Source organism: Podarcis erhardii (assembly GCF_964252035.2).
Source record: "Podarcis erhardii genome assembly, chromosome: 4".
In the NCBI taxonomy this organism is placed as follows: domain Eukaryota; kingdom Metazoa; phylum Chordata; class Lepidosauria; order Squamata; family Lacertidae; genus Podarcis; species Podarcis erhardii.
The window spans coordinates 87,294,893-87,366,981 of NC_138508.1; the positions used below are offsets into that span (position 1 = coordinate 87,294,893).

Genomic DNA, 72,089 nt, shown 5'->3' on the forward strand with positions numbered 1-72,089 from the left:
TCAAATTTATCTCGGTGAAATATGTCCCGGGAACTCAAACATTCTGATCTGCTGTGCATGGAGGGCTGGCATTATTTATCTTGCTGATTCTCCTATATGATGGCTAATTATTGTTCTCTTATTAGAGACGTCTGCTTGGTACTGGCTCGAGATGCCTCGTCTTCGGAGCCTTGGTGCACAAATTATGCCTCAGTCGATAGTTTGGAACAGGCTGAGTTGTAAGGGATCCATTCACCAAGAGTAATGTTGGGGGTTTCCTGACCGCTTGGCGAGGGTCATTGGAGAGATCTAGAAAGCCAGAGAGCTTGCGGGGCACACCACCGAGGCAGAATGGCTCAGTCAAATTGTTCGCCTTGCGGGATGTTAAGGGTGAAGACAGGCGTCTTAAGGGTGAAGACAGAAGCGTTAAGGGTGAAGACAGACGTAAAGTATTAATGGTGGTGGAAGTGCTTTAGACACACAACTGCTGCCTTCCTGGGCATGTTACTCTTTTCAAAAGAATCCCCACACAGTGCCAACCTCTGCATATCTAGGGAGGAGCAAGCCCCATTCAGTTCAGTTATGGGACTTGCTCCCAGTTAAGTGTGCAGAGGATGGCTATCTTCCCCGCCAATCAAAAGCTTTTCCAGTAGACCTTGTGGATCTGAATCACTTCTGGGACATGACTCTTGATCTTGAGTTGGGAAACGTTGAGTGTAAAGCCTTTACTGATCTTAAAAAAAAAAAAAAAAAGAGGGGAGGGGAGCCAGTTTTCAGAGGATGCAGAGAACTTAGTCGTGGCACATAGATTGCAAAAAAGAACAGAGAAGGCGTTGGAAAACCTGCTAAGTTTGTGTGTGTGTGTGCGTGTGTGTGTGAAGACACAAAGCGGAAGCCGGCTCTGGGGGAGTATTTGCAAGATAAGGAGCATGTCCTTAGGTTCATTAAATCTGTATTCTTTCCCTCGCTATAGATGAAGTTTTTGCTTTTGTCTTGTTTTGCATCATAGGATATCTCTATCTTCTGAATCAACCCTAAACATTGCCATTGGGTTTTCCAAGGAATGACCTACTACTACATAATGTATGTGAAACTTTTTAGTAAGCGTTGTACAAATGTTTCTTCTTCTTCTTCTTCTTCTTCTTCTTCTTCTTCTTCTTCTTCTTCTTCTTCTTCTTCTTCTTCTTCTTCTTCTTCTCCTCATCCGCACCACGCATACTGCAAACTGAAGGCCAAAGACTATCCTGAGCCTTTTCAGGAATTCTCAGTGCTGGACAGCTCCCCGTCCCGTCGCGTCATCGCCAGATCACTTGCCTATAAGGGACAGCTATAACAACGACATAGTAGTTCCCTTCGATCAATTTGCCTCGGTGTAACTTTAGACAGTCTTCCCACTTACACATAATTCTTCGCCAGAGACCTTTCTACTCAACAGAAGCCGGAGATGGGGTGTGTGTGTGTGTGTGTGTGTGTGTCTTTTCTTCGTACAGCAAGGTCTGTCCATAATCAACCTCTTCTCTCGCCCCCCCCCCTTCCTAGCTGATGTCAGATGAGATGGGGTGCGGAATGGATCCCAAAGACAGTGGGCGTACCCTACAAATTATATGAAGATGGCTAATTTGTATCTGTGTTTCTTGTCAGATGACACAGAAAGAATCTCCAGGTTAGGAGAAGAGGGTGGCAAAGATCCCACCTTGGAGGTGCGAGGCCATAGAGGTGTACGTTTTCCCCCTTTATTTCATTTCATTTTATTTTGAGTATTTATACCCCTCTGTGCAGCCGAATGTCTCCCAGAGCCGCTTACATGCGATCAAAACAAGAGCCTCCCTACTCGCAGGTTTACATTCTAACAAACAAACAAACAAACAAAAATGCAACACAAGGGAAAAGAGACTAAGGGAGAAAGAGGAAGTAATCGAGAATTACTTCTGACACCTAGTTCCTACACGCAACTTAGAACGCCTTCTTCATCTATCAGCCTGGCTTGGGCTGCACACCTTCGAACACGTGACCTGAGAGTAAGTCCTACTGAATTCAGTGGGGCGTGCTCATCTGTAGACACGAATACAGCCTTGCAGTGGAGGAGCCCAAAGTTTCCTCTCGGAAGAGGTTCTGATTGCCAGTTGCGCGAGGTTACAGTAAAGGTTGGTTAATCCGTGACACGCGGTCCTGAGAACGCGCCCCGAGGCCTATCATCACCCCTGTTTTCCCCGCTGTTTCTTGCGGCGTTCTCCTGGTTCTTGACTGGGTAAGCAGCAAGGGCTTGGGTATAAGCGAGCCCAACCACGATCGAGATTCCCAGGCTGCGTTTCTGAGCATTTGATTTTTCCCGACTGAGATCAGGCCAGCCGTTTGTTTCCAAAGGGGGGTTAAGATGGGGAGGAAGAAACAGGACCTGTCCCCGCATTACCAGAAACCAGCTGCTCTGCCTTTCTCTGCTGGAAAGGGACTGAGAGGTTGGGTCGCTGCTCTCGTCTGGTCCAGAGACCCCTTTCTGCACAACTTACACACAAAGCGCTTTCTCCCGCTCCAGGAACTTGGCTGACCTGCAGACCGCCTCTCCCACGGGCCTCCTAATATATTTTAATACTCGCTGTTATTCCTAATGGGCTCTTTTTTCCATGCTCATGAATACTGATGGCTATAAACACTCCAGCTTGGAGGACCTAAACTCCACTGGAGACCCGCGGCTGGGCTGTACTCCTGATCTTTTTCTTTTTCTTCTTCTTTTAAATGACCACTCAAAACCAGAGGGAGACAAGTGCATTTGGTCGAACAGTCGTGGCGCAGAAGCTCACCTCCAGCTCTTTCTTTCTCTTGCACACACTTGAAAAAGTAGGAAGATTCCCTTTAAAACAAACAAACAGGGGGCAGAAACAAAGATCTTAAATTAGCCCTGTTGTCTCGCTTGTTCGGAGTAAAAAATAAAACTCTTGCTATGTGGAACCCAAGATAGTTCGATTTCCTGTTGGAAGGCCCCATGAAAGGCCTCGATTCCACATGGAAGGAAACCCCACCTTCCTTCCTAGTATTATGGACTGCTATAGTGTCTTTCCGATAGGGCCAAGGGTGCCAAGTTGAATAAAATATTGGAGAGGGACTCTAGGTAAGCCCCGCCCCGCATAAACGATCACATGACGCGGTGCACGGACACTATGCCCATCAACATTGGGGGCCCTCAAATATGTTATTGGGGGGGACTGAAGACCCCTCGGCCCCTAGGAGTTGGCTCCTATGTCTCGCCATGGGCTTCAGCCCTTAGTGATTTCGTCTCAGCGTTTATCTAGTAATGAAAATACCCATTTTCACCCCGAGGTAATACATCTTTACTTCGAGGTGAGTCCCGTGAATTTGAACGGCACGTGCTTTTCAGTTGATCCTGAGGTTTTACGGCCCTCGTCCAAATACACCCGGTTTGCGCCACTCTCTTCGCCTCTTTGCATCTTCACCAGGGAGTAACACAGCCAGACTTATTTAGCAGTGTGACGTTACACGTGTTTAGGCCACCCACAGCTCGGTTGTGCAAACGTTGCAGCTCAGTCCTAAGCATGCCTAACTCTGAAATAAACCCCAAATTCTTAAGGCAGTTTTTCGCGTCACTTTTCCCCCCTAAACGCCTCTACTTGGAAATCTCACTGATCCTCGAATTTAGATTGCGTCCTTTTTTTGTCCTTTGGTTTGAGCCAAGTACTGATCTTGTAGATCGCTCTCTTCATTTTACTTGCCTCCCCAACTGCCAACTCTTCACGGGTGCAAGCCCACCGTTTGAGAACTGTAGCATCCTAGCGGCGACCTGCACGTGTGAATCTGCCACCACCAGGGTTCAAAAACAGCGCGAATGGGACCTTCTCAACTGGCTTAGGCCAGTTGGCTGTTTGAGTAGAGTCAGTTCACACATTCAGTGTCAGCCACCAGGTGCTGAGACATTGAAGGAACCTAGTAATACAGCGAGCGTATGAGAACCAGTCTTCTGTAAGTTTTGGGATATGGGATGCAGCGTTCCTCAAACATGGGTCTCCAGCTGTTTTTGGACTACAGTTCCCATCATCCCTGACCACTGGCCCTGCTAGTTAAGGATGATGGGAGTTGTAGTCCAACAACTGCTGGAGACCCAAGTTTGAGAAACGCTTCATTGAAGCAAACTTGTGCGGTCCTCTGGCTGTGGTTGGACTTAGATTTCCATAAGCCCTAGAGAGCATGGGCAGTTGCCAGGGATGATGGGTGCTGGAGTCCAAGCACATCTGGGCCTCCACAGGTGCCCCATCCTTGTCCTCAAGCGTGTTGGAGGATGGCAAGCGCTGCCACCGAAGAGCCGGCCTCCTTTTTTTTTTCAGGATCGAGAGGTGCTGCCGTCGGGGAGGGAACTCGCCAATCGACCTTAAAACAAATCCGCGTGGTTGAGTGCGCAAAAAGTCTTTCCGTGTCCTAATGAGGACTTTCCCTGACAACAGCAAAGGCCCTGCTAATTAAGTGGCGCGCGAGCTGCAATGATTGCTTTTGCAGCCAAAGTGTAGAATGTTGTCATATTAAATATGGAAAAGCTCGATTGTGATTGCAGGTCCCAAGGCAGCCTCCCCTTGTCCCCTTAGGGGAGGAGAGGACGGCAGCGAGGCTGGCTGGGTGGAAGCGACTAGGGAGGGGCGTCGAAAGATCACCCGCTTATCCGTCTCCCTGAGTAAGTGGATCCTAAACACACACACAAGCACAAGCACTTTTTAGCCTGAAAAAGCACTCCTGTACATGTCCTCTCGCCCGGTTGGATGGAGTTTACTCCGAAGTAAGCTGATATGAGGATTTACTTCCCTATCTGAGATTTACAGTGGTACCTCGGGTTACATACGCTTCAGGTTACAGACTCCGCTAACCCAGAAATATTACCTCGGGTTAAGAACTTTGCTTCAGGATGAGAACAGAAATCGTGCTCCGGCAGCGCGGCAGCAGCAGGAAGCCCCATTAGCTAAAGTGGTGCTTCAGGTTAAGAACAGACCTCCTGAACGAATTAAGTTCTTAACCCAAGGCACCACTGTACTTATGAGTCAGTGCGCAGGCATAGTACCAGCCTGCACCTCCTACTGATTCCCGCACGGGGAGTCCTGCAGTTATTTCAGTGGAAATCAATTCGCACCTTGGGCTGGGTCCACACGTGCGTGTCTAATCATTCCTTGACCACTGCAACGCCGAGGGAATGGCTTGAATGCGTGGATGGGGCATTGCGGATCTCACCGCGCAGAAAGAACTTCCCTCCCACCGCAAGAAGCAAACTTTTAAATGGAGCCCATTCCCACGTTACGCGAGGAACCTCCAAAACTGGAGTTTAAACCAAGAGTTAGTTCATCCACGGAGATTCACCATTGCTGCGCCCTTGGCCAATTGCTGTGGGCTGTGTGAACAGATCCCTTGACGGCCCACTCACTAAGGCGTGGAAGCCATCTCTGAATGTTGCAGACACGTATGAAGCTTTTGCCTGCAGCCTTCTAGAACGCGGAATTTGAAAGATCTAATGATCGTGCCTTGCAAATTCAAACGCGCATGGCATTCTAAATTCAACCATCCTAGTTCAGCTCCGGTCATTTTCACTTTCTAGACCTTTCCTCCCTTGTAGAGACTTTCCTGGTAGAGACTTCTTCTTCTTCGTTTTTGATCTCTTAGGAGCAGCTAAATCACGCTGCTTCACATTCAAAGAAGGAGGGGGAAGGGTTGGAAGGGAGGAGATCGATTAGGAGTTAAAATGCAAACGCCATCCGAGAGGTTTGGGCTTGCCAAAAAAACAAAAACAAAACCCAGACCGAATGAGCTGCTCTCCAGTCTCAACGCCCCCCCCCGCCTCCTTCCTTTCTCCTATCTGTGCAAATCCGAGCACATTCAGGAAGGGGGGGGGGAGAGAGAAGAGACTGGGAAATAGTTGCCTTGTCATGTAACACATTGCGCTGATTTATTATAAAATTTTAACGAAATCATGCATATTTTAACAGCCTTTAATCACTGCATGAAAATTTAATTCATGAACTGTAGCACGTTTAAATAAATGAAGTGTTAATTCATTAGGATTAATTAATTTGTTAAAGGATTGTGGGCAAGGTTAAGGTGGAAGGAAAACTCTTTGTTAGTTTCCTGGCTTAATCACCAGGTTTTGTTAGCAGGAAGAATAATCTAAAAAAAATAATATGAAAAAATCACAGAAGTGGTTGCAGCATGGGTTGCAAGAGGAAGTGTGAGATTCAAATCTATCGGTAGGGTTTGGGAGGGCTGCGGACAGGCAGCTGTGATATCAATCATCCCAATAATTCTTCTGATGGTGAAATGAAAGTTCACCCAGTTTGTTCACACCTTACATACACCCCAGGGTTGGTTCCAGTGTCACCCCCTTTTTAATCTGCTAAATTTGCATGCCAATCCTCTAGTAATTCATATTGACACTGGTTGTTTAAAACCTTTTTCAGCTTTGCAGTGATTTGCAAAAGGGCAGTAGCTGTTAATAGTCTGTTTTGCAACAGAAGCAAAGAATCTTCTGGCACTTGAAACGACTACATTCAAAACAAAACAAAAACAAAACAAAACAGCATTAGCTTTTATGGACCACATCATCAGATGTAGTCCATAAAAGCTACATCATCAGATGTATGAAATGTGATATTCATCCGTAGGTGGTGTGTGTGTGTGTGTGTGTGTGTGTGTGTGTGTGTGTGTGTGTGTATCATTAGATACATGTGGTACTGTAAGCACTGCAGTAAGAGAGGGAAGGGAAATGCAAAAATAAATAAAAAATAAATACAGACGGTGGCAATTCTGTTAAAGCTAGAGTGTCTGCAACATAAGCAAGTGACTCTAAAGGAGTAGAATGATTTTTTGAAGCGAGGAGTATAGCCAGAAAGTTTGTACCTTGAGCATATTACAGGCAAAATATAAGATACCACCTTGGAAAATGTTATTAAATCACTTGCTAAAGCGGTGCAAGTTGACCACACTCTCAGTCATTCTGTGTACAGGAAGCTAAATTGCACTGTTATGGATCTAATGCTAAATATTTTTTTCTTCCATGGGTCTTCACCTGAAGAGTGACATGTAAATACATTCATTCATCCATCACTGACGTGACAACAAGAACACAAGAACACTTACGTATTCTTGTTGGGGGGGGGCACAATTTTGAGTCTAACCAGAGAGTGACTTCCTTTGGCTATCTGTATAATATCAAATAGGAAAATATTTAGCTGTACACCAACTGCCAACCTCATTTTTACATGATGGTGGAGTTTCTAAATATTTATATAAATAAATGTGTAGTAAAATATGTTCTCTGAGTGGTCTCTGCTAGTCTGCTTTATCCCGGCTCACACTTTAAAAGTCTGGGCTTTTGAGTAACAATATTCTCTTTCTGCCTATTTACAATACATGCTAAACGCATACCAGGCTGTTCAGCTCTGCCAAGGAAATGGTTCATTGATTATATTTCATCTGAGACACATACTCAGCCTCCAAATGGCACATGCAACAACATACACAGAGCAAAACAAAAACCGCAAAGCAACATCAAATACAGCAATAAAATAAAAGCTTCGTATAACCTGCAGCCAGATCCGATGGATTGTTTACTTATGCATTGCATAGGTTCAATTAAAGAGGAAAAGGGACTTTTCTACTGTGGCACCAGCATGGAAATGCTCTCCCTGCTGAGATTCAGCAGCCACTAGCATTGGGGCGTTCTCTCCCTCTCTGGCAAAACGAAAACTTATCTTTTCACCCAAGCACTTGCTGATGGTGAATACTAATGTTGGATCTCCTGGTCACCGTGTGGTTGTTGTTGTTGTGGGATATTCAGAAAGAGCAGTCAAGTCCAACATTTCCTGTTTGCTAGAATGGGCACTCAGCGGGATGTGGGTCCAAGAGGGAGGACTTCCTGTCAATCTTGTGGGAGCCACTCCCTCCTGGGTGCAGCCAAGTAGAGATGGGCAGAACTTATAAAAAGACTGGTCAGGTCTCCATCTCTCTCTTCTGCTGCATCTTGCTCGCTTGCCTTCATTATGCATCTTTTGCTAGGACATCTCTACAGAGAGGTGGTAGTGACTTGTTGAATCTGAGGTCAAAAGACTCAGACTCCATATATATATATAGTATATATATAGTAACTGCCAACCTAGCAGTTTGAAAGCACACCAGTGCAAGTAGATAAATAGATACTGCTGCAGCGGGAAGGTAAACAATGTTTCTGTGCACTCTGGCATTCACCACGGTGTCCTGTTGCACTAGAAGAGGTTTAGTCATGCTGGCCACATGACTTGGAAACTGTCTGCGGTCAAACGCCGTCTCCCTCGGCCTGAAAAGCGAGATGAGCACTGCAACCTCATAGTCGAATTCTACTGGACGTAACTGTCCAGGACGTAACTGTTTACTTGAAACTGCAACCTAAGCCTGCCTCCAGATTGCTACTGTATATGAACTGTGAGTAAATTGTATTTTATTCCAAGAGACTGTTTTTGTGCTGTTATGGTTTTAAGGAGGATAAAATGGTGAAATACTAGGAAAAATCCAAGCTGCACCAAGGCATCCTGGCTTGCTTCATCAAAAAGGCTATAACCAGCTGTGTCCTAATTTTGTTGCGAAAGGGGTGTACTCTGCTAAACTCACAAACGTGTACTGTATAAGAAAGGATAATATCTAGCTAATATATCCTGCCCTAGTTTCTATGCACATCCCTACAGCTGTCACAAATGTTTGTACGTACATTTGTTTGCACGTACCCCACACTTTAGCAAAAGAGGCTCAGAGTGGCTTATAAAATTCAGTACTAAGATGACCCCTGGCCTCAGGTTCATAATCTGAAAAGTCACGATAGATGAAGAACAAGGAATTGTGGGGAGGGAAGAAAATGCAAGCTCAAGCAATTCAAGTTCTTCAAGTTCTAGTTCTTGTAACAGTGTTATGGGTTCTGGCCATCTTGCCCTTGATAAACCAGTGCCCACTTCCCAGATCAGCTCCAGACACAGAACAGGTGATAATATCTGGGCCAGGAACAGAAGGTAGCTCTTGCCACATAGATTTTCCTAAGCCGTTAGCTTCCTCCCGTGCCAATGTCAGCCATGCCTCTGGCTCAGTGGCGTAGTGTGGGTTGTCAGCACCCGGGGCAAGGCAAGTAATTTGCGCCCCCTAACCCGTGGATTTTAGTAGGAAGAGAGCTGCGAGTGCGAGCGCCCCCCCCAGATGTTGCGCCCGGTGCGGCTGGCCCCCCTGCACCCCCCACACTACGCCACTGCTCTGGCTGTCTTACTCTCTGCAAAAGCACTTGTTCATGTTGTTGTTGTTTTCGCTGTTCTCTTTCATCCATCAATTTAATGGATTTTGTGTTGTCCTAATATGTTGGGAACTAGTTTAGTACTTTCCTATAAACAAAAAGCTGTATATACATTTTTTATAGTGAATAACTATTCTCTCCTAGCTGCACAAAGCATTGTGGGGTGTAGTTGTGTTTTTAAATGTCTGCAAGCTTTCTATCAAGAACTTAATTTTGGAGGATGCACTAGGTAGAGAGTCAGCTGAACCCAAATTGTATTCCATTACCTGGTGGTGCAACCACTTTCATCCAAACTTAATTCCTAGCTTTGCTAAAATTAAAGACTGCCACGGTCCTTTTTACTTCTACTCTCTGCCAACCCAGGGTGCTACATTTAAGGGGTGTGTTAAAAGGCTTACAAGCCCAGTTTGAATTTTTCAGGAATGGGGAACAGCCACTGCTTCTTGATCCTGAATTCCTAGGTGCATAAACTGATATCTGTAGCTCCTGGGGCAGTCATTTCCACCCTGCAATATTGGCCGAGTACACACTATACTTTTAAAGCACATTGCCCTGCTGAATCCTGGAAATGGTAGCTTGCCTCCCAGAATTTGTTGTTGTTGTTGTTGCTGGTGCTTTAAAGATGTGGTACTTATGCAGCCACAGTCTACAAGCTGACCCAATGGCTTAATGGCTGCATGATGCAGCCTAATTTTTGAAGTGTGTTTATTTTGGAAACCTTTCCTTATCTTTTCACCCCAACCCCCTGAATGGTGCAGCTGGTTTGGCACTGTCAAAAGACACAGAAGTGAGTGAATAAGATTTACCGTGGCCAAGATTCCAGCACAGGGATTTAAAAGCCTTCCAGTTTGATTTGGAACCTCCATTTTGCACCCAAAAGAGTGATTAGAGCTTCCGAATTCCATTGAACGCTGGTTTTGGGTAGGAGTGGTGGTGGGCCGAGGGGCGATGGAAACAGCAATTAAACTAAACCCGTCTTCACTGCAACCTGAGCCATGTTTTGGAAAGAACATATTTTGTTTCACTGTCCATTTTTGACTGTGCGACAGTATCAGGTGAACTATGGCCCAGCCCTGTAGATATTCATTAAGATCACGGAGACTTACACCCTAGTAGCAGGTTTGAGATTGCAGCCTTCAATGCATGGACACTGCACAGGAATGCCAGGCCAGATGAGCACAGCAAATTATTATTATTATTATTATTATTATTATTATTATTATTATTATTATTATTATTTATACCCCACCCATCTGGCTGGGTTTCCCTAGCCACGCTGGGCGGCTCCCAACAGAATTAAAAGCACAATAAAACCCATCTCTGGGTTGCCCCCATGAGACTGAAGGTTCCTGCTTCCCCACAGCTGCCTAAGTACTCTCCTTTCCAGGGTTTTCACCAAGCAATCTGAGACTATGCCCATGTGAAGCTAACTTCTCCTTATGCCTCTTCATGCCTCTCCTGGTTCTGGGAGACCAGAGCTTGTTGCAGCACGAGGGTGAGATGCCTGTGCCTCTTCACCAGTGGGACTCAACTGCACCTCTTGGCCTTCCTCCTGTCTTGCTTCAGCTTCTGCCCCCAATTCTGGACTCCTCTCTGCCACAGACTCTTCCTGCTCACTAAGCCCTGTTACCTCTTCAGCTTCCGACACCTTCTCCTAGCCTTCTCCCCCTTCCCATACCTTATGCTTCCACACAAGAAGGAATTGTTAACTGCGATCATGAGAGCAGCTATGGAGAACCTGTGGTCCTTCAGGTGTCTTGGACTCCAGCTCCCATGATTCTTAACAATTGGATCATGCTGGCTGGGGTTGATGGGAATAGATTCCACACCCCTGCATTAAAACAGGTATTAGATGGGGAAAGACAAGGTTTAAACCACCTGTGGGAGACCTCTAGATGATGTTGGACTACAGCCCCCATCGTGCTTGGCCACTGATCATGCTTGCTGGCATTGCTGGGAGTAGTAGTTCAGCAACATCTGAAATGCAACTTCCACCAACCCAGCAAGCATGGGGGCTGAAAGCCTACAACATCTGGAGAGGCAAATGTTCTTAAACTTTCCAGGCATCTGTTAAAAGTCGGCCAATCTGCTGGCTGTTGGGTCAGTCGGAGTGCTTCTATGCAAGCAAGACTACCAGCAAAGGAAGACCAGCTAGCCCCCAGCTGGCTATCAATGCCTCTTTAGGTAAAGGTAAAGGGACCCCTGACCATTAGGTCCAGTTGTGACCGACTCTGCGGTTGCGGCGCTCATCTCGCTCTATAGGCCAAGGGAGCCAGCGTACAGCTTCCAGGTCATGTGGCCAGCAGGACTAAGCCGCTTCTGGCAAATCAGAGCAGCACACAAAAACACCATTTACCTTCCCGCCGGAGCAGTACCTATTTATCTACTTGCACTTTGACGTCCTTTTGAACTGCTAGGTGGGCAGGAGCAGGGACCGAGCAACGGGAGCTCACCCCGTTGCGGGGATTCGAACCGCCGACCCACGTCCCACCAATTTGTGTTTGGCATTATCAAGCAGATCTCTCTACTTCTACGCGCTTCCTTTGTATGCTCTCCCCCCCCCACCCCACCATGTCTTTGTATTTTATAAGCCTGAGGGCAGGGTCTATATGTCATTTTGGAAATTACTGATTTGAGCTGCTTTGAGAAGACATATTTGCCTGAAAAGCAGAATAGAAGAAAGAACAAGCCATGATTAAAGATAACAACAAAAATGTAAGAGGAACATCACAGGCCCAGGCCAAAAGTGCATGTCCTGTCACTGGCCAACCAGATACTTAAGGGAAGCCTGCAAGCAAGACATGAATGGAACAGCACTTTCCCCACTTGTGAGTCCCAGTAACTGATATAGAGACACAGGATGTGGAATGTATCCACCATGGTCAGCACCCATTGATAGCCTTCTCCTCTATGAATTTGTCTATAGGGGGAGGGGATGGGTTTATGGCGATTCCATCGTTGGGCTCCATTGAAAGCGGCTTCTCCATGCAAATCAGGAAGCAAACTTTCCAGATAATGGAACGACTTTTCTTATCTCTCTGTGGCTGCAATCTTCTGGGTTGAATGTGCATGTGTAATCTGTCCCTTTCCCTTCAACCCACCCCCTCCACCTTGCCTTGGGCAGTGGCAACCCACGCTACACCACTGCTTAAATAATAAAGAAATTATGTGGAGCAGGTGACTTCTTTGATTCACTAAAAATTTTGAAAAGGTAAAGGTAAAGGGACCCCTGACCATTAGGTCCAGTCGTGACCGACTCTGGGGTTGCAGCGCTCATTTTGCTTTATTGGCCGAGGGAGCTGGCATAAAGCTTCTGGGTCATGTGGCCCGCATGACTAAGCCGCTTTTGGAGAACCAGAGCAGCGCATGGAAACGCTGTTTACCTTCCCTCTGGAATGGTACCTATTTATCTACTTACACTTGACGTGCTTTTGAACTGCTAGGTGGGCTGGAGCAGGGACCGAACAACGGGAGCTCACCCCCGTCGTGGGGATTCAAACTGCCGGCCTTCCGATAGGCAAGTCCTAGGCTCTGTGGTTTAGACCAGTGTTTTTCAACCTTTTTTGGGCAAAGGCACACTTGTTTCATGAAAAAAATCACGAGGCACACCACCATTAGAAAATGTTAAAAAATTTAACTCTGTGCCTATATTGACTATATATAAAGTAATTATCTTGAATAGGAATCAAATAAACACAAAGAAAGTATTTTATAATTACTTTATTATGAAATAGTAAGTAAACAGAAATATGAAAAATTATAAAATACTTTATTTTTAAATCTTTCAAATTTTTCAATTTTTCCCACGGCACACCAGGCAACATCTCGCGGCACACTAGTGTGCCGCGGAACAGTGGTTGAAAAACACTGATTTAGACCACAGCTCCACCCACGTCCCTAAAAATTTCTACTAGGATGCTAATGCCTGGCAGTGTGTTTCTTTCTTCTTCTTTTTTGACACAATGGTTTTTTAGTGTGGGTTTGCAGGTTCCCAGGTTTATTGCCCATCTCCAGGTAGGCTCCTGTCAGAAAGCTCAGAGAACCATTGCCAGTCAGTTTAGGAGACAATCTCGAGGTAGATGGAACAATGGTCTGACTCAGTTTAAGGCAGCTTCCTATGAGTCATTGCAAAAGTTGCTTGCAGTATTGCGTGAGAGAGGGCTTCTGGCGTTCATTGAGAAAAAGTACACTCCAATAAGTACACAAAGCCTTGGACAGACCAAAAGTAATGGGTTTTTTTTTTTTGGCTCCTGCAGAAAGAGACCTTAGTTTCCTGACACATGCCTACTTCTAATTCCCTACTGGGAACAAGGAGGACCCAACAAGTCAACGCTGCAATTGTATTTTACATGTGCGGCTTGCTAATGTTGAGGTGCAGCGTTAGCAAAAGACTTCTGCGAAATCCAGAGAGATTAGGCTATTATACACTCTAGTAACCGCCCATTGGTACCAGATGTGGCTGTTTGGAATAAAATCTCCAGATGCAAAATAGGGCAACGCTGTTTATACAGACTAGTTTTTGTTTGTGTAGCCCCTTGCCTGTGTCGTAACTATTTTGATACACATCAGTTTGTGTGCAGGCCGCACCTCATTAAATATTTAAACAATGTGCACAGAAATGAACACGAAGCATTCACTGTGCCCTTGAGTGGGTCATGCAAAGGAAAAGAAAGATCTGAATTTAAAGAGGTTATGTTAATGCGGCCATTTCCTTTGGTGTAACCCTTTGCACACCTGGGTTACAAGTTCAGAGATGCATTTGCTGCTATTGCCTTCTGCTTGCATAAGGGCTGTAGTGCAGGGGTACGGCCTGTGGTCTGGATGCAAGACTGCCCAGGCACAGGCCTTAGAATTAATTAGGAGCCTTTCTTGACATTCTTGAGCTAATGCCAGGCAGACTATACGGAACTGGGCTAACTGGACAAAACGCTGCTTCATTTCACCTGTGCTCCAAAAACCATGCTCCATTTAAAATTGCAGGGTCCAAGAAAAGCTTGTGCAACATTTCACTGCAGCTCTGATTTCGCGCAGTGGTTTGAGAACCTATATATCAGGGACAGCCAACTTCTAAAAGACTGCAATCTACTCACACAGTTAAATACTGGCAGTGATCTACCCCCTTTTGGGGGCTCAGGTCAAAGTTGTTGAGCTTTTTCTAGGGAGGAAAAACCAGTTTCTTTTGGAGGAATAAGTAAAAAAAGTCGCTCACCAAGAGATCGCTAATGAAACAGTCAGCCTCGCAGCAAGAGCTCTGTCTTCCGGTATAGCGATCTAGAGGGCGGGAGGAGCCAGCGATAAACTGCAATCTACCAAAACCTCCTGGGGATTGACCAGTAGATCGCGATCGACCTGTTGGACATCCCTACTATATATGACTGCAATTCTGTTGGGTCAGAAGAGGCAGCAGAAATTGCCCTCAAAAAGTAACATTGACCTACAAAACTGAGCTCTGGATCATGGTCGTGCAACTGATCCCTGGGCTTTCCACAGCGCAGGGCGGCCATGCTCTCAGCTTCTTTCCCTGTCATTCATTTCTAGGCCACCGAGCACAAAAACAGGTTTCTAAGCAGTGTCTGAAATTAGCCAGGTGTCCAGTGCATTTTGCACCTGGCTTTCGACCACTTGTAACCAAGTGAAGATGCCTGGGTACCAGGATGGTGCCTGACATATTCACCATCTGGAAAGTACATGCCTGGGGATCTTTGGAGCTGGACTTAATACCCCATCCTGTAGCATTCTATGTTACTATTTATGTTCACAATCAGAACAAATTGTAGGAACCAAAAATGCTTTTTCTGTGCAGTCTGAGCAGGAGCAGCCGCCATTAAGAAAAAGATGTTGGAATAGGCCAATATACATGTCGACTGTCCCAGGATCAAGTGACTTTTCTTCTTTAAGTCCTCAAAGCTCTTAACCTAGCTCAAAGTTGTCATCTGAACTAGCCAGAGGTTTAACTGAGAATCAATCACAGTCAGTCCATCACTTGAAAAACAAGACTTTAGAGCTACCTTGCCCCCAAATGGCAACTAGACATTCCATTTTGGTGACTTGTAACCTTGGTTTAAGGAGCTGTTTGGCATCTAGCTTACATATCTGAGTTTCTAACACTGCTTCCAAGCATTTTACAAGTATGAAAACCAAAAACATTAAACTACAATAAAAAAACCATTAAAGTATAAACCTCCACAATGAAAAACACACAATAAAACAACTTTGGTCATTGGGTTTAGTTGACAGGGGATGATGGGAGTTGTAGTCCAACAACATCTGGGAACACAAGTTTCAAGATCACTGGCTTATTTTTTGTTTTGCTCATCAGGCAAACGGCTTGCTGACAAGTAATACATTCCTGGTGGGAAGTTGGATTGTACATACATTATTCCTGCCTGGCTTTTCATTGATGAGGAGTATTCTTCCATATGCTGTTCATCCTTTTCTGTTTCCCTGATCTGTGCACTTAAAGCTGAAGACCAATGTTGAATTAGCTCTTACAGTACTTACTCTGACAGAGTTCTTGGAAGAAGTTCGTACCTTCTAAGCACAAGGAAAGGAGCTCGGAAGGGTGGGGTGGAAGGGAGCAAAACACTACAGTACTGATCCCACTGAAGAGCCACTGATACGTTCTATAGTAAGGCTGGACCAAACAATCCCTTTGATTGATGATAGCTGGGTTGAAACCCATAGATCAGCCTCAAACCTCAGCCCCAAATTACATGTTACAGGGATATGGGTCAGCTGTAGCAGTGTGGGAGAAACTCGTCTTGGTCCGGCTTCTAAATGCAAACCTGCATAATAATTATAGTTATCTACTGCATTGGTTAAGGACGCGGGTGGCACTGTGGTCTAAACCACAGAGCCTAGAACTTGCTGATCAGAAGGTCGGCGGTTTGAATCCCCACGACGGGGTGCGCTCCTGTTGCTCGGTCCCTGCTCCTGCCCACCTAGCAGTTCAAAAGCACGTCAAAGTGCAAGTAGATAAATAGGTACTGCACCGGCGGGAATGTAAACGGCGTTTCCGTGCGCTGCTCTGGTTCACCAGAAGCGGCTTAGTCATGCCGGCCACATGACCCGGAAGCTGTACGCCGGCTCCCTCGGCCAATAAAGCGAGATAAGCGCTGCAACCCCAGAGTCGGTCACAACTGGACCTAATGGTCAGGGGTCCCTTTACCTTTACCTTTTACTGTATAGGTTAGTCGCTTTGCTTACAAGGTAACTCAAAGCAACCTGCCAGAAAACCAATTCAGAACAATAAAACATAGAAACACAATTCAAATAAAAGACTAAAACCACAGTCAAACTAAAAGAAAGGAATACAAGTCCTGCCCCACTATAAGAGGCCACAATACCCTTCCTATTAAGGGTTAAAGCCGGGGGGGGGGGGAGTATTTGCGCTGCATCTAAAACTGAATAATGATGGTGGCATGAAAAAAGTATTCCACAAGTTGTTCACTTCCTGGAACGGCATGGAAAGCAAAACAACGTTATCTGTCAAAATTTGCAGTTGTTTGAATTTTGGGAAGTTCTCCAACCAAATTACAAAAAAAGACAAATCTGTATGTAATAGTGGAAGAAATGCATTCTATCTGGAGAAATTTCTTGCAAAAAAGAAAAAGTGACTGGCAAGTATAAATGTATCTTTGGAAAAGGTTCATGCTAAGATGCTGATGAATTTTCATGAGGATTCCGCCCATCAGTGGTAGAAGAAGAGAAGAGTTTGGATTTGATATCCCGCTTTATCACTACCCTAAGGAGTCTCAAAGCGGCTAACATTCTCCTTTCCCTTCCTCCCTCACAACAAACACTCTGTGAGGTGAGTGGAGCTGAGAGACTTCAGAGAAGTGTGACTGGCCCAAGGTCACCCAGCAGCTGCAAGTGGAGGAGTGGGGAAGCGAACCTGGTTCACCAGATTACGAGTCTACTGCTCTTAACCGCTACACCACACTGGCTCTGTGGTAAACTGTTGCGGAAATGTGGAGAACTAAAATCAAGGTTGGAGCATGCAAGGGGAAGCGAAATTGACAGATTCAGCTCTTCTTGGGAGGTTGTTTCCCCTATTTCCCCCAGTGCCACAAGCCAGTAAAATAGACCACAGAATAAGAAAAAACACTTATGTGATGCATCACACATTCTCAGCTGTACTAATTACGAGGGGTTGATTATGCCGTAATGTGTAGTTCAGGCCAGTTCCTCTTGCTTGACCGTAGTTGACAGGAGTTGGGATGCAAAAAAAAACCCCCATACACAAATGAACAGCAATAGCCCCTTGAACATTTTGCTACCCGGAGCTCTTTGAAGGCAAGAATAGAATACAAGTGAATTTGAAACCAAACATTAATGCAGGATGGAAATCAAAAGATACCAGCTACATTATTCGATACCACATTGACAAAACTGGTACGCGCTGCTATCACAGGGAACGACTTAATGAACATTCCGAGTAGGATTTCTAATTGCAAAAGTCTCCAATTCTTTGTATGCTAATTCAGTATCTGAAGCAGCATCAAGGAAATGCGGCGCTTGTGACATTTTTTTTTATTCATTCCACATGGAAAAAAGCATGCAGTATTAATGTAAAACAGTACAGTATTCATGTAAAATGCTCAGTGCACATTTGGTAAACAAGGCATTAGCATACCAACCCATTTTTATGAACTACACAGTCACAAAACAACACGGTCTTGTACAACAGTGGCACTTTCTCATTTTGGAAAGTTGAAAGGAGTGTTTAATTAAAAGAAAAAGGAGAGCAAAGAAGCAAAAAGGACTGGGTTCTGTGTCTTCAGCAAAACAACATTATTTTTCCAAATGAAAACTGCCAAAGAAAGAGACTAACAGCTACATATTCAAAGCTACAGATTCAGCAAAGACTCATGCAGGTGCGAGCAAGCAAATGTTTTGCGGTGGAAGCCAGGTTCGGAGAGAAGCTAGGCTTTGTGATGATAGCTCCCGTCACATTTTTGCAGAAGAAAACGAGAAGCAACACAGCCACCCCACTGGTGTCAAACCCATATCATGATTTGTCTCCACGAGAAACTGCTTTGAAGATCTGTCAAGGCTCAGTAACTGGGCATTTAACAGCTCCTCACAGGACAGAGACCTCCTATAACCCAACGCTAGAGAAGCAAAAACAAACCCCGAGGTGCCTAAACCTGAAGACATCTATCAAGAGATAAACATTACGAAGATTTATTCTTCAAGAAAATGTACTCCAAAGCAGAGGGGGAAATAACCTGTGGGTCTACAGATGTTGCCAGACTCCCACCAGCCCAGCAGATTGTCAGGAATGGTGGGAATTGCAGTCTGGATGAATCTGGGAAGGCCACAGGATCCTCACCCCTGCACCAAAGGAATTTGACACTCCGTCGCTCAGTGTCAAAGTAGGACAGACTGAGGTCACTGGAGAACCCAAAAGGAATTTGCAAGGGATGGTGAAGGAACGAACATTTTCACATTGGCACTAAAGTATTGTGTTTAGGAAAACAAAACAAAAAAACCCACTGAAAGTCAAGAAGGGGAATCAGTTCTTGGTCGTTTTTGAGGGACTCGCGCTGGACAGGCTACTCTGGATTTTCCTTTTCGCCGATGCGTGGATACTTTTGGCTTTTCTGTCGGGTATGAAGGATGACGACCAAGGAGACTGGAGTTGGTTGTGGAGGGTCTGCAGCTCAGGCGCCACCTTATAGAAAGGGGACCCAAGTTTGTGCTCTTCAAATGACCCTCGAGAGTTGCTAAACAGAAAGCTTGGGGAAAGCTCTCGTTGGAATAGGAAACTCCGAGGTTTCGTTTCACTCGTTTCTGAAGTCCGGCCGGCAAATAACGGGAACGGCTCTGTCGTCTCTAACGCAGATGGAGAAAGGATGGAAAAGGTGGCAGACTTCCAGTCACTCCCCTCTTCCGAATTATCACCTGCAAGAGGACATTTCAGAGCGTTTTGCTCCTTCCTCTCCTTGGCAGTCTTATCCTTTTCATTGAGGAGGTCAGGACACTGCGTCGACTTGCATGAGTTATCCAGGTCAGAAGACGACTTGGAAGTGTAATAGGGGCTCTTGCTATTGTCCGACTCGGACATCATCGAATCCAGCTCGGAGATTTTATCAAGGTAGGCGGCATCCATAGACGCCTCGCTGGACGTCCTGGTTCGATTCATTTCCGAAGAGCGGACAGGATGCAGCTTTTTCGGGACGCTCGGGTTGTGCGTTTTGTCGCTGGATTTCGCCAAAGGCTCGCCAGAGTCGCCGGGAGCCGTGCTGGGCTCGGTGCCCTCAAAGTTCTCGTCATAGCGTGGCTCGCACCTGTTCCAAAACACCGGCTTGTCTGAAGCAAAACAGGCCGCCTTGGTCTCGCCGCCCTCGCAACTGCTGGCGCTATGTTCCGGAGAGTCTTTGTTCCCGTCATCCGACGCCTCACCGAAATCCTCAAACTCCAGTTTTCTCAGAAAGGTGGGCGTCGTTCTGGGATCCTCCTCTTTTGTGGCGGGGTCGTCTTTGTTGCCAGGAGTGTTCAGCTGCAGGCAACTGAGAGACAGAGGCGTGCAGGGATCCGGGAGTTCATAAAGCTCTTCTTTGTATGGCACACAGTCTTCTATTTTATCCCATGTTTGCTCCGAGCAGGTGTCCATTTCGGAGCCCCCTATATCCAAGAGGCCCTCCTGAGAGCCGGCGAAAACGTCCGTGCCGGACGAGCACTGAGCAACGGGCTCATCCGAACAGCCCCGGCCGGCTGAATTTAGGCACACGTCATTGCTGCTCCCTAACAGCCCACTACCCGCCGGCTGCTCGAGGTCATCCGGGCTGTGGCTAGCGCACAAGCAGCTCGGGTCTATGGGCTCTTCCGGGCTCTCCAGCAGCGCTATCTCGCTGGCTGCGCTCCTGCCACTCTCTTTGTCCTCCATGGGATCCGCCGCGTCGCTTTCCGGGCTTGTGCTTTTCCGTTGGCTGCTTTCCCTCTTCAGCCGAGCGACCTGAGCTTCCAGGTCTTCGATGTAGGCATCGCTTCTCTCCAAAGCTTTCTTCAGGCGGTTGGTTTCGCGCTCGCACTGTTCCAGCTTGGACTGAAGCACGGCGACGGTAAACCTTCCGAATCTGCAGGAAACCAAAATGTGAGGCGATAAAGAGGGTTAAAGGAAACAGAGAGTCAACCGACACCCCAATTCTTACCGTTTCACTTATTTATACAAGAAGCAACCCTCAACAATCCCATTTACCCTGCCATAGCTTTATGACAGAGGCAAGATCAACAAAACATGGTTCTATAGGCCTCCTAGAAGAAACCTGTGGCTTGAAAGTTAAAGGTAATTAAATATACAATTTGTTATATGCAAACAACTCATAGCTCTGACGAAGGTGGCTCAGAAGACAGACACATTTATGGAGTCAGGAAAAGTAAGAGGGACTCTGAGAAGGAAGGGAGAATGGCAGACATGGAATGGGAAGGGAGATGAGGAATCTGTGGTCTCTCCAGGCACTGCTGGGCTATTTATCTAACTATTGTAACTTGTGCTGAGTTTACATTTCATTTTAAAAAGGGGTTTCGTTTAAAGAAGGGACTAGCAAATCCCATAAATAATAACAATTACTTCAATTGGAAGCCAGCCAGAGTGGCTGGGGAAACTCAGCCAGATGGGTGGGGTATAAATATTATTATTATTATTATTATTATTATTATTATTATTATTATTATTCCTGCCCATCTTCCCAATAGATTCCCGGCCAACATACAACAAGCGATAAAACAATATCGTCATCAAAAGAATTCCAATACAGATTCTTTCCAAGGACTGGCTAGATGAGGAGGAATGTGGGGAGGCAACAGCCTAGGGAACCTCCCATGGAAATATCAGACTGGGAAAGCTCTGAGGCAGGAGAATGGTGCAGGAGAAAGTGCTCAATGGCTTCGGCCCTGTATATCTGAAGGAGCATCTCCACTTCCGTTGTTCAGATCCCTCTTCGAGGGCCTTCTGGCGGTTCCCTCACTGCAAGAAGTGAAGTTACAGGGAGCCAGGCAGAGGGCCTTCTCGGTAGCGGTGCCCGCCCTGTGGAATGCCCTCCCATCAGATGTCAAAGAGAAAAATAACTACCAAACTTTTAGAAGACATCTAAGGGCAGCCCTGTTTAGGGAAGCTTTTAATGTTTAATAGGTTATTGTATTTTAGTGTTTTGTTGGAAGCAGCCCAGAGTGGCTGGGGAAACCCAGCCAGATGGGCGGAGTATAAATAAATTATTATTATTATTATTATTATTATTATTATTATTATTATTATTATTATGGCCCTGGCAACACACACATGGTAAATCCTAGTTTCTTGACCCTTCTTTCCTCAATGTCAAGACCTCTGTAGCTTATTTTAACAGTAAACAGCTGAAGGATAAGAGTGCTGACCATCCCAATCACCCCTCCATCATCCAGCATAAAATTTGTCTGTGGAATGCCCTCCCATCAGATGTCAAGGAGATAAATAGCTATACAACTTTTAGAAGACATCTGAAGGCAGCCCTGTATTGGGAAGTTTCTAATGTCTGATGTTCTGCTTATGGTTTTCTATCTTTTGGAAGCCGCCCAAGAGTGGCTGGGCGAACCCAGTCAGATGGATGGGGTACAACTAAAATGATAGTGATACCAGCTCCTCCATACTTGAAAACTGTGCCCACACAAGGCTGGGTCATGCCCATGTCTTTAAAAGTCAGCAAAGCACCACTCTGCGACAAAACCTAGAACATGGCGATTATGCCCTAGTTAAGCCCCCAAATTCTACATCTATGATAAAAGGGAGCAGAGAATAGTTTAGAAAAAAGAGAGTCTACAGCTGAAAATTAAACCATTAGCAGCACTAAGGCAATAACAAGCAGAAGATTACCCTACCAGGGGCTGGACCTATCCATTCAACTCAAATATGCATGAAGAATTATCCCCTAAAACAATGGCAGAGATTTATGATAACATTTGAACAGCAGTCCACATCTTGAAATATTTACATTCAATCATTTTCTTACAGCTCAGCAGTGTTTTACAATATACATTTCATCCACAATGTCACCTTGTCAAATATAAAAATGCCAATATGAAATTCAGCAATTGTCACCATCCTTTAGAGGTTTTTTTTTTTTTTTTTTTTTTTTTAAGACTCATTTGGAGCCTTGCGATTATTTTCCTCTCTGATGTACAGCTTTCTCCTGGAACTTTTAAAAACATAAAATAAAAAATCTTTTGCAAAGCTGCTTGTTTCCTTGGAACTCCAAACCCGCACACTTCAAAAAAACCACAGCAGTCAGTTGAGCAGAGTGGTGCTTTTGATGAAGAGTTTGTGCTGACTCCCTAGATCATTTTGCTTCACAAGTTTTAGTTAGATTTCTGGGCCTAATTCGAAGTGCTGGGGCCTGCCTAAAATGGCTCGGTACCTAGATCTCTGAAGGATATGCCCTTTCTCCACCTGTAAACTCAGGCTTATCTACAGAGTTCCTCCTCCGGCTGCCCCAAGCCATCTGAAGTGAGGCACGTGGCAATTAGGAAGAGAGCCTTCTCAGTGGTATTAATATTATGCTATTATTATGTTATTGAATTTATATACTGCCCTATACCTGGAGGTCTCAGGGAGGTTCACAGAATAAATCAAAATATAAAACCACAAAATACACCATCAAAATAACAACAACAACCCAATAACACCCCCACTCGAAAAAGCCCCACATTTTAAAAGGGCATAGGATGGGCTGATAGCACCCCAGATGAAAAATATTCGCCCTGGGGAGGTTTGACTGGTTCATCATCATCATGATAATAATAAAAATAATAATTTATTTATACCCAACCATCTGGCTTCCCTAGCCACTCTGGGCGGCTCCCAAGAGAATTAAAAGAACAGTAAAACACCAGACATTAAAAACTTCCCTAAACAGGGCTGCCTTCAGATGTCTTCTAAAAGTCAGATGTTTATTTCCTTGACATCTGATGGGAGGGCATTCCACAGGACGGGCGCCACTACCGAGAAGGCCCTCTGCCTGGTTCATACTGAGAGCTGCTGCTCAAATTTCACCCGAAGCAAAATTGGGGGTAAGTCCATAAACAGAAGAGCTGATGAATTCTGAAGGATGTGGCTAGAGAAACTTAAAAGCATTCTGCTATTGCTGAAGTGCACACCTGACCAAGAGACTGAAGATGCAACATGAAGCACACCCACAGGTGCAAGAAATAACAAAAACTGATCAAAAATTAACTGTGTCAGGTGAACAGACTACAAGCTGAACTCTTCTTGCACAGATTTATAAATATATTTAACATTTGTTTTGGTGCTGCAGTTAACAAACGCTACTTTCAGTCACTGTATTTGCGGTTTTAATATTGCATATTGGATTTGTGTTTCTTTTCTAAGCCTTGTTGAGTATTCATTTGAACTGAAGAGCTGGGTAGAAGTATAAGACACAGACACACACACACACACACACACACACACACACAAATGTATCGGTTATAATATTTGCGCTGGGCAAAGTTCTTCCTGGTTTCTCTCTGTCTCTCATGCCTTGTTACACTGCTGTTTCTATGAGGATATACGCTCGGTATTTATTACCCCTGCTATGCAAAAATCTCCAAATGAATCTGAACTTCAATGTCTAAAATCCTTGGTAGAGGACAAGGATCCTGAGATCACGTTAAGGGTAACCAAATTCTGTGTGATTGCCATAAAACTTAGGGAACAAGCTGTGCAATCATAATGATTAAGGCCTTAAATGATAAGGTTATATGTTAGTGACTAAGTTTTACTTTATATATTTTTAAACTGTTGCTATATCTGTATCGTCCGTGTTATACCTAATTGCAAATTCAAATATATCCCTATCGTGTTTTATGACTTCCTTGATATTGTATGTGGGCTGGAACTGGTCTGTGACTGAAATAATAAAATTCATTCATTCCTGGTTTCTCAAGATGTCTGAATTTAGGCAGCGGGGGGGGGGTGCCCACTTTTACTCGCCATTTAAATTTTTGCTATTTTCCCATTTATAAGCCGCCCTGAAAGTATTTGCCGTCAAATGTCAGTGACTCGTGTGCAAAGCCAAACCTCACCTTAGCTCAGCATGGCAGCAAAAAGGACCTTAGTAAAGGTAAAGGGACCCCTGACCATTAGGTCTAGTCGTGACCGACTCTGGGGTTGCGGTGCTCATCTCGCTTTATTGGCCGAGGGAGCCAGCGTACAGCTTCCGGGTCATGTGGCCAGCAGGACTAAGCCACTTCTGGCGAACCAGAGCAGCACACGGAAATGCCGTTTACCTTCCCACCGGAGCGGTGCCTATTTATCTACTTGCACTTTGACATGATTCTGAACTGCTAGGTTAGCAGGAGCAGGGACCGAGCAACGGGAGCTCACCCTGTTGCGGGGATTCGAACCCCTGACCTTCTGATCGGCAAGTCCTAGGCTCTATGGTTTAACCCGCGTCCCCAAAAGGACCTTAAGGAAGAACAAACCGGCTGTGGACTCTTCTCTGGGATCTCCTACCTTCACATGGTCTCAGTAAACCATGGTTTGGCTTGCAGCAGTGGTTTTTAACCAGTGCGCCGTGACACCCTGGGGTGCCTTGAATGGTGGTCAGGAGTGCCGTGGGCAACACTGGACTCTGTCCCTTTTTCCTCCCCTCCCTCCTCTGATGTCCTCTTGCATCTCTGCCTCCCAAAGGCTTGCAGAGCTGTTTGTTGCAGCAGCCCTTGCTACAAGGTCCGCAGGTGAATGGTTGCTCTGGTGCTGGTCAGGTGGTGCTGGCTGCCAGGAGCTGAAGCAGCTTTGGAGTAGGCAAGCAAGCAGGCGAGGGAGCCCAGCCAGCCAGTCCACCAGCCCTTGCTGTTTGGAATGGATAGACAAGTGGGAGGTTGGGCAGACAGGCAATGTGCTGGCCTTTTTTGTGCTTCCTGTGTGCAAGGCCTGTCTAGGAGCTGAGTGTCTGGTGCTTCATGGCCTTCCCGCCATGCAGGCCTGCTGCTGCCTCCCAAGGTGAGTAAGATGGCCTCACATTCACCTCTGGCCAGTCTCCATCAGGCTGCTAAGGCTGGGGGCATCATCTTCCCAGGCCCCTATGGGGCAATGTGAGGAGGCACTTCTTTTGGGGGTGGCTGCTCAAAGACCATGGGCCATGCTGCCTGGAGGACTCTCAAGGTGAGGGGAGAGAAGAAGTGGCTGAGGGAACACTCCACAAGCGAGAGTGTTTGAAAAGGGATGAGGAGCTGCCATAACTGGGCTCCTGAGCCCCACGGGGGTGCCAAAAAAAGAACATAGTTGGTCAAGGGAGCCGTGGACTCAGAAAGGTTGAAAATCTTGGTACAGTGGTACCTCAGGTTAAGTACTTAATTCGTTCCGGAGGTCTGTTCTTAACCTGAAACTGCTCTTAACCTGAAGCACCACTTTAGCTAATGGGGCCTCCCACTGCCGCCATGCCACCAGAGCACGATTTCTGTTCTCATTCTGAAGCAAAGTTCTTCACCCGAGGTACTATTTCTGGGTTAGCGGAGTCTGTAACCTGAAGCGTATGTAACCTGAAGCATATGTAACCTGAGGTACCACTGTATTATGCAAACCAGTTGCACGTTCAAAATGGCTGCCGAGCGAGCTCTGTTTCTGTTTCAAGCAGAAGCACTTGGGAGAAGTTGGAAATTCTCTTGGGGCCTTCTTGTCATCCTTCTAAGCAGAGCGGGGAAATGCAATGAAATGCAAGTTTCAGAGGGGGGCACCCTCTCCCTGCTTTCCAATGCGCAAAAAGTGCTGTTGGACTCTGCCAACAGAGGCCGAGGCAGCCTTTGAACCCAGCCTCCGCTGTTCAAATTCCAACAATACTTGTCTCCCACTGGAAGCCAGGGAGCATGTCGCTTTCCCTTCAGGATGGTCACCATCTATCTTCAGTAGCAGCCCCCTTGGAAGGGGCTGCAAGACAAGATTCATGGTGAGAAGACGCGGGGGCCTGTTAGCAAGCTGCCATTTACTTTGAGATCCAGCCGTAGTTGCCGTGGAAGAGAGAGACTTGTCTGTGCAAAATATGCACAGTTCACTTATATGCAGATCTAGCAGAAAAGTCCAATGGAAGAAATGTGTAAGATGTTTATTTAATGCAACCTGCATTAGAGGCAACCTCTAATTTGCTTACCAAGAGAAAGCATTGTACTCTCAAGCGCAGGTTCTCTTAAGAAGTGTCTCTGGACCTCAGAAAGACCACCATTCTAGCAGCCATAAGGGACACATGGAGAAGTACAGACTGAGCAGGGCTACATCAGCACATTAACTAACCCACCAGTCTATTTCTAGTGCATTTAACACAGGAAGGAAGTTAGGTAGGAATGTATCTCATGTCCGACCCAACATTGTGGTTTGCACACATCAGACAGCCAAGATGAGATGACCGCCCTCTCTCTCAAAGGATCATAGAACTGTAGAGTCAGAAAGGACTCTACAAGGCAGGAATCTTTTGTCCAATGTGGGGCTCAAACCCACAACCCCGAGGTTGAGAGTCTCCTGCTCTACCAACTGAGCTCTCCCAGTCTCACCAAGTTCTTTGAAGTGATGAGTCTTTTAACATAGCAGATCAGGAGTGGGGAACACCAAGTTCTCCAGTTGTTGGGACTCCAACTGTCATCACCTCCAACCACCATGGCCAATGGTTAGTGATAGGAGCTGTTCACCACACTCTTTAAATTCAACAAAGGAAGAAGAAGAACTAAACATTGGAAGAGGCTGGTGGGCCTTGGTAGGTCCCGACGGGAATTTCCAAGGGTGCCACTGTGCCCACAGGTGCCATGTTGGGGACCCCGGGTTCCAAAACTTGTTGTATGAGTGCTGGGGGAAATGGACGATGGCCACAAAACTACTGGAGGAGTCATTGTGGAAAAGGTGGACAATGCTATGATCTGTTTTAACCAATGTTTTGAGAAGAGGGAACAATATGGCTTTCTAAAGTTCTCTAAGTAACCTTGAGAGCAACCAGGAGTAGGCTCTCTGAGGCCAACCTGGAAACCCTACTGGTTGGTGGAGGAAGAATGGATGGTACCCTTCAGATGTTGTTGAACTATAGCTCTCATCATCTCTGATCATCTCCCATGGCTGGGGCTGATGGGAATTGAAGTCCATCAACATCTTGAGGGTACCATGTTGGCTATCCCTGCTCTACCCTTTGCCTGTCCATTAATTTACTTCCACAGATCCCCTTGCCGCCCATGGCATCCAAGCATCTGAATACAAGGCTGTAGTTAGCAGTACCGTTGTCATGAAGGAATGGGGAATCATTTTTACCTGCTGTTGATTTGATTGTCCTGTTTTTGCATCTCAACCCTTGGACCTTCGGGCTGCAGGGTGGACTACAAACACTTTCAACAAAACCAATAAATTTCCACCTGAATACCTGTGGTGCAAGTTGTTTTGAGGACTCATAAATAAATCTATTTTTTTATTGTTATTCTATAGAACAGCACAGGGGGTTGTGGTGGTGGTTGGGCGGGGGAGGGGAAGTAGGAAACAGGCAAATATCAAGCAGTTTTTGTAATATCGTTGTAGGTGGTTTTGAAACAAATCTAATATAAATCACCATGCATTCAGACAGAGACGGCATGTAGTATCTAAGTCTGAAGGAAGACAAGCCGTTCAGAATTCCTATTTAATCTCCACACACACACATACACACACACAAAACAAAGACAAAGCTCTCCACCAGCCCAGTCTGCATTCCTGCAACGGCGGTTATGGTCCTCCAGTAGCTGCGTATGATCGTATGAATAATGCACGACAGGTTTTAAAATATTTACATACTTCTGGGGCGATCGGCTTCCAACCTCAGCCTTTAGCCGCAAGTTCTCCCTCACAAGGCCACTGTTTTCGAGCCTCAGCTTCTTATTTACCTATATGGAAATAAATAGGATTATAAGCACGCAGGAAAAAAACAAACCCCAAACAAACTCACTCGTAATGTTTATAAGACTTTAAAGGAGGGGAAGCATATTTAGACAGGAGCAACAGTTAACTCCGCTCCCTCTTCTCTGAGACCCTCGACAGAGACACCACTTAAAAATTACCCTGGGAAATGGCTTGCAAAAACTGGAGAGAGAACAGGCATTTTTAATTTATATTCCCAAAATACACCGCAAGGCTTCTACCCAGGGAAATAAACAGAGCCATGTTAGTTCAGCCTGACAGTCATTAAGGGGGTGGTGGTGGGGAGCTCCTAATGGCAATTCCATGTTCCCCCCCTCCTTCTCCTCCACATGACTAAATACTTTAAATGCATTAACATTACAATGTGCAGGTATCAGCAAAATGAGTGTTGAACAGCTTCCCGACTCTCCCAAACCGAGTTAAGATTGTCAAGCGGCTTTTTCCCCTTATAGGAAAAAATAAAAAGAGAGGCACAGAAACACACACTCTAGAGAACAAAATCCGCGATGACAACTTATTTGCCAGGCCCCATTGGTGTCGCTTGCAGAATGCTGCTATTAATAAGCCTCAGGATTTAAAGCCCCTCTTGTCACCGCGAACGGAATCAAGTGTCTCGTTTTCCGTTAAGGGCAAGGAAGCCACAGGCGCACACGTTCGCACACTTGCAACAAAGGAAAGATCAGAAATTCAGTTGCGCACCAGGGCTGCAGCCCACAGGCCAACTTTTGACCCATATCCCTGTTTCCTCCAAACCACACCTACTTGCCCCGTGCTTGACAGTGGGGAATTCGGCAGCACAGCCGATACCTGCAAAAAACAGGGGCTGAAGTCATGGCTCTACCAGCTGATGGGCTGTTAGTTCAAGCCTGCAGGATCCTGCAGCTGACAACCAACTCAAAGCCGCTCTGCCAACCGAGACTTGGCGCTCCAGAAACGCAGACACGGGGCTTGCAAAGCGTCTTTGTGCTGCGTTTCCGACAGACCAGTTCACTGTCAGCGGCTGCACATTGGTCTTTCGCGGGCAGGCGGAGAAACCCCCCTGCCCATCATTTGGCATCCAGGTGACGGGCAAACAGGTTGCCCTGCCTGTCAGAGTCAGCCCATCGGGGTGGGCGTAGATAAGGATTGGACCTTCAAGGTCAGACAAATTGCACTTAGGCAAAACTGGAAGTGTCCTAACTCTTCCTTCTGACCATGCAAGAGGAAAGTTGTGTGAGCACACCATGAGACAGAGGCTCCCTACAGCTTGTTTACATTATGCTAAACCAGGATAGGGATGCTGTGGCTCTTTGGCACTGAGCAAATGTCATGGAGGTGTGGACAATCTGGAGAGAGAAAAAGTGGAGTGGGGAAGCCAAAATAGGTGGAGCGAAGGCAAAGGGGTCAAAGCTATCAGGAGGGACTGTTACAAGATTGTGGGTCCTAAATGAAGGGAACATGCATGTGCCACCCTGTAATAATAATAATAATAATAATAATAATAATAATAATAATAATAATTTATTACTTATACCCCGCCCATCTGGTTGGGTTTCCCCAGCCACTCTGGGCAGCTCCTAACAGAATATTAAAAATATGAAAAAACATCAAACATTAGAAACTTCCCTAAACAGTGCTGCCTTCAGATGTCTTCTAAATGTCTGATAGTTGTTTATTTCCTTGACATCTGAAGAGAGGGCATTCCAGAGGGCAGGTGCCACTACTGAGAAGGCCCTCTGCCTGGTTCCCTGTAACCTCATTTCTCGCAGTGAGGGAACCGCCAGAAGGCCCTTGGCGCTGGACCTCAGTGTCCGGGCAGAACGATGGGGGTGGAGACACTCCTTCAGGTATACTGGGCCGAGGCCTTTTAGGGCTTTAAAGGTCAACACCAACACTTTGAATTGTGCTCAGAAACATACTGGGAGCCAATGTAGGTCTTTCAGGACCGGTGTTATATGATCTCGACGGCCATGAAGGGAACATTCAGGCGCCATTCTGTTAATTACAGGCAGCCTCCGTTTTAGTCATGGCCGATATGTGAGCAATCGCACAAAGCGCCGAGCCCAAAAGTGACCTGGAAACGTCATAAAAGAGCGGAATGGGGGATAGGGTATTTCAATCGCCACGATTTCACTCAAGTGCACAATCCCCACATGGATCAGGGCTTGCCCAATGCCATTAAATGACGGTGTGTCAAAAATGAAGACAGCACATGAACCTCACACAACCACGTTCTTGGTTTCATGGAATATTGGACAATGGCCAATTAACAGGAAGTCCACTGACCCAGTGCCTCAACCCTATTTCTCTTCTCAACGCACCTAGGAAATTACACAAGAGGTCACACCGCCCGTTATCCCTGCCCATTCAATATCGTCAGATTTCGCACTCATTACCTCCGTTAGCGCTCCCATGTCCTCCTTCACTTTTTCATACATATCATTAGCTGCCTGAAGCTTCTGTGTCCATACTGCCAAAGTCTCCGGATCAACCTTGTGCCCGTCCTCCGAGAGTCCTGGACTCGCCCGGGTTTTATCAGACACGTCTAGCGTCTCGGGGTGCAGGACAGATTTGAGCTGCGCCTCCAGGCTGAGCTTGCTCCCTTTCAGCTCCTCCACTTCCTTCTGCAGAGATTCTATTTCATCCTTCCGAGTGAGGCAAACCCACGGCCGATTGGGGGGCAGAAGAAACACGTTTTTGCAGGAGGCAGGAAAAGGAGAGGGGAAAACAACAACAAAAACAGCTAAGTTTCTTTGTTATACTGCTCAATTCTCCTGAAGGTTACAGAAAATGAGCTAGCTTTGAACCTGTCATCAAAGAGTACAGTGGTACCTCTGGTTACGGACTTAATTTGTCCCGGAGGTCCGTTATTAACCTGAAACCGTTCTTAACCTGAGGTACCACTTTAGCTAGTGGGGCCTCCCACTGCCACCGGTGCACGATTTCTGTTCTCATCCTGAGGTAAAGTTCTTAACCCGAGGTACTACTTCCGGGTTAGCGGAGTCTTTAACCTGAAGCATTTGTAACCCGAGGTACCACTGTACATGTATATGCAGGGTGAGTCTTTTAAAACAGGCCCTGTGGAACATGTGTACTCTGTATCCATGGGGTCCCTTTTAAATGACTCACCCCATATGTGTGTGCATGAGAGAGAGAGAAAGCGATCTTATAGTACTGGATCAGACCAAAGGCTGATCTCATACAGCATCTTTTTCTCAGCAGAGCCTAGGCAGATGCACAATTCAAAGTGTTGGTGCAGACCTTTAAAGCCCTAAATGGCCTTATCCCAGTATACCTGGAGCATCTCCACCCCCATCATTCAGCCTGGACACTGAGATCCAGGACTGAGGGCCTTCTGGCGGTTCCCTCACTACGAGAAGTGAGGTTACAGAGAACCAGGCAGAGGGCCTTCTCGGTAGTGGCACCCACCCTGTGGAACGCCCCCCATCAGATGTCAAGGAAATCAACAACCATCCGACTTTTAGAAGACATGTGAAGGCAGCCCAATTTAGGGAAGTTTTTAATGTTTGAGGTTTTATCGTGTTTTTAATATTGTGTTAGGAGCCGCCCAGAGTGGCTGAGGAAACCCAGCCAGATGGGCAGGGTATAATTAATAAATTATTATTCTTATAATTATTATTTTAGCCAGATCTGTATGGAACAGCACCTTGGAACACAAAGCAGTTTCAAAATATGGGCTTCCATCCAGTGTACACCTTAAGCTCCTCAATATAAAGGCTGGGTTTCTAACACTGGACCTGAGAACCCACTGATTCGCCAGGGCTTACAAAGCCCTGGGAACATCCACAAAGACCCTCCTGCAAAGCCTTGCGGAGTACTTTGCTTTTAGCTGAGCCAGGTCATTACCTGCCCCACACTTCACAGGTGTAGGGCAGGTGGGTGTGGCTTGGCCAAAATGGCCTTGCGGACCTAATAAGGTCCATAGGTTGTTGGTTCCCCATCCCTAATGTGTCCCAAGGCAGTTGGCTCCATACAAACCAGAACCTCATAAACCGCCCCTCCTGACATGGTCTTACCTCATATTCTTTGTGCATTAGCTCCAGCCTCGTTTTGCGGAGCTGTTTCCTGACCGTCGGGCTGAACACAGGGTTGCTTTCACTTGTCCCTCCTGCAGCAACACAACAAGCAAGGCACCGTTCAGCGCTCAGCTTTCTTCTAAACATCTGCAGCCCCTCCAGATGCCTCCAGACTACAACATCCCTGCCTCAACATCTGGAGGGGCAGCAAGTTTGCACACTTCGTTTTGAAGTTTAAATATAATTTATTTTAAGATTACGATTCACAAAGGCTTTCATATCCTAAGGTGACTCTCCTCCTGACAAACGCCCTGATCGGCAAGTCCTAGGCTCTGTGGGTTAAACCTGACAACAACCCTGCGAGGTAGGCTAAGTAGGAAAAAAAAAAAGTAACTGGCCCAAGGTCAAGCAGTAAACTTCACGGCTTGAGCGGAGATTTGAATTCAGTTTTCCCAGGCCAACATTTTGCTTCCGTGTTGCCGACTTTGGGGGCACATTATTTGCAAACTGGGGAAACTTTCCCTGGCACAAACAACAAACTCAGCACATGTTGAATCTATTCTATTGGCTACAACAGAATGCTTCTTTCAAGCCTCATTTCAGAAGGGGAAGGGACCCTGCGGGTGCCAGGAATGGTCTTGGCACGTGCCCCTGTGGGTGCTGCGTTGGTGACACCTGCTCTAACCACTACACCCCACTGCAGCGCACTGGCTGGAGAATCAAGGCTATGGCTGGGAACACCTGGGTTTGCTGATAACCTGTCCCATCCACACTACCACAGCCAAATCTGTTTCTCGGAGATGTTGGGAAAACAAAATGGGGTAGTGAAATGGACGCCACCTTTGCGAAAAGGGCAGAATAAAAATACAGGAGCTGGTTGCGAGCCTCAGCAGAAACAGTGCAGCTGGATGCTGCAAAGGCTCCGTGCCATTCAGAGGATAAAAAGATTCTGCATGCATTTGATGGGAGGGCGAAAGGATGCCTTACCTAAGACCTCTTTGCAAGGATTGTCAGTGGTGATGGGGATCCTACAAGCAGGACACTGACTGTTGTTCTTCAGCCACACTTCGATACAAATGGAGCAGAAGACATGGTTGTTGGCACAGATGACCGGATGACGGACCTTGCAACGGAGAGGGTATAAGAATTAAAAAGGTATTCTAGCAGCAATTACTCTTCTCCCTTTTTGGCTTGGAACACACATAAAAATCATGCAAGGAACATAGAATCTTAGAGTCAGAAGGAACCCAAGTGTAATAATAAAATAATAATAAAAATAATGTATAACCAGAGCATGCACCACTCTGGCGAGGCAGTCCGTGGGCAGGTAGGGTCTCAGCCTGTGTACCAGATGGAGCTGGTAGACAGCTGCCCTGGACACAGATTTGACCTGTGCCTCCATGGACAGCTGTGAGTCCAAAATGACTCCCAGGCTGTGCACCTGGTCCTTCAGGGGCACAGTTACCCCATTCAGGACCAGGGAGTCCTCCACACCTGCCCACCTCCTGTCCCCCAAAATCAGTACTTCTGTCTTGTCAGGATTCAACCTCAATCTGTTAGCCGCCATCCATCCTCCAACCGCCTCCAGACACTCACATGCAATGCTGGAATCTCAGATAAAGCATCCCTGACAGTTGGCCATCCAAACTCTGCTTAAAAACCTCCAAGGAAGGAGAGTCCACAACGTCCCGAGAGAGACCGTTCTACCATCAAACAGCTCTGTCAGAAAGCTTTTTCTGTCTGTTTAGTCAAAATCTCCTTTCTTGCAACTGGAAGCCATTGGTTCGAGTCCTGCCCTCCCGAGCAGGAGAAAACAAGCATGCTCCCTCTTCCATGTGACAGCCCTTAAGATATTTGAAGATGGCTATCCTGTCTCCTCTCAGTCTCCTCTTTCCCAGGCTAAACATATCAAGCTCCTTCAACCGTTCCTCACAGAGCTTAGTTTCCAGACCCTTGATCATCTTGGTTGCCCTCCTCTGCACACGATCCAGCTCAGGCTTCCTCAACCTTGGCCCTCCAGATGTTTTTGGCCTACAACTCCCATGATCCCTAGGTAGCAGGACCAGTGGTCAGGGAGGATGGGAATTGTAGTCTCAAAAACATCTGGAGGGCCGAGGTTAAGGAAGCCTGTTCCAATTGTCAACATCCTTCTTAAATTGTGATGCCCAAAAATGGACACAGTATTCCAGGTGTGGTCTGATTAAGGCAGAATAAGGGTAAAGATAAAGGGACCCCTGACCATTAGGTCCAGTCGCGGACGACTCTGGGGTTGCGATGCTCATCTCGCTTTACTGGCCGAGGGAGCTGGCGTACAGCTTCCGGGTCATGTGGCCAGCATGACTAAGCCGCTTCTGGCAAACCAGAGCAGTGCATGGAAACGCCGTTTACCTTCCCGCTGGAGTGGTACCTATTTATCTACTTGCACTTCGATGTGCTTTCGAACTGCTAGGTTGGCAGGAGCAGGGACCGAGCAACGGGAGCTCACCCCATTGCAGGGATTCGAACTGCCAACCTTCTGATCGGCAAGCCCTAGGCTCTGTGGTTTAGACCACAGAGCCACCCGCAAATAGAATAGAATGGTACTATTACTTTCCTTGATCTGGACACGATACTTCTGTTGAGGCAGCCTAGAATAGCGGTAGGTTTTTTTCCCCTGCTGCATCACACTGTTGACTCATGTTAAGCTTGTGGTCCACCAAGACCCCTAGATCCTTCTCACATGTACTACTAGTAAGCCAGCAAGCAGCAATGCCACCAAAGCAGAGAGGGAGAGAGAAAGAAAGAAAATACATGGGTAAGGAAGGGGTAAACAGAGCAGAATGTAAAAAGTGAGGGGAGAGACTTCATCAGGCAAGGCTTCTTTCACCTGCCTTCCCCCACCCTCCAGTCTCTGCTTCTCAATTTGTATTGTATTATTTTATGCACTGTGGCTTGCTGTTGTTTTCTTGATTGTAGTTTAGAAATTATTTATTGTAATTGTTAAGAGTGGATTTCTGTTTAATTTTTGTATGCTGATATTTAATATTATTCTATATTATTCTAATGGATTGTTGAATGTTACTTTATTTGGAAAGGTTGTTTATTTTAAGGTTATGTTTTATTATCACTTTTTTATACTGCATTAGATTTGCACTATATTGCATTAGATTTTTTATATTGCATTAGATTATAAGGTGTACATTCTTTGTTTCTTCAGCTTGTAAACTGCCTTGGGTATTGTAAGATAGAAAGATGGTATTACAAATTTAAAAAGTGATGAAAAGTGAAAGTGATATCAGGTCCAGGCAGCTAGAATATTATATGCACAGAAATGGAAAGAAGAGGAGTGGCAGCTTTTGAAAGTAATGGACTATGCAGAAATGGCAAAGATGACAGCGAAATTAAGAGATCAAAATGATGAACTTTTCGTAGAAGAATGGACGCTCTTTGTGGACTTTATGTCAAATGAAATCGTGAGATAAAAGCAGCAGAAGAAAAAGGAAAAAGTAATTGTAATAGAGAAGCTTTCTGTAACATATAAATATATATAATGCAGTAGAAAGGGTTTGAGTAAAAACCCTGTGGAGGTGAGAGTAGGAAGTCAATTTACGAAACAATATAATTATTAGATTTTGTGAAAATGTTTGAAAAAAGTAACAAAAAAATATAGATATTGCTTGCTAGACTTTTAGAAGATTGCCCCTGACTGCTTCTGGTCCAACGTAACTCAAGTTTCCAGGATTTCCGCCTTCCCGGTTTTACACCACACTGAGAACTAGAAACTTTAGAAAATAAAAAGGAAGTCCAGACTGTCCAAAGCCCAAGTTCTGCACAGTGTTTCTTTTGCACAGAACCCCAGGACAAAAGACCCAAGAGATGCGATGATAAGTGAACTCGAAACGGAGTTTAGACTTGCTGAAGAATCTGCAGCACAAAAAACTCCGCCAGTTTGCCATTTCCCTGCGGACAAAAATTAGTCAAGCTACCACGGAAGGGCAAGAGGTTTTCTCCACCCTGCTGAGATTTTCTAAGCACTGATAACCATCCAATATAATATGTTCTATTGTACAGAAGGCAGAAGTAAAGAGCTGCTATGCCACAGAGAATTGGGGCTTTAAGTATTTGTATCTTAACAAGATGCTTATATATTTTCCTAAAGGAGCACAAACGGTTTTAGAAAAATAAGTTTCTGAAAGGCATTACTAATAAGATCTCCCTTTAATTTAAAATTCTGCTTGGAGTCCAACCCTGGGATTCAATAATCAACTATAAACAGAGAAATTCTGCATTTCATAATGCTACTTCGCCCACTGCGAAAACTTCTTTAGAGACCAAAACAAATGTTACTTTTGCTCCCAAATGCCTTTCATATATTTGTGCTTCTAAACTCTGCTCTACTTCCAGAGATATGAGACACAGGATAAAATAAAAGAAAAAGCCTAATTTCTCAAGCATTGTGGTACAAAATCCTAGGCAAACAAACCTAAGTCTACAATGCCTTGCAACGTGTGGGGTGTCTCAGGCTCAGGGGCCAAATACAGTGGTACCTCAGGTTACATACGCTTCAGGTTACATACGCTTCAGGTTACAGACTCCGCTAACCCAGAAATATTACCTTGAGTTAAGAACTTTGCTTCAGGATGAGAACAGAAATTGTGCTCTGGCGGCGCGGCAGCAGCAGGAGGCCCCATTAGCTAAAGTGGTGCTTCAGGTTAAGAACAGTTTCAGGTTAAGTACGGACCTCCGGAACGAATTAAGTACCGGTACTTAACCTGAGGTACCACTGTATAGCCATCCAGGGCTCTCTATCTGCCCTCTGAACTCTCCTCATACCATACCAGCTGGTTTTCCATGCGCTTGTCAAGTGCCTTTGTCCCGAACAGCGTTTCCCAAACTTGGATCTCCAGCTGTTTTTGGACTACAATTCCCATCATCCCAGACCACCGGTCCCGCTAGCTAGGGACGATGGGAGTTGTAGTCCAAAAACAGCTAGAGCCCCAAGTTTGGGAAACCCTGGTCTAGAATGCCTTTGGACTGCTACAAGCCTGGGTGGAGAAATGGGTGCCAAAAAAACCTCAGACAAGTCAGAAACCTTTTGTACGACCAATAGCGGGTGGCATGGCAGAGATGCTCAACTGTCCTCCTGACAGCTGAATGGCTGCTGCTTACTGGGAAGGGGGAGGTAGACAGGAGGGTGTCGCAGTGCAAACACATGGCTAGATATGCCATTGTTTCAATTACACACAGAGTTTGTTTCAGAAGGAGGGTATCAGGGCTAGGGAGCTGTCCAAAGGTTTTGAGGAAAATATGAGTTTTAAGGTGGGGCCAGCAACCAAACGCTGCTGTTTGATGTGTTCCTGTTAAGTGCAACAGCTAACCAGTCGTGCCCTCTCAAAGTACACTCTGTTCCAGCCCTCTTCCAGGATACTCTATTCCACTCCTGCTCCCCCATGTTTTTCTGTTTTATTCCTCGCCCAGGCAATTGGCATTTCCTGTCCACTGAGCATGCTCAGTTCTCATTCGGCTTTTTCTGGGGTTGCTATCTATTACATTTTTTTAAATGCAGGTACTTCTGCAAACCTTGGAGGTGGTGCCATTTTGGCTACAAAAAGACCTATGCCAGGAGAACATGTAAACAGAAGATATAGGGAACCTCTGGGTCTCCAGAAGTCACTAGGCCACAACCCCCACTATCTCTAACCAGTGGCCATGCCAGTTGGGTATGATGGAGTCCAGCAAGATCTGGAAGGTCAAAGGTTGGTCACCTCTGGTACACAGGATTCAAACTTGTGGGGTGGAGTGGGGGGCACACAAAAATCACACAGGCGAGTTTTGTCTATTTATTCTTGGGAGTCCATTTCCCAAACAAAGCATCATTTGCTGCTTGCAAAACACTAGCTAGTGAAGAACAAAGGATGCTGATCAGGTCAACCCGAAAACCACTCTTTGGCCTCAAGCACCCAGGTGGCCTACAATTAAAATACAACAATATACATCAATAAAAGCCAGTCAAATTACAGCCAGCCAATCCAGAAGCTTGTACCAATGAAAGTCTTCATCTGGTCCAGGAAAATAAGTTGAAACAGATGCACTTCTCTGGAGAGGGCATTCCAAAAACCTTCTCTCTGATGGGCAGGAAAGCGTTCAGTTTCAACCTACTGTCCCAACCTGCCTGGAGCTGATGGGAGTTTTAGCCCAAAATATCTGGAGGGACCAGGTTAGTGAAGGATGCTCTACCAAGTCCTAGTCTTAATGTCCTCTCTGCTTCAGGTGAAAATGCCTGCAGACAGCAAATAAAGGCACAGTAAAAAGCAGAGACATCACCGTGCCAACAAAGGTCCATATAGTTAAAGCTATGGTTTTCCCAGTAGTGATGTATGGAAGTGAGAGCTGGACCATAAAGAAGGCTGATCGCCAAAGAATTGATGCTTTTGAATTATGGTGCTGGAGGAGACTCTTGAGAGTCTCGTGGACTGCAAGAAGATCAAACCTATCCATTCTGAAGGAAATCAGCCCTGAGTGCTCACTGGAAGGACAGATGGTGAAGCTGAGGCTCCAATACTTTGGCCACCTCATGAGAAGAGAAGACTCCCTGGAAAAGACCCTGATGTTGGGAAAGATGGAGGGCACAAGGAGAAGGGGACAACAGAGGACGAGATGGTTGGATAGTGTTCTCGAAGCTACCAGCATGAGTTTGACCAAACTGTGGGAGGCAGTGGAAGACAGGAGTGCCTGGCTTGCTCTGGTCCATGGGGTCACGAAGAGTCGGACCTGACTAAACGACTAAACAGCAACAACAACAAATGATTTGAGGCCTGGCTAGTGCCTGAATCCTTACCTTGATTCAGTGAACAAAGCTATGTCAGAGGTTCAAGCAATCCATCAAATAGATCCCCCTAGAGTTTCAAAGTGACTCAACGTTTAGAAGATATATAAACACAACTGACAACACCATTCAAATGTAGAATGGAAGATTTCAGCAGTTTCATAATTAAGAATGCATTGCTTTTAATACAAGCAGATCAATCCACTATAGCTTTACCAGATTACTGAAGACCAATTTATCAGTGGGCCTACTTGTTTATTCTGAGGTTATTTTGGTTCTACCGAAGCAGGGAAAAATATTTAATGGTGGCTTTTCCGTCTAAAAACAATAATCATTATAAAAGATTTATAGTCCATAAGGACTCAACCTCTACTCATGTTTCTATATCAGCAATTTTAAAAATCAGAATGTTCTCATATTGGTGTATGGCTTTTATTCGGGTATGTTTCTAAGTTTTTAACATGTTTATAAAGCATTCTGTTTTATTTTTTTAAAAAGGAAGAGCAGCTATTACACTTATTTACATGCCACTCTTTGTTTCTGACAGCAGCCCGGCAGGATGACCGACTATAATAAGCATCTTGATATTTTATGAGTTGGTATTCACCTGAAAGGCATCAGAGGAATCACAGAATTGTAGTGTTGGAAGGGACCCTGAGGATCATCTAGTCCAACCCCCTGCAAGGCAGGAATATGCAGCTATCCCATACAGGGATCGAACCTGCAACCCTGGTGTTGTCAGGACCATGCTCTAACCAACTGAGCTACCCAGTTGGTTATCAATCCCTATTGCCCCAAAAGCATAGCACTGCACTATCCTGCCAAATAAGATACTCCACTAGCAAACTTGTATATGGCCCCTACACTCAACAGGTGGTACCACACTTCCAAAAGATAAAGAAGCTATTGCATTGCACTGGAAAGAACATTACCAGCATCTCCTTAACCACAACACCCCCGTAGCTGCCGAGGTCCTCTCACGAATCCCGTAAAAACAAATTAGAGATGAGCTTGCAGCATCTCCAAATCTGGGAGAGTTGTGCACAACTATTAACCAAATGAAAATCAACAAAGCCAGTAGACCTGACGGGTTACTTGCTGAAGTCTTCAAAGTGGGTGGAATTCAACAACTTCACAAGCTCATCGAGAAAATCTGAGAGAGGAGATCTCAGCAGACTTTAGGGATGCCAAAATTGCCAAACGTTTTAAAAAAGGTAATAGAACGGATAGCAAAAACTATCAAGGCATCTCTTTATTGGTCTGAAAAATTCTTGCAAGGATCTTAGCAAACCATTTCCTAACTATAGCCAAGGCTACCCTTCCTGAATCCCAAAATGGTTTTCAACCTTCTAGGGGGACAATAGACATGATTTTCACTGCTCAGCAGCTTCAAGAAAAATGCAGAGAGCAAAACCAACCCCTGTATATGGTGTTTATTGACCTCACTAAGGGCTTCAACACTGTAAATCATAATGCCCTGTGAACTGTTTTTCTGAAAATTGGCTGCCCAGATAAATTTGTGAACATTCTTCGGCGCCTCTGTGATAATATGACAGTAACAATTGCAGATAACAATGGCTCTCAAAGTGAACCATTCACAGTGGGATCAGGTGTTAAACAGGGATGTATTATCGCCCCAACTCTATTTATTATTTATTTTCATTGCCATGATCCTACACATTGTCGAAGGGAAACTCCCCACCAGGGTAGAAACCATATATCGAACAGATATAAAGCTCTTTAACTTGAGTAGGCTGAAAGCAAAGAGTAAGGTTACCATAACTTCCGTCATAGAGCTTCAGTATGCTGATGACAACGTAGTGCGTGCACACTCAGAGGATGGCCTCCAAAGCATCCTAAACATATTTGCAGAAGCTTATGAAAAGCTTGGCCTTTCACTCAACATCCCAAAAACCAGGGTGCTGCACCAACAAGCACAAAACAACCCCTCTGCAGTGCCACAAATTCAACTCAATGGTGTAACATTGGAAAGTGTCAATCACTTCTCCTACCTGTGCAGTTATCTTTCCACAAGGGCCAACAATGATGCCGAAATCCAGCATCACTTGAGCTCTATGAGTGCAGCTTTCTCCCGATTGAAGTGCGGAGGTTTTGAGGACCGGGGCATTCGCAGGGAAAGCAAAATGATTGTTTACAAAGCTATTGCACTACTAACCTTACTGTATGCTTGTGAAACTTATAAATGCCATCTCCAACTCCTTGAAAGATTCCATCAAAAAAAAATTGCATATCACTTGGGAAGACAGGTCTCCGAAAAAAATTGCATAACACTTGGGAAGACAGGTGAACTAATGTCAGTTTACTGGAAGAAGCAAAGATCACCAGTGTTGAAGCAATGATTCTTCAACATCAACTTTGTTGGACTGGTCATGTTGTGCAGATGCCTGATTATCGTCTTCCAAAGCAACGACTCTATTCCAAACTTAAAAATGGAAAACGTAATGCTGGTGGTCAACAAAAGAGGTTTAAAGACTCTCTCAAGGCAAATCTTAAAAAATCAAGTATAATCACTGACCACTGGGAAACACTGGCCTGCGAGTGCTCCAATTGGAGAACAGCCTTTGCCAAAGGTGTCATGGACTTTGAAGATGTTTGAACTCAGGACGAAAGGGAGAAATGTGCTAAGATGAAGGCAAACACTCACCATGATCAACTCACACCCAGAAACCTATGTCCCCGCTGTGTAAGGATGTGTGGATCCAGAATTGGCCTCCACAGTCACTTATGGACACATCATTAAAATCGTGTTCATGGAAGACAATCTTACTCAGCTACGAGTGATCGCCAAAGAAGAAGACACCCCTCTCTCCATGAGAAAAGCCACCACCAGATCTGAAAGAGGGGAAACGTTTTCCAACAAGCTCCATCATACTCACGGCCACAAACTTTCCATTGTGTATACAGAGCCTGCTCAAAACAGGCTTGCAGGTCTATTCGGTGAACACAATTTCCCATAAGTATTGGGAGGGAGGAAAAGAAGACAACAGACCACAGAGTGGTTGTAAATAAGATCTGGAATCATAGCTCAGGATCATTTCTTGCAGTGCTAGTCAACATTTTCTCAGCATACATGCCATGAACGAAGGTAGAAAGCAAGAGGGGGGAAAACAAACAAACTCCAGCTGAACTCCTATAACATTATTGGTTGTGGAGAGCTTAGTGAAGCAAGCAGGGTTGTCCTTAAACGAGGGGGGCGGGGGGAGTCTCTCTGGCCTAGGCTTCTACTCCAAATTATTTGGCCTACCTTGTTACTAGCAGGTTCTCAGCCTGCAGAAACCCAGATTGAAAAGCTCGTCTCTCAAAACCACTGACAAGGCATCGACTCTGATCCAAGCAATTTCCAATCACTCTAAAATACTAATTTTAAAAAGCCCCGAAACAAACGAGGAGGAAGGGGGAAGTCTTCGTTTCGCCCCCACCCCCCGGCCGACCCTTCATCACAGGAGCTTCCCTTCATTTTGCAAAAAGCGAACGCGTCCTCATTTCAGTACTGTACAGCCCAGTAAGTCTTGAAAAGCGGAAGCGAATCTTTCCGACACGGCAATGGTCCAGCTAAGGCCTCCCTTCCTCCTCCTGGCTCTTAAAAGCAGCCACACACACGAGGTTCCGGTGAACTGCAGGGATAAATCTGGGAACCGGGGAACAATCGGCTACGTGTCAGAGGGAAACGCGACAGCTTTTTGGGGGAGAAGAGAGAGGAAATCCTCCTTGGAATCCATTCTCGCTCTCCTCCCTGGCAAGGCATGGCTTTCTCCCGAGGACCACGCACGCTTCAAAGTGTCCCTTCTTTGGGGTGGGGTGGGGGGCGGTTGCATCTCGAACGCAAGGTGCCGTTACCTTTCCCAGGCAAATGTGGCAAGTGATGGGCAGCGTGAGAGAAAGTGTTACATTCTGAACGTTCTGAGCCATTGTGACGTTTCGAATCCCGCGAGCGTGGAAGTTCCAATCCACAGGCGGCGGCGACCGCGGCGGCGGCGAAGGAAGACTCGCTCTCTTCAACTCTCACGCTGTTAGGGCTCCCAGTACGGAAAGCCAGCTAGGCCAATCTTCCTCGCGTTGACGCGGACGCTTTTTAAGACTTCTCATCGGAAGAGGGGGAGGAGAGGAGGGAGGGGCCGAGAAATCTGAGCACGTAGAGCGTGAAAAACGCGAGTTTGTTGCCGGGTTTGTCCTCTCTTGCCTTGCCTTGGCAGACACGGATGTGCGCACACGTATCTATTTCGAATGTGTAAGAATTTCAGTCGGAATTGGTGCAACAGACCCAGGCTTACCAAAGCCTCTCCCCTTGTGTCCTTACAATAACCCTATGAGATAATTGAGGTTGAGTGTGCGACCGGCTCAATGTCAGGGACATTAAAGCAAGCAAACAAACAAACTCTTAACCCAAATGATTTAAACCACACTGCACTTTCTCCAATTAATCCTCGAAGAGATACAAAAGCCACGCTGAATTCATACGCTGGCTTTTTTCCAGCAGTGCAAGCGGTTCTTGCTTGTGTATAGTGTACCTGAGTTGCTGTGAATCCCACCTTGTTTCTCCTTGAAACCATATCGAATCACAGTCAGAAGAATTTGCATCAGCCACTAGCCATAGCAATAAGATAAAATACAATGTATTGAAGACACAGGTAAAAACAATACAAAATACATTCTAGAGGTTTCCGTCAATAATCAAATAATAGAACTTATTATAAGTGCCCCTGCTAATTTTTTATTTTGCTGTCACCAGGTTATCTTCATCTGTTAGAAGAAAACAACACAGTAGCAATGGTCGTGAGAGCTGGTATGGATAGTAGTAGAGGGGGAATAACCTCAAATCTTTATAAAGAGTGAAAGCTGGCAGCACATGAGCTACTGATTCAATACTGCCATCTCCACATGGACATAAGCGTTTTTCCAGCGGGATTTTTTGAAATCAGCCCTCAAGTTACAGCTGAAGGCAGTATATTTAATCTTGCAAAAGTGAAAGCGCACCTGTATTTTGGAACTGTTACATTTTGCAAATAGGGGGCCAATGTATCAAAAGGACTAGGTGGAAAATAATCATACCATGGACAAAATTTCCTTATTGTGGCCAAATTATACTTGAGCTGATATAAATTCCACCACGTTTCTCCTTGAAACCAGACTGCAGAACTTGCTTCCGTCATGCATGGCATATTCATACGTAATATATCTGTTGCATATAGGTCTGATCCACAAAAGCGTCTCTCGGAAATGCCGCCCACTTCATAGCTAGAAAATTTAATATTCAAATTTGCGCTACGGAGTGCAAACAATACATTCAATGTGATTTTGATATCATAGCAACTAATGCTGCTATCTAGAATCTATCTGCTTGCCCAAGTGAACAGAGAGATTCAGCTAGTACTCATTCTTGGAATTGCCCAAGAACGCTGAGGACTAGCACACTGTATCTTCCTTGCCTGGAAGGAGATGGTGTGTATGCATGTGCAAAGCTGGCCTGAGACGTTTTGGCATCTTTATTTTATTTATTTATTGAATTTATATACCGCCCTATACCCGGAGGTCTCGGGGCGGTTCACAGAACAAAATCAAAATATAAAACCACAAAATATATAATCAAAATAAAAACAACAATCCCATAACCCCCACATGTTAAGTTGTGGGTGAACATATCAGACGACACAGCGATTCTTCAAACAGCTCTTGTTTATTCACAGGCCAGGACAGAACTGAACAAGAGCTGTTTGAAGAATCGCTGTGTCGTCTGATATGTTCACCCGCAACTTAACACTGGCAACGAAGTGTAGGTGTAATTGACTCCCCCTCCGCCTGGTTCCGGTGGTAGAACACATGGCGGGCAGCACCATGGGACATGATTAAAGAGAAGCTCCGCAACCACTATGCGCCAAACCCATCCAAGATTGCTGCCCGCCATGCGTTCTACCACCGAAACTACCCTGTACCATGTACACTACCCTGGAATCAATGTTTCGGATGAAGACACAAGCTGTATACACCCCCAAACATTTAAAGCACACCCTTCCAAAGAACCGTCGTTCATCCCTCCCAGAGCTACAACTCCCAGTGCCCACAACAAGCTACAGTTCCAACCATTCTTTGTGGGGTCTTTTAAATGTATGGTGCGTAACAAGCTGCGGTTTGGATTCTTTTCCCCCTTCAAAATAACAAGTAAATAAACTGTGTCATGCACAGGGCTCGAAGGCGCACCAAAGTCAATTGGTTTTGATGGATTTACACACCCCTGTCTGTAGAACTAGCATGCAGCCGGACTCTTTGTGTTTGCTATTCAAACAGCTACCTAACAAGCTGGTGATCTTTGGGCCTGTCCATATGGCCATTTTTGTGTGCGTAATAAATGTGTGTCTGTTTATCATATGTCGGCATGGTCTGTGTGACTTCTTTAATAATAGCCATAAAAAAGGAGCTTCTGTTGCATTTCCCGGACTTCAGATGCAATAGTTTGAACCTGAGGAGATGCAATTCTGCATCCATTGCTATGCTAATTGCATAATATGCATTTGTCGCCTTCTGTGTGCAAACTCCAATGCTTTCTACCCACCAATGTCTGCCAGCTTCCATTAGGTCCATTCACTAGATCAGGGATATCAGCAGCCTCCAAGATGCAAACCAGCTCAGCAAGCAAATTTGCCTTATTATTGTTCCACAACATGCTACTGCTGGATGATTTTCTCCAGTTCTCCTCCTCCAAGCGTGCTGAGAGTTATTGGGAGGTTCCCCAGAATTCCCTGGGAAGAGGGATTTATTGTTAAACCACTCAGAATTGTAGCTCTGTGAGGGGGACAGCCGCCCTTCCAAGTGTCCCTGTTTTCCAGGACAGCCCCAGATTTACAGAAGTCGTCCCAGTTTCTAATTTGATCCTGGAATGTCCCTATTTTCCTTAGACATTCCTATTTTCATCAAAGAAATATTGGAGGATATGGAGTTATACGACCCCTGAGCTAGGTAACTATACAGCTTTTAGAAGACACCTGAAGGCAGCCCTGTAGTGGGATGTTTTTAATGTTTAATGTTCATATCTATCTATCTATCTATCTATCTATCTATCTATCTATCTATCTATTGGGAGCCATCCAGCGTGGCTGGGGAAACCCAGTCCGATGGACGGGGTATAAATAACAAAATTATTATGATTTTGATTATGGAATAAAACTTCCTTATTTTTGTCGGAGAAAGGTTGGAGGTTACGGACAGATAGTACACTTGGTCTTAGCAAAAAAGCCGAGAAGCGATACAGGAATCTCCTAACTAACAACTCTCACCAAAGTGCAATTCCTAGGATTCTTGGGGGGGGGGGAGCCATGGCTGTTTAAAGTGGTATGATATTGCTTTAAATGCTTTAAATTTCATTTCAGTGCACATCCGGCTACAGGTTCTTACTGCAAGTAGCCTTTTACACCATAAATGTTCTGGTTTATTTAAGTGCCGCTTATTCTGTTGCACTATAACCCCTCCGGACAGCAATAACGTGGCAGCACTGGGGAAGCATTGCGGAACAAACTAAAGCAGAATGAATCCACTACTAATGCAGTATTATTTGTGTTAAGAATACATTGCAGAACACAACTGCAATAAAACACCAGTCTGGAGGGACCCTGTGCCATAAATACAGCCTTCTGAATCAATAAAGTTTCACTAGCAGAGCTTACTGCTTTGGGGGTTATTATTTTTAAAACCATTTTCAGAACACTTGTTTGACATGGTTCTTTGTATCCAATTTGTTGGGTGTGGTGTTTTTTGTGGGTGGGTTTTTTTTTTGTTTTTGTTTTTGCATACTTTGTTCTTGAAACTTTTTATACCTTGCTATGAAATAATATAAAAATAAGACCTGGTGAATCTCCCCATGTTAAATCTTCTCACCAATATAAGGCATTATATATAGTATATATATTATATAGGCAGTGTCAATTAAACCAATTATACTTAACATTGGCTCCACGTGGAAGTGACGCCACACAATTCTCCATGAGAAATGGACCTTGCAGAGCTTTCTGAGCCCTGCTCCAAGCGATTATTGAATCAGGCTCAACACAGCAAGCTTATGTATACTTGGAAGTAAACCCCATTGAATGCACACACCTGTTTCTGAATAAAGACGCCTAGGACTGAGCAGGACCATTCTGATTTTGAAGAGAGGGGTAAATGGAACTCCACATCCATCCCAAGAAGGCAAACCTGGCAAAAAAAAAAAAAAAAGTCTGTGGGATATGGAATTTAGTATCATCTCAATTTAAGAGAGAGTATGGGGTGGGAAGGGAAGAAAAATATCATTCTGGTTTTCTTTGCTCTTTTGGAGTGAGAGAATAATAATAATAAAAAAAAAACACCATGCTGCCTTTCAGGAGGAAAAGAGAAAATTGGATCTGAAATCAATATTTATGAATCCATGATTAGCTGACAGATGAGAAAATGATTACAAAGCCAGGTCTGAAACATCTACCCAAATGTATTACCTGTGATACACACACACACACTAAATGGGTCAATGAAAGAGTGAAGTCAATCAATTTTTAATAGCACTTAAGATTTTATGATTTTTTAAACTTTCCTTTTAATAATTAATCGGAAAAATGAATCTAATTTAAACAAGGTGGTGGAAGGTGTTCTGTATCTATTTGATGGTGTTCTTAATGAGGAAATTCAATTAAGGTTGACTTTTCATTATAAATCTGTTTGGATTAATGGAACACTTTGATTGGCTGAAAACATTTGAGACAGGCAAAATCGCTAAAGCAAACTCAGCAGATATAAAAGCTAGATTTTGTTTTTTTATAGGCCTCTTGTTCAGTTTTCCGTTCTCTCTGCTTTTTTCTTCCTTACAACGTTCGAGAATGGGATTTCAGTTTTCGATTCATGGGGGCTATAGTTTAATATTCTTAAATTTTACAGATTATTTATACGGAATCCTGAAGGCTGAATGCTGGTTGTGTGAAATTTCTGCACGTACTAGTAGGATCTGTGCAAAGGAATGTGTAATGGGATGGAGATAAATTTGCACTTCCCAAAAAAGTAGCCAAACCAAAACGTAAGTCTTCTTAGAAATGCACACATCACAGTTGTCCAAGTGAGTAACATGTACAAAAAATCATATATTAGGGAGGGAAATTCCATAAAAATGCACAGTTAAAATTACATCAGTTCTTCATGTTAGAGGCTTGCAGAAATGTGTCTGTTAGGTAAAGGTAAAGGTACATTTTCTCAAGCAAGAAAATCTAACCACATGTGCCAATTGCAACCCCAGCCTCCAAATGTTACTTATTTTATTTCGGAGCATTATCGTTTCTCTGTAAAATGCCCTGGGCATAATGAGAGGGTGGGTCCCTACCACAAGAAGCTTTCAATTTATAAATTGACCCAAGGAGTAAAAGTAAAGGACCCCTGGATGGTTAAGTCCAGTCAAAGGCGACTATGGGGTTGCGGCGCTCATCTCACCGAGGGAGCTGGCGTTTGTCCACAGACAGCTTCCGGGTCATGTGGCCAGCATAACTAAGCCGATTCTGGTGAACCAGAGCAGCGCATGGAAACACCGTTTACCTTCCCGCCGGAGTGGTACCTATTTATCTACTTGCACTTGATGTGTTTTTGAACTGCCAGGTGGGCAGGAGCAGGGACCGAACAACAGGAGCCCACCCCATTGTGGGGATTAGAACTGCCAACCTTTGATCAGCAAGCCCTAGGCTCTGTGGTTTAGACCACAGCACCACCCTGTTAGGTAAGGTTGCCCAATTTCAGAAGTGCACTGAAACACTTGGGAATTTTCATGAGGATTTAGAAAGAATCACCAAGTGGTACAGAACCGTAGTGGGCTGTATTTAAAACTGGAAAACAGAAAATAAACCGAAATGGACAGATTCCTCCATCACAGATTGAGAGGGAAGGGTTAACCGTCCAACTCTCCATGTACTTCAGCCTGCCTCCTCCACCAATAAAGGTCCTCACATGAGAATTAGTATTTAAAACAGTCTTCACTTAGTGCCAATGGAAGCCTAGCCATGGAGTGAGGTGGTCTGCAGGGATTTATAATTGTGTTAACTAGAATATGAGTAGAGATTAATTATGTTCTTAAATGCCCTGAGATCTATGGGTATAGGGTGGCATACAAATTTTAACAAAAGCAACAGAAACAACAACAGTTGTTGTTGTTGTTATACAAATAATAGAACCTTCTGTGCAACCGAAGACCCTGATAATGTAGACTCCCTGATCACAAAGATTTTGCTCACATAAGTATGGGCTTGGATGTCTCAGTCTTTGCAGTTCCTTCAACAAATCAATAAATCAGCTACGTATGCTGAAATGTTGGTTAAGAGCAGTGTTTCTCAAACTTGGGTACCCGACTGCTGTTGGACTACAACTCCCATCATCCCTGACCACTGGCCCTGCTAGTTAGGGATGATGGGAGCTGTAGTCCAACAACAGTTAGGGACCCAAGCTTGAGAAACACTGGTTAAGAGGCATGAATCAACTAAGAGACTCGTGAGGAATCAGTAGAAATAATCATAAAAAAAACCTTTAATGAAAATACCGTGGAACCTCAGTTTTCAAACATAATCCATTCCGGAACACCGTTCAAGTTCTGAAACGTTTGAAAACCGAAAACTCAATACAGAAGCCGCAAAACAGAAAAATTACTATGAAAATCTCAGTTCGGAAGCTGCCTCAGAAGTTCGACTTCCGAGGTGCATTTGAAAAAGGAAGGAGTTACTTCTGGGTTTTTGGCGTTCGAGTTCCAAATCATTTGTCAACAGAGACGTTAGAAAACCGAGGTTCCACTGTAACCATATTCACACATTTTTTTTGGGTGGGGGTGGAATGTTTTATTAATTTTGTAGCAAAACAACAGTGATCCAGTCCAACTCTAGAGCAGCGGTTCCCAATTAGCTAATTACTGATGACCCCTTATTTTTCAAAAGCTAAGCCATGGACCCCCTACTTTTGAAAATTTTGATAACTCTATGCTAGTTACCTCTGCAAAGCAATTTTTTGAACAAAATGTGGAGTAGCCCCTAATAAGCAAAGGATTTTAGGTATACAGTGGTACCTCGGGTTAAGTACTTAATTCGTTCCGGAGGTCTGTTCTTAACCTGAAACGGTTCTTAACCTGAAGCACCACTTTAGCTAATGGGGCCTCCTGCTGCCGTCACACCGCCGGAGCATGATTTCTGTTTTCATCCTGAAGCAAAGTTCTTAGGCTGAGGTACTATTTCTGGGTTAGCGGAGTCTGTAACCTGAAACGTATGTAACCCGAGGTACCACTGTACTAAAAAACAGACCAGGGCTGAGCAAAGTACGCATTTCAACATTGTTGAAGCAAAGTACGCATTTCAACATCATCAGCAGCAGCTAAACACTGCTCTGCCTCAGTGCTGGGGGAAGTTAGTGCTATGGTTGCCTTGAAGTGAGGGCAATCAGCTGCCCTGATCTCCATCAGTGTGAGGGAAGGCAGCTTAGATCAGCAGCGTTATCGGGCTGAGATCATCATGCGATATTGACTGTGCCTTGAAATCAGCTGCCCTGCTCTCCCTTGCGCGAGGAGCGATATATTCCTGCATATTGCCGGGTCAAAATCATTATTGTGGTGTGATTTCAAAAACCCATTTTTGGCCAATATATTGAAAAACCACACAGCGCTAAAACAGACCATAACATTTGTGATATTACCATGCAAAAACGACATAAATTTAGTTGGGGGTGAAAGGCAAGGGATGGGGCTGCGGACCCCCTGGGTGCATTCTGTGGACCTTCAGGGTCCCCGGACCCCTAATTGGGAACCACGGCTCTAGAGTGTCCTGGACTGGCTAGATGCAGAGGAATGGCAACAGCTGGCGAACCCCCTAGGGAAAATGGCTCAGAGCCAGGGGATTGGTAGTGGGACAACAATGAATGGTCAGAGTGAGAAGCCTGGGAGGAGGAGATGTCAGAAGCTGAAGAGGCAACAGGGCTGAGTGGGCAGGAAGAGGCTGTGACAGAGAGCAGCCCAGAATCAGAGGCAGAAGTGGAGGCTGAAAAGGAGGCAGGGTCCAAGAGGCAGAGATGAGTCTGGCTGATGAAGGATCCAGGGTGGCTCCACCTCCTACTGCAACCAGCTCCCCTGCCCGCTGGTCTCCCAGAACCAGAAGAGGTATGAAGAGGGAGGAGCAAAGACAGGCATGGCAATGGAGCCTCAGATTGCTTGGGAAGGACACAGGGGAGGAGGATAATTTTTTATTAGTTTTTTAACACATCATTTTCAACAGTAATTAAACATACTTGTACATCTTATTCAATTTTTTGGACTTCTATCAGTCCTGTCTGAAAATTTTCCGATCTAATCTCTTAGTATGCATTTCTTATTTTCCCTATGACATTTCAAACTCATAACCAATATCTCTATCTTTTTCTACTTTGTAACACTTCGTATATTTCTCCTTACAAAACTTCTTGTGGTCCTACTAGCGTAATTTGTTGATTACAGTTGCTCTCCAAATAATTCATATACTTCTTCCAATCTTTTGTAAATCTCTGGTCCCACAGGATTCAAATCCTTCCTGTTATTTTGTCCAATTCTGCATAGTCCATTAACTTCGTCTGCCATTCTTCTTTCATCGGAATTTCTTCTTCATTCTTTAAGCTGTATATTATATCCAAAATCTTTTGCCCAGTGTATCATTACCGACTTCACTTCCTCATCTTTCAAATGTCATTCCAACAGTATTTTATACATTTTTGACATTATTTTACATTCATTGTTTAATATTTCTATTTCAAATTTTGATTTTTTTATCATCAAATCCTTTTCCCTTTAAATCCTCTTTATACAGGAGGAAGAGGAAACTTAGATAAGTGTGGAAAGGCAGGGACCTTCTGTCCCAACTACTACCTCACAGGAGCAACAACTACCATAATGAGTTGCTATGCTCACTACGCCTGGCCTCCTGTGCCAATCTCGTTTCCTTGAAAGAGTTAACTGCACTGACACCGTGTGATTTATTGCTATCCATTTTTACTTGCTTATGTCAATCACATATGAAAAGAAAAGCTGAAATCAAATAAATAAGGAATATTGGGTGTTATTTTGGAGGGGATGCCAGGAAATAGGGAATTATGTTCACATGTGGTGGGGGTGTAAATATGTACAATTTTGGGGGGCAAAGGGCGTTTAAGGAGATAACAGAAATCACTGGGTTAAAGCTGACCGAAAGTCTAGAAGTAACATTACTATCAATTTACAAGGAGGTGGAAGGTTCACAGGCTATGAAGGACTTGCTCACAATTTTTTGGACAGCTGCACGAATTATTATAGCCAGGAAGTGGAAGGGGCAAGCAGAATATGAAAGAGAAGAATGGTATAAAGAGGTGTGGGATATTGCTACTAACGATAAATTAACATGTGCCATTAAGGTAAGGCGGGGAATACGTAGGAGAAATGATTTTGAGGCGATATGGAAGGTGTTTGTAGAATTTGTACTGTTAAAATGGAGAGGGGACAAACCATCGCAAGAGGTGTTGAAATTTTGGGAGGTTGGATAGTTACAATAGAATGGTCTTGGTGGCGGGGTGCACGTGTTTATTCTTATTTTTTATGATTATTACTTGGTGAAAATAAAATAAATAAAGACAATTAATTTTTTTTAAAAAAGAAGAGAAAAGCTTGGGAAGGGACACTGTCAAATATCAGAAGAAGAAGAAGAAGAAGAAGAAGAAGAAGAAGAAGAAGAAGGAGGAGGAGGAGGAGGAGGAGGAGGAGGAGGAGGCCAGGTGGAAGAAGAAGAAGAGTTTGGATTTGATATCCCGCTTTATCACTACCCGAAGGAGTCTCAAAGCGGCTAACATTCTCCTTTCCCTTCCTCCCCCACAACAAACACTCTGTGAGGTGAGTGGGGCTGAGAGACTTCAGAGAAGTGTGACTAGCCCAACCAAGGTCACCCAGCAGCTGCATGTGGAGGAGTGGAGACGCGAACCCGGTTCCCCAGATTACGAGTCTACTGCTCTTAACCACTACACCACACTGGCTTGAATACGCCATCCAGGGTATAATCACACCTGATTCCACCATCCAATGCCTGTCTGGTTATTCTAGCCATTTATGCATCCGTCAGCTGGAGACCATCTAGAGGACTATTACTGCAGGTGCCTCTGCTGTGAGATTGCCTGCCCTAGACTAAGAACGGAGTATTTTAGCACTGGCTCCCATATTAAGGAATTACATCAGAGGGAGATTTGTCGGACTCAAACTGTTATTGGTAGTTAATTAAAATTCCACCAACCGTTTGATGATCTTTGAACCTTTCCTTTTCATTTGGCTTCTTGCCTTTTGCCCCGGTGTTGCTTTCAGAAGTTGTCGTTTTGTGTTTGACTGATTTTACTGCCGTTACAACAACGGGATTAATTGCTGTACTGTTTCCTGTTGGGTTTTCTTTTATTGCTGTTATTGCAAGCTGCCCCAAAAAAGGCGACTTCCTGAGGAAAGGTGGCAATGTGATCATATATGGAAAGCAAGAGAAAGGCGGATTTGGGTTTGAACGTGGGGTAAACCTGCAAAAGCAATTATGTGTGAAATACACACACACACAGCTTAATCGAGGAGATGTTTCTGCTACTTGCCCATTTAGACCAATGGGATTGTGCTAATTGGGGGGGGGGGATTTCATGTTCTCTAATCTTAGGGCTATAAAAATTGTTCATCTGTTCAGTCGCAGGCCATTTAATTTTGGATGCTTCATTGCCAGTTGGTAACAGTAATTAGCATTCCCTGTACTGTGGCAGCTTCCCTGAAGCGATGCTAAATAGGGTTGCCCTTTTGTGTGGAAACATAAGCAGGGTTGTGCAAATGAGCCTGGCCACCCATCTTAGAGACAGACGCTCCAGCTCCTGTTTCTTGGCTCAGGACCGGGTGCCTTCAATGCCCACCTGCAGATCTTATTTACTGATTATTAATGACACGAACTGTCGGCAACTTTGAAAGGCACAGCATGGCAACATGATGCTTCAGCCCCAAACTGTCCTCAACAGAGTGGTAATTTCCTTGAATGACATCTGATTCTACTTTCATCTCTCTCTCCTACTAATCAATGTTTTCAGAAGAGGACTCTGAAAACTGAAAGGCGTAGGAACACACACCTTGGTTTGAAGTTAGTGCTACAATGAAATTTTGCGGTGCGGCTAGCTTGGGGTCTCAACAGAGGTCCAATATACTGTAAAACGGAACGGGATTTGCTGCAGACTGAACAAAACATCCTTGCCTATGATATCCTTTCCAAGAACTCTACTATATTGATTTTATTTATTTTTTTGGTTCATGGGTGATGCCATTCGAACTATATTTTATTTACTGTTATGTACTGAAGTTCTCACCCTGGGCCAGCAGGGGGATACTGTAGATAGTTAGGCAAATAAGGGTTCGAAAGTGACGTTCAGTGATTGGATAGTTTTAGAAAGTTGTTACAGTAACGTTGTACTGGAGCTCTATATAAGCAGGTTGACTGAACCCTTCAGTTCAGTTCTGTCCTGGCCTGTGAATAAACAAGAGCTGTTTGAAGAATCGCTGTGTCGTCTGATATGTTCACCCACAACTTAACATTTACAGTGGTACCTTGGGTTACATACGCTTCAGGTTACATATGCTTCAGGTTACAGACTCCGCTAACCCAGAAATATTACCTCAGGTTAAGAACTTTGCTTCAGGATGAGCACAGAAATCGTGCTCCGGCGGCGCAGCGGCAGCAGGAGGCCCCATTAACTAACGTGGTGCTTCAGGTTAAGAACAGTTTCAGGTTAAGTACGGACCTCCAGAACGAATTAAGTACTTAACCCGAGGTACCACTGTACTTATTTAGCAAAACGCATGTACCATTTGGCAGTGCCAAAGAATGCTTCAACTACCACACATTTGCACTCATTTCACACGCTAGCAAGGTTATGCTTAAAATTCTACAAGGCAGGCTTAAGCGGTATGTGGACCGAGAACTCCCAGAAGTGCAAGCTGGATTTCGAAGGGGCAGAGGAACCAGAGACCAAATTGCAAACATGCACTGGATTATGGAGAAAGCTAGAGAGTTCCAGAAAGACATCTACTTCTGCTTCATTCATCTCACTTCTGCTTCATTGACTATGCAAAAGCCTTTGACTGTGTCGACCACAGCAAACTACGGCAAGTTCTTAAAGAAATGGGAGTGCCTGATCACCTCATCTGTCTCCTGAGAAATCTCTATGTGGGACAAGAAGCTACAGTTAGAACTGGATATGGAACAACTGATTGGTTCAAAATTTTGAAAGGAGTACGGCAAGGCTGTATATTGTCTCCCTGCTTATTTAACTTATACGCAGAATTCATCATGCGAAAGGCTGGACTTGATGAATCCCAAGCCGGAATTAAGATCGCCGGAAGAAATATCAACAACCTCAGATATGCAGATGACACAACCTTGATGGCAGAAAGTGATGAGGAATTAAAGAACCTTTTAATGAGGGTGAAAGAGGAGAGCGCAAAATATGGTCTGAAGCTCAACATAAAAAAACGAAGATCATGGCCACTGGTCCCATCACCTCCTGGCAAATAGAAGGGGAAGAAATGGAGGCAGTGAGAGATTTTACTTTTTTGGGCTCCATGATCACTGCAGATGGTGACAGCGGTCACGAAATTAAAAGACGCCTGCTCCTTGGGAGAAAGGCGATGGCAAACCTGGACAGCATCTTAAAAAGCAGAGACATCACCTTGCCAACAAAGGCCCATATAGTTAAAGCCATGGTTTTCCCAGTAGTGATGTATGGAAGTGAGAGCTGGACCATAAAGAAGGCTGAGCGCCGAAGAATTGATGCTTTTGAATTATGGTGCTGGAGGAGACTTGAGATCCCATGGACTGCAAGAAGATCAAACGTATCCATTCTTAAGGAAATCAGCCCTGAGTGCTCACTGGAAGGACAGATCCTGAAGTTGAGGCTCCAGTACTTTGGCCACCTCATGAGAAGAGAAGACTCCCTGGAAAAGATCCTGATGTTGGGAAAGATGGAGGGCACAAGGAGAAGGGGACGGCAGAGGACGAGATGGTTGGATGGTGTTCTCGAGGCTACCAGCATGAGCCTGACCAAACTGCAGGAGGTGGTGGAAGACAGGAGTGCCTGGCTTGCTCTGGTCCAGGGGGTCACAAAGAGTCGGTCACGACTAAACGACTAAACAACAAATGTACCATTTGAAAGAAGATCTCCAAGCAGTCTACAAAAAACGTAAAACAAAACATTGCATTCTCTAATTCTTTTTTAAAAACCCATATAAACAGAGTTAAAAACATTCAAAAACATGATTAAAACTACAGCTCCCAACATCTGTAAACATTAGAAAAGTTGGTTGGAGTTGATGGGATTTGGAGTCCAACAACATGCAAAGGCAGCATGTTGCCTATCCCTACTCTAATCCATGCCCAAATATCTACCGCATCAAACTCATCGAACTCATCTCAATTTGAGCTGCAGAATTGGCTATTTCATTTATTATTTTCTCAGATTCTATAACCTGTGGAACCCAAAGCGGCATAGATGTGATTCCTGGGAGGTTTCCCATCCAGGCAGTGACCAGGCCCAGACCTGCTTAGCTTCAGCAAAGTATTGACCCCTGGTGTCTTCAGGCCATAGCTTGGAGACAAATTATATCAAGGAGGTTTCGTCAAGCCCCTGACAAACCTGCCCATGCTTTGCAAGGCTCTCCATTCTGCACTGCACATCTCCCCGGATCACCATGTCTCCCTCACAGCTAATGCCTCTATACTGTATGAAATTGTTAGCGGTCTTGCATTTAATCAATTCACATTATTACCTATTAACAGATTAGATGGGTCAGTAACTAATATTTAATAAAATAAAATGTACCTATGCATAGTTAATCATTCAATTAATCAGAGGGAGCACATCCCCATGTAAGATCCATGTAATGCTAATGAAAATAGAAGAACTAATCTTACTACCACTAGCATAATAGTCCACTGGGACTAAGGATGATTCAGATGAGAAGGATGAGGTTCCATAGCCTGTATTTCAAATTTCTGATATAATTGAGACATTTTGTTCCCATTAACACTAATATCCCAGACCATGCATAACTTTAAGTATGTATAGCCTATTGAAATCCTTCCCTTTATGCACCAATATATCTCATCACGGGAAATACCACAGGAAGTTTCAGCTGTGTGGTAGATCCTTTAGAGTTAAGATCAAAGTTGTATAGTAATAAAGGTAAAGGGACCCCTGACCATTAGGTCCAGTTGTGGCTGACTCTGGGATTGCAGAGCTCATCTCGCTTTATTGGCCGAAGGAGCCGGCATACACAGGTCATGTGGCCAGCATGACTAAACCGCTTCTGGCAAACCAGAGCAGCGCACGGAAATGACGTTTACCTTCCTGCCGGAGCGGTACCTATTTATCTACTTGCACTTTGACGTGCTTTCAAACTGCTAGGTTGGCAGGAGCAGGGACCGAGCAACGGGAGCTCACCCCATCGCGGGGATTCGAATAGCCGACCTTCTGATCAGCAAGTCCTAGGCTCTGTGGTTTAACCCACAGCGCCACCTGCGTCCCTTCTGTATAGTAATACCTGCATGTATTTACATACATCAGGGATGGGGAACTTGTGGTCCTCCAGATGCGTTTGGACTGCAACTCCCATCAATCCCAGCCATCATGGCCAGTGGTCAGAGATAATGGGACCAGGCCTGCTGACCGGTGTGACAGTTCAAAATATTTTTGAACAATTGAAAAACACTTCTAAGAAGCTTGAAAATTTTAAGTTACAAGTTGCAATGTACTTCCACTTCTCCCGCCTTAACAATACCTAGGGAGAAGCAGAGTGAACCCAAACACATGACTACAAACAACCTGTCAAAAATTAAAGAAATGGAAAGGCCTCCTCATTCAACTAACCTGGTACTGAGACCATGTGAGGTTGTTCTACAGATATTTCCATATGAGGGACCCTTGCCTTACTGGAAGTCAGCTAATAATAATAATAATAATAATAGTAATAATTTATTATTTATGCCACATCCATCTGACTAGGTTTCCCCAGCCACTCTGGGTGGCTCCTAACAGAATATTAAAAACATGATAAGACATCAATGGTTAAGTCCATCAAACATTAAAAACTTCCCATAACACGGCTGCCTTCAGATGTCTTCTAAAAGTCAGATAGTTGTTTATTTCCTTGATATCTGATGGGAGGGCGTTCCACAGGACGGGCGCCACTACCAAGAAGTCCCTCTTCCTGGTTCCCTGTAACCTCACTTCTCACAGTGAGGGAACTGCCAGAAGGCCCTCAGTGCTGGACCCCAGTGTCCGGGCTGAACAATGGAGGTGGAGTTACAGATAGGTAGCCGTGTTGGTCTGCCATGGTCAAAACAAAATAAAAAAATTCCTTCCAGTAGCACCTTAAAGACCAACTGAGTTAGTTCTAGGTATGAGCTTTCGTGTGCATGCACACTTCTTCAGATACACTGAAACAGAAGTCACCGGACCTTTCTATATAGTGAGAAGGTGGGGAGGGGTATTACTCAGAAGGGTGGTGGGAATGGGTGATTGGCAGATAGCTGCGATGAGCCTGTTGACGACTCTTAACGACTGCAATAGGTCTTACAGGAAAAAGCAAGGGGTGAGAAGGTGAAAAATGGCTTTGTCATGTATAATGAGATAAGAATCCAATGTCTTTGTTCAAACCAGGTCTCTCTATAGTTTTAAGTTTGGTGATAAGTTGCAATTCAGCAGCTTCTCTTTCCAGTCTATTTCTGAAATTCCTTTGTAATAGAACAGCTACTTTGAGATCTTGTATAGAATGTCCTGGGAGATTGAAGTGTTCTCCTACTGGTTTTTCTGTCTTGTGGTTCCTGATGTCGGATTTATGTCCGTTTATTCTTTGGCGTAAGGTCTGGCCTGTTTGTCCAATATAGAGAGCTGAAGGACACTGTTGGCATTTTATGGCATACACAATGTTAGACGATGAGCAATTAAATAGTCCCGAGATGGTATGTGTGATGTTGTTGGGGCCAGTAATGGTGTTGTCCGGGTGTATGTGGCAGCAAAGTTGGCATCTGGGTTTATTGCAGGCTCTGGTGCCAGTGTCCGTGTTAGGTCTGGTTGTAGTATTATTGTGGGTTAGGAGTTGTTTAAGACTGGGTGGCTGTCTGTAGGCAATGAAAGGTCTTCCTCCCAGAGCTTGAGAAAGAGAACTGTCATTGTCCAGGAGAGGTTGTAGATCTCTGATGATGCGTTGTACTGTTTTAACTTGGGAGCTGTATGTGATGACTAGAGGTGTTCTGTTATTTTCTTTTTTGGGTCTGTCTTGCAGCAAGTTCTCTCTGGGTATCAGTCTGGCTCTGTTGATCTGTTGTCTAACTTCATCTGCTGGGTATTTTAGTTCTAAAAAGGTTTGCTGTAGATCTCTTAGGTGAGAGTCTCTGTCTGTAGAATTGGAGCAGATGCGGCTGTAACGTAGTGCCTGGCTATATACAATGGACTGTTTGGTATGTTTGGGATGGTAGCTAGAGGCATGTAGATATGTTTGTCGGTCAGTTGGTTTACGGTATAAGGTGGTGTCTATGCGCCCATCCTGTATTTTTATAGTAGTGTCCAAAAAATGTATTTCTTGCATAGATTGATTCATTGTTAGGTTGATGGTGGGGTGAAAATCATTGAATTTCTGGTGGAAGGTGTCCAGGGTCTGTTGACCATGTGTCCAGATGATAAAAATATCATCAATGTATCGCAGGTACAAGAGAGGTTTGAGTGGGTAGGAGTTTAGGAAACGTTGTTCTAAATCCGCCATGAAGATGTTGGCATACTGTGGGGCCATGCAGGTGCCCATTGCTGTGCCGCTGATCTGGAGGAACAGGTCATCACCGAATTTGAAGTTGTTGTGGGTAAGGACAAATTGGCAGAGTTTGGTAGCAAAGTCCGCTGTGGTTTTATCTGAAATGGTATTCCTTATAGCTTGTAAACCATCGTTGTGTGGGATGTTGGTATACAGAGATTCCACATCCATAGTAGCTAGTATAGTATTGTTGGGAAGATTATTTAAAGATTGTATTTTCCTCAGAAAATCTGTGGTGTCACGTACATAGCTGGGAGCACTGATGGCATATGGTTTCAGAACAGAGTCCATATAACCGGAGACACCCACTGTAATAGTGCCAATACCTGAAATGATGGGGCGTCCTGGATTTCCTGGTTTGTGTATTTTAGGTAGAAGATAGAAAGTTCCTGGTCGAGGTTCTGTTGGTGTGTTTGTGAGGATCTGTTCTTGGATGTGTGGGGGTAGCTCCTTAACAATCTTGTTCAGTTCTTTTTTGTATTCTTGTGTGGGGTCTGAGTCCAATTTTATGTAAAAGGCGGTATTGGAAAGTTGTCTGTGAGCCTCCTGAATGTAGTCAGTTTTGTTCATGATGACGACCGCTCCACCTTTGTCCGCTTCTTTAATTATAATGTCTGGGTTGTTTCTGAGATTATCTATGGCTCTCCTTTCAGCATGGTTTAGATTTTGTTGTAAGCGATGGTGTTTTCTGGTCACATCTGTTTGGATTCTGTGGCGGAAGCAGTCAATGTACAAGTCCAGTGTGGTATTGCGTCCATCAGGAGGGGTCCATGTGGAGTCCCTTTTTGTGTAACACTTTTTCGGTGGTAGTTGGTGGTCAGTGTTCTGTTGGGAGGGTGGTTGTTGTTCTGCAGTGGGTTGTGAAGTTGTTGCTTGTTCTGCTTTGTCTTGTTGTTGTGTGTGTTGAAAATACTCCTTCAGGCGTAAACGGCGGAAAAATGCTTCCAAGTCCCCACAGAACTGAATCATGTCTGGGGATTTGGCAGGGCAGAATGACAGTCCACGTGAAAGGACTGATTCCTCAGCTGGGCTGAGTGCTTGCTGTGAGAGATTGACAATATTGTTGATCTTGTTTTGATTAATAGCCTGTAGGTTGGAAAGGTTAGAGAGTTTCTTGTTTTTCTGTTTTTTCAGTAGCTCCAGTTGAGAGTGGTAAATGTTCTGTTTTTCCTTTTGGAACTCTTGCCAAGCTTGGTGGTTCCTGATAGAGTTGTCCAATACAAGGAGTTCCTCCTTTATTAGCTTCTGTTTAGAGTAGAGAACGCTGATCAGATGTTTGAGCAGCTTCTTAGAGAAAGTGCTGCATAGTTTTCTTGCATATTCAGTGGGATACGTGGATTGTAGAGGGTTCTTAATTCTAAGACCCTTGGGTATAATGTCCAGGTTCTTGCATTTAGTAAGAAAGAAGATATCAGTCTGTACCTGTGCAAGTTTCTTGGTGAGGTTGATGGACTTCCATTTCATGCGGCTCAATGTGGTGCCTTCCATAGTTCCAGTTACAGATAGGTAGCCGTGTTGGTCTGCCATGGTCAAAACAAAATAAAAAAATTCCTTCCAGTAGCACCTTAAAGACCAACTGAGTTAGTTCTAGGTATGAGCTTTCGTGTGCATGCACACTTCTTCAGATACACTGAAACAGAAGTCACCGGACCTTTCTATATAGTGAGAAGGTGGGGAGGGGTATTACTCAGAAGGGTGGTGGGAATGGGTGATTGGCAGATAGCTGCGATGAGCCTGTTGACGACTCTTAACGACTGCAATAGGTCTTACAGGAAAAAGCAAGGGGTGAGAAGGTGAAAAATGGCTTTGTCATGTATAATGAGATAAGAATCCAATGTCTTTGTTCAAACCAGGTCTCTCTATAGTTTTAAGTTTGGTGATAAGTTGCAATTCAGCAGCTTCTCTTTCCAGTCTATTTCTGAAATTCCTTTGTAATAGAACAGCTACTTTGAGATCTTGTATAGAATGTCCTGGGAGATTGAAGTGTTCTCCTACTGGTTTTTCTGTCTTGTGGTTCCTGATGTCGGATTTATGTCCGTTTATTCTTTGGCGTAAGGTCTGGCCTGTTTGTCCAATATAGAGAGCTGAAGGACACTGTTGGCATTTTATGGCATACACAATGTTAGACGATGAGCAATTAAATAGTCCCGAGATGGTATGTGTGATGTTGTTGGGGCCAGTAATGGTGTTGTCCGGGTGTATGTGGCAGCAAAGTTGGCATCTGGGTTTATTGCAGGCTCTGGTGCCAGTGTCCGTGTTAGGTCTGGTTGTAGTATTATTGTGGGTTAGGAGTTGTGGGTGGCTGTCTGTAGGCAATGAAAGGTCTTCCTCCCAGAGCTTGAGAAAGAGAACTGTCATTGTCCAGGAGAGGTTGTAGATCTCTGATGATGCGTTGTACTGTTTTAACTTGGGAGCTGTATGTGATGACTAGAGGTGTTCTGTTATTTTCTTTTTTGGGTCTGTCTTGCAGCAGACAGACCCAAAAAAGAAGGTGGAGACACTTCTTCAGGTATACTGGGCCCAGGGCTGTCTTAAGCATATGCAGCGCCGGGGTGCAGAGATCTGCCCAGACCCCCCCCCAGGTTGCCCAGTCCCAGGTGCACAGGAGGCCGGAGCCGGCCAGCTGCCTCAGCGTCTCGCTGGCTCAGTCGCCCCCAAACTCGCGGCACAGAGCTGCCCACAGCAGAAAAGCCCACCCCAGTGCTCCGACCGACAGACAGGCTCTTCCCTGGACTCCACTCTTGGGCCCCGGACTCTTGGCCTGGCGCCCCTGAGAGCCTGGCACCCGGGTGCCCCGCACCCCTAGGGCCTATGGGTAAGACGGCCCTGACTGGGCCGAAGCCTACTGGGCTAAACAACATTTGGACTTACCCCCTGCTAGAACCTCCAAACAAGCTAGATTAAATATATTGCCTTCAGCTGTAACTTGAGGGTCGATTTCAAAAAATTTCGCTGGAAAAACGCTTATGCCCATGTGGAGATGGCAGTATTGAATCAGTAGCTCAACTGCTTCCAGCTTGCACTCCTTATAAAGATTTGAGGAGTGAGGTTATTACCACTCTATTGCTATCCATAACAGGTCACTCAACCATTGCTTCTGTGTCCTTTCTTTTAGCAGATCAAGATGATCAGGTGACAACAAAAACTGCAATTCTTTTTAGCAGGGGCAATGAGAATAAGCTCTGTTATTTGATTATTGATGCAAACCTCCAGAATGTATTTTGTTTAGTTAAGTTGTTACCTCTATCTTCAGTACATTTTATTTTATTTTACTGCTATGGCTAGTGGCAGATGCCTCTACAGTAGAGACATCACCTTGCCAACAAAGGTCCATATAGTAAAAGCTATGTAGTGATGTATGGAAGTGAGAGCTGGACCATAAAGAAGGCTGATCGCCGAAGAATTGATGCTTTTGAATTATGGTGCTGGAGGAGACTCTTGAGAGTCCCATGGACTGCAAGAAGATCAAACCTATCCATTCTGAAGGAAATCAGCCCTGAATGCTCCCTGGAAGGACAGATCGTGAAGCTGAGGCTCCAATACTTTGGCCACCTCATGAGAAGAGAAGACTCCCTGGAAAAGACCCTGATGTTGGGAAGGATTGAGGGCACAAGGAGAAGGGGACGACAGAGGACAAGATGGTTGGATAGTGTCTTCGAAGCTACAAGCATGAGTTTGACCAAACTGCAGGAGGCAGCGGAAGACAGAAGTGCCTGGCATTCTCTGGTCCATGGGGTCACGAAGAGTCGGACCGGACTAAACGACTAAACAACAAAGTGGCAGATGAAAATAAATATTCTTCTGGAGGGTGCAGCTTCACAAGTGCCCTCCTTTGTACGCAGGTGAGAACATTTCATGTGGGTGGCCACTGGAAGAAGACAACTAAGTGGTTCTCATTTCCTTTTGCTTATATGGCATGTCTGAGGTTCCTCTCTAATAACCATACAATATGATAGTTGTCTTCAAATATCTCAAGGGCTGTCACATGGAAGAGGGAACTAGCCTGTTTTCTCCTGCTCTGGAGGGTAGGAGTCAAACCAATGGCTTCAAGTTATGAGAAAGGAGAGTCCGACTAAATGACTGTAAGAGCTGTTTGACAGTGGAAATGACTCCCATGGGGCTCTCCTTCCTTGGAGGTTTTCAGCAGAGGCCATCTGTCGTGGATGCTTTAGCTGAGTTTCCTGCATTGCAGGGGTTTGGACTAGATGGCCCTTGGGGCCCTTCCTACTCTACGTTTCTACTTCCTGCACACGTAAGATCAGACCTGCTGGATCAGACCTGCTTCTGGCGCAACGGGACACTGTGACGCAAGTCAGAGTGCACGGAAACTCTGTTTACCTTCCCACCGCAGTGGTACCTATTTACTTACTTGCACTGGCATGCTTTTGAACTGCTGGGTTGGAAGGAGCTGGGACAGAGCAACGAGAGCTCACTCCATCGTGGGGATTCGAACCACCGATCTTCTGATGAGCAAGACCAAGAGGCTCAGTGGTTTAGACCACAGCTCCACCCGCGTCCCTAGATGACAGATGGATGCCAACAACATCAGGCGGGCCACAGTTTCCCCATCCCTGTTCTAAGAGTTAAATACAGGCGAAAAGGGGCACCTTAGCTTGTTTACTTCTGATAGATCTGTGGAACTAAAATATCACACTATGAAGAAACAGAAGCTGCTGGCAGTGAAGGAATGCCATCTGGGGTGACACAGATTTCCATGTCTGCCTGCAGGTGGTTGCCGTCAGCCACTACTAGAGTGATAATAATATAGACAAGTCACCTTGTAGAGATATGTGCTCAAATGGAGATCGCTTTAGTCCTTAAAGCTGACAAAGCCTAACTGGAAAAAACCAGCAGCTTTGTTTTTGAAGGGGTCTTGGTTTCTTTTTGAGGAAGTGTTGGGGAACAAATCAACATGCTACCAGTAGGATATTTGCATGTCTTAACTGGAACACATTGGCATATTACAATCAGAGCTAACTCATAGATTACAAACAGGTCACCAGGGCTGGATTGTTGTAAACAATGGGTTAAATTACACAGTGCTTGGTCTCATGCCATGAGTAGCACACTTCTGATATTTTGAGAGAAGGATGCCAGGAGCACTGGGTTACCATAGCAAGGTTGAGAGTATGATTTGCTGAGCCATTCACCCTCCCATTGGTTCAGGAAATATGCCCATGGGGATAATAGTCTCTAGGTCAGGCATAGGCAAACACGGCCCTCCAGATGTTTTGAGGCTACAAGTCCCATCATTCCTGAATACTGGTCCTGTTAGCTAGGGGTGATGGGAGTTGTAGTCCCAAAACATCTGGAGGGCCGAGTTTGCCTATGCCTGCTCTAGGTCATTGCTTTCATTATATGTTGTCCTGTCCTGTCCTGTTTGCTGTCAAGGTCTGAGTCTGGATCTGTGAGAATCAGGGGAGGAGCAGGGTCAGCAAGCATGGTGATAATGTTGGTGGATCTCCATACATATGTATCTTTACCTCAAAGACCAGAAGAACTGTATATCATAGATAGCAGTGTTTAGCTTTGTCTGGAGACAATAAACCTTTTGTTACATTGAACTGTGTGGGAGAGGATTTTTCCACTTAAGCAGGGACTCTGGAGGAAGCAAAACCAACAATCTTTTAATGAGACAAAATGAAAGTGACAACGTTAAAAGCAGCTCCCTGACCAGAGGACCAGTCAGGTGAAAATAAAAAGGGTTATTGTTCCTTTTGCCTACCTGCGGAAGTCTTTCAACAAAGTGGCTAGATGAACCTACCCCGGTAGGAACCTGCAAATCTTGGAGTAGTCACTGAAAAGGCCCCATCCAACATATAAGATGTTGGTGGCTGTGGAGCAGAGAGAAGATCCTTTCTGGAGGATCTCAACACCGAGGCTGGGTCTCAAGATGATTATGGCCTCCCAGGCTTTTCTATCTGGTCTGCAGGACTTACCCTAGGGCGCACACACTCTCTGGAGCCCACACCCCTCACCTGTCCTGTTCCTCACCTTCCTCAAGTACTTCTGCCTGGCTGAAATGTGCCCTTCAGCTGTGATAACTTCCTGATCAGGTTGGAGGATGGAGAGATGCAGGGTGTAGAAATCTCTGGCTTTTGCATGTCAGGAATGTAGCCGACTATACAAAGGTTAAGAGTCTAACTTCTGGCTCCACCTAAACTCAAATCCTCCCAGTTTACTATCCCTAGTACTTCAAAACTCCCATAAAAGTGCCTGGCTTAAAATCGTCTATCAAAAACTTCACTCTTGTGGCCTATCCCCACAACACCTACTCACTATGGGCCCTACTAAAGCAAACAGCTTAATTGGTCAACGTCTAAAAGACATCAAGCATCAGAACAACCTGGTCACTATAAGGAAAATCTGCCCTTGGTATGTTCGTTTTCCACCTCTCCATTTTGATTCTCTGGCCCTATATCCGCGCAAACTTATTATCCCCAAATACAGATGTGCTTTTACACTTGCAAGACTGGATGCAAGACTGGGGGTATTTGAGGGCCGATTCCAAAAGATCCCGGCTGAGAAGCATCTTTGCCCCTGTGGAGATGGTACCATCGAAGGAGTGGCACACGTCCTCCTGTCTTGCACTCTCTACAAAGACCTGAGGAACGAGATCATCACCCTGCTCCTACTAACCATTCCAAGGCGCTCAACCACTACCACAATGTCCTTTCTTCTATCAGATCAAAATGAGCAGATAACAGCCAAGGTTGCTAGGTTCATAGCAGGGGCAGTCAGAATAAGGGCCACTAACTGACTTGCTGATTCAGGACTTTAAATTGTGCTCTTATATCAAATTTCCTTTTCTGCGTATACTGTAATGTTTTACTGTTGCTATGGCCATTGGCTAATGTAAACAAAGTTTTATCAATCAAAGGTTAAGAGTCATATACATTGCTCCATTTACTTTGGCTTCTGCCTCCACCCACAAGTGGGCCTCATAAGTTTATCCACATGTCAACGAAGACCTTGAGCTGAAAAGGTCTCCCTGTTCCTGTTCTATAGGCCAGAACCAGCTGCAAGCATAGGACTGCAGCAGGATGAATTCTCAAGATTTTGTGTTCATTCAGATAATGAAGTGGAACAAATGTTAACAAATAGTAAATGACTCCTCCTGGTCCCCCCCCCCAGCTGAAAAACACAATAATAGTGCATTAGTCATGAATTTAAACTAGACTGTCCACAGATCACTCTGTTTTATTAGTTAGACCTTTATTAGACATGCACCGATTGGAAATGAAGCAATATGTCTGTTCAGATACTTCTGCAGCTGCAAACTGTATTGAAAACAATATTGTGTAGAGCTATCCTGATACCATCATGAGCACAAAATGATCATGAATACAAAATGAGGAGGACCTTAGGGAGTGGGCAAACTTTTCCCTTGACAGACTTACAGATCCTGCAAGTGTCCCTATTACCCAGAGACAGTCTCGGATTTACAGAAGCTGTCCTGGTTTCTGATTTGATCCCAGAATGTCATGCTTTTCCTTAAGGCGTCCCAAATTTCATCGGGGAAATGTTGGAGGGTATGGAGTTATATGACCCCCGAGCCAAGGAGATAAGTAACTATACAACTTTTAGAAGTCATCTGAAGGCAGCCCTGTATAGGAAAGTTTTTAAATGTTTAATGTTTTATTATGTTTTTATATCTGTTGGGAGCTGCCCAGAGTGGCTGGGGTAAGCCATTCAGATGAGTGGGGTATAAATAATAAAATTTTCACCATCACCATCATAGAATGTTGTTGTTTAGTCGTTTAGTCCAACTCTTCGTGACCCCATGGACCAGAGCACACCAGGCACTCATGTCTTCCACTGCCTCCCGCACTTTGGTCAGACTCATGTTTGTAGCTTCGAGAACACTGTCCAACCATCTCGTCCTCTGTCGTCCCCTTCTCCTTGTGCCCTCAATCTTTCCCAACATCAGGGTCTTTTCCAGGGAGTCTTCTCTTCTCATGAGGTGGCCAAAGTATTGGAGCCTCAGCTTCAGGATCTGTCCTTCCAGTGAGCACTCAGGGCTGATTTCCTTCAGAATGGAGAGGTTTGATCTTCTTGCAGTCCATGGGACTCTCAAGAGTCTCCTCCAGCACCATAATTCAAAAGCATCAATTCATTGGCGATCAGCCTTCTTTATGGTCCAGCTCTCACTTCCATACATCACTACTGGGAAAACCATAGCTTTAACTATACGGACCTTTGTTGGCAAGGTGATGTCTCTGCTTGGAGGGTATGGATTTAATTCCTGGCCCCATCCCATGAAATTATTATAGTACTGATTTTAAAAAATGCTAGGACTTTTGGTGAATTATCAGAGATTTTCTGAGTCATGCTCCAGCAGCTGCATCATATAGCCTCCTGCATGTGCCCAAAGATGGTCCATAAACAATAATCTACTCTGGCTCAAAGGATGGCTAAATCAAAAAGCATTTTTTCTTTTAAAAAGCAGTGCAGAAAGAGAACCCTCTCATGGATTTATAGACAAAACTAACCCTCCAGCCTCGAACATTTGCACTGATGTATCTGCCAGCAATTTCAATGTAATGTTCTGTTTTGCAACATTGTGGAAGCTGCCCATGCTTATTTTATTGCCATTGACAGAGAGGAAAAAAATAATGATTAAAAAGATGAATGTCAACCAATCCATGCTGTGAGAACACCTGATCCTAAACATATTTGCATCAACAACAGCACAAAGTTGCATGCGTAAACATAGTTATACTCAGGAAGAGCTATGCAAACAAGAACATCAACGAATTCTGGGCCAAGTGGAATTCTACGACGTGAATAAATTATGCATATTTGCATATATTTGTCATTCTTGTGCTGTACATCAGTGATAACTCTGTCTGCAATAACTGCCGTTTCTGCCTCTACTATTTCATATTTACACATACTTTACTCATCCTTTACTACTTCTGTTTCGCAGTATGCTGGCAGACATTACCAAGGCAAGAGATTATGCTGAAGTGGAACCCAGTAGGCTTGAAGTTTAAGATTACTTCACACGACCATCTTTTGTTACATAATTATTAACATAATATAAAATATTTCAGCACTTGAGAAGTTCTTCCAGTCTATATAGTAGTTCTGAGGTGAGACCTTACAGAGCAGCTGCACCCCAAATTTTTTTTTTTAAAAAATGAGCAGTGTTAGAAACAGAGATAGGAAGGTTAGGAGCTCAATGGCACCTTAAACCTAGGCCATGGGCGCAACAATGGAATGCCTAGGCATGCTTGTGGTGATCACACAGGGTCCCCCGACGTTTCACTGTCTATTCATTCCTGTGCCACCACTTTATTTCTCGCTGCCACCACCCAGGCCCTACCTGGTACAATACTGAATCCAGTCAGGGTTAAATTGGAACATAAACTTCTGTTTATTTATTGCAGTTTAACAAGCATGTGGTTTCATAAATGGTATCAGTCAATTACAAACATGGGGTGCCTATCCATACGTATAACTTCCGCTACCTGCTCTCACTCACTAAACCACCTCCTAGATATTTCCTAACTGTTCCTGACTCAGCTTAATTCGCTACACAAACTCAACCTACCCACCTACCCTCAACCTACCCTCAACCTACCCACAAACTCTATCCCAATTCACTCCCACTCCAACCAACCACCCAACTCCCAACGAACTCCTCCTTTCACCCCTCCCAGAGCTGGTTTTATAGTCCCTCTGACTCCACCCCCCTGGTTCTGATAGGGTAACCTGTTTAACTATTTCACCTCCAGCACTCTCATATGTTAACGTCACAATTTTTTTTATATAACAAGAATACAAAGCTGAAAATGAATCAATTGCAGCTAAAATATTACGTTCGTGTTGCACATGGTCTAATATTCTTAAGAAGACTTCTCCAGTCTTCGGAGAGTAGCTGGAAGTGGGGAGGCAGAAAAAGGTCCCCCTTTCCTTCCACTCTGCAGTTTTAATCTGAAATCTTCGGCGCAGTACTTCGCCCAGAGCTCAGAAGCTGCTCACGCTAATGAAATTCCCTCTCGCAAAATGCGCCCAGAACAATTGGAGTTTCGAACACTGAGCATGAGATCCTTGCAAGTGGCTTCTTTCTTTGACTACAGACTGTTACTCCCTTTCCTCACCGTCAATGGAATATTTGCTGTGTTGCTTTGCTGGAAGAAAGGAGGTTCCACAGTCAACAAGAGAGATGGGGGTCACTATATTCTGAGACTGCTGTGCATGTTCTGAGTCCATAGCATGTCCTTCATAGCATGAGAGCCAGTGTGGTGTAGTGGTTAGGAGCGGTAGACTTGTAATCTGGTGAACTGGGTTCGCGTCTCTGCTCCTCCACATGCAGCTGCTGGGTGACCTTGGGCTAGTCACACTTCTCTGAAGTCTCTCAGCCCCACTCACCTCACAGAGTGTTTGTTGTGGGGGAGGAAGGGAAAGGAGAATGTGAGCCGCTTTGAGACTCCTTAGGGTAGTGATAAAGCGGGATATCGAATCCAAACTCCTCCTCCTCCTCCTCCTCTTCTTCTTCTTCAACATTTCTCCAGTGAAAATAAGGATGTCCCATTCAATAATAATAATAATAATAATAATAATAATAATAATAATAATAATTTTATTATTTATACCCCACCCATCTGACTGGGTTGCCGCAACCACTGTGGGTGGCTTCCAACATATATAAAAACTTAATAAAACTTTAAGCATTAAAAACCTCCCTATACAGGACTGCCTTCAGATGTCTTCTAAAGGTTGTATAGTTACTTATCTCCTTGGTTTGGGGTTGTATAACTCCATACCCTCCAAGTGTCCCTATTCTTCAGGGACAGTCCCAGATTTACAGACATTGTGCCAGTTTCTGATTTGATCCTAGAATGTCCAGCTTTTCCTTAGGATGTCCCTGTTTTCATCAGAGAAATATTGGAGGGTATGGAGTTATCTGACCCCCGAGCCATCTGAAGGCAGCCCTGTATAGGGAAGCTTTCTTAATGTTTAATGTTTTATTATGTTTTTATATATGTTGGAAGCCCTCCAGAGTAGCTGGGGCAATCCAGTCAGATGGGTGGGGTATAAATAATAATAAAAAATTATGTAATAGGACATCCTTATTTTTGTTGGAGAAATGTTGCAGGGTATACTTCCAACATTTCTCCAATGAAAATAGGGATGTCCTAAGGAAAAGCAGGGATGCGGGTGGCGCTGTAGGTTAAACCACAGAGCCTAGAACTTGCCGATCAGAAGGTCGGCGGTTCGAATCCCCACAACGGGGTGAGCTCCCGTTGCTCCGTCCCTGCTCCTGGCAAAATAGCAGTTCGAAAGCACCTCAAAGTGCAAGGAGATAAATAGGTACCGCTTTGGCGGGAAGGTAAATGGTGTTTCTATGTGCTGCTCTGGTTCTCCAGAAGCGGCTTAGTCATGCTGGCCACATGACCCGGAAGCTGTACGCCAGCTCCCTCGGCCAATAAAGGAAGATGAGCGCCGCAACCTCAGAGTCGGCCACGACTGGACCTAGTGGTCAGGGGTCCCTTTACCTTTTTAAGTAAAAGAGGGACATTCCAGGGTCAAATCAGAAACCAGGACAGCTTCTGTAAATCTGGGTGTGGAATTCCCTGGAAAATAGGGACATTTGGAGGGTCTGCCATAGCCAAAGACCGGTTTGAGGCTGCGTGAATCTCCCAGTCCACAAGGACTCCTTCTTTTTTGGTCACCTGGGCTCTGTGATGAGCAGCCTGTGAAAGAGGTGGAAGATAAAGCTGTCATACACTCGATGACAGTAGCAACAACACTAGGGCCTGTGTTCCTCTCCCTTTCTCCCGCCCCCAGTGTCTAAATTGCAGAATTAATACAATCCACCCGTGTTCCGCTTCCCCCAGCTAAATATCTACCAGCTGCATCCTTTTCTCTTTTTAAAAAAAGTCTTTTCATTTTAGCAGAAGGCCTGCTTATTGCGTTGGTGGGGAGGGGAAGAGAGAGAGAGAGAGAGAGAGAGAGAGAGAGAGAGAGAGAGAGAGACAGCATCCCTGATACAGTTGACAAGATTTTTTATTTTCATGATTACTTCTCTGCCTCCCCCCCTTCCTTTTTTTTTTTTTTTTTTTTTTTTTTTTGCTGGAGGCAAAGGTTGGCATAGATGTCAAGAGAATGTTCTCCAGCTGGGGCCTGCAGTATAGAGAATTGTATATACCCAAGTGCTCTTGGGACCTTCAGCAGACTATTATGGTAATATTGGAGACTGCTGTCCTTTCCCTCCCACAGCTGGGCCGCCTCTCTGATTG

General features: G+C 44.9%; 1 protein-coding gene across 2 annotated transcripts; it reads right to left on the reverse strand.

Annotated features, from left to right (window-relative positions):
* Positions 1 to 17,777: 17,777 nt before the first annotated feature.
* Positions 17,778 to 43,030, reverse strand: OBI1 (ORC ubiquitin ligase 1). 2 transcript variants are annotated; one of them, XM_081858117.1, is made up of 6 exons: positions 42,846 to 43,030; positions 33,170 to 33,305; positions 32,183 to 32,274; positions 30,542 to 30,790; positions 28,044 to 28,132; positions 17,778 to 20,349 (listed from the first exon to the last, which is right to left on the reverse strand). In XM_081858117.1, the coding sequence occupies exons 1-6, from the start codon at positions 42,915 to 42,917 to the stop codon at positions 18,786 to 18,788; spliced, it is 2,202 nt and encodes a 733-aa protein (XP_081714243.1). In that variant the 5' UTR covers positions 42,918 to 43,030; the 3' UTR covers positions 17,778 to 18,785. The 2 variants fall into 2 exon arrangements, with proteins under 2 accessions (XP_081714243.1, XP_081714244.1); XM_081858118.1 differs by lacking the exon at positions 42,846 to 43,030 and adding an exon at positions 42,253 to 42,667.
* Positions 43,031 to 72,089: the final 29,059 nt, after the last annotated feature.

Coding starts and splice junctions, on each gene's coding strand:
- OBI1 (XM_081858117.1), bottom strand. CDS start 42,917: ATGGCTCAGAACGTTCAGAATGTAACACTTTCTCTCACGCTGCCCATC. Junction 33,306..42,845: donor GCCACATTTGCCTGGGAAAG/GTAACGGCACCT, acceptor CTCCGTTGCAAG/GTCCGTCATCCGGTCATCTG. Junction 32,275..33,169: donor TCCTTGCAAAGAGGTCTTAG/GTAAGGCATCCT, acceptor GTGTTGCTGCAG/GAGGGACAAGTGAAAGCAAC.